The sequence below is a fragment of the Salmo salar genome, chromosome ssa03, assembly GCF_905237065.1.
Source record: "Salmo salar chromosome ssa03, Ssal_v3.1, whole genome shotgun sequence".
Classification (NCBI taxonomy): Eukaryota; Metazoa; Chordata; class Actinopteri; order Salmoniformes; family Salmonidae; genus Salmo; species Salmo salar.
The window spans coordinates 52533073-52605161 of NC_059444.1; the positions used below are offsets into that span (position 1 = coordinate 52533073).

Sequence of the window (72089 nt, forward strand, 5' to 3'; positions counted from 1 at the left end):
TTATTTTGCAAAATATCTGTGAATTAACAGACTTGTTTTCAAATAATTTTCAACATCACATTCAGGTGTGGGACATTCACGGTCTAACAAGGAACAATAGCAGGTCTATTTTGCTCCAGCAGCTGGCATATTCTGTCCATTCACAATGAATCTGTGGGAACATGGCGGCTCTCAACACCCGACAACAGAAAGAGGTGATTGTTAGTGAGGAAATTACCCCCGACCAACCCTGTCTGTCTCCAGAAAATAGTACCAGTCAAAAGTTTGGACACAGCTACTCATTCAAGGGGTTTTCTATATTTTACATTGTAGAATAATAGTGAAGAAATCAAAACTATGAAATAACACATATGGAAACATGTAGTAACCAGAAAAGTGTTAAACAAATCAAAATATATTTTATTTTGAGATGCCTTGATGAGAGCTTTGCACACCCTTGGTATTCTCTCAACTAGCTTCATGAGGTAGTCACCTGGAATGCATTTCAAATAACAAGTGTGCCTTCTCTTTCTTTCCTTAATGCATTTGAGCATTAACATCCCCACAGCATGATGCTGCCATAACCATGATTCACTGTAGGGATGGTGCCAGGTTTGCTCCAGACGTGACGCTTGGCATTCAGGCCAAAAAGTTCAGTCTTGGTTTCATCAGACCAGAGAATCTTATTTCTCATGGTCTGAGAGTCTAAAGATGCCTTTTGGTAAAATACAAGCGGGCTGTCATGTGCCTTTTACTGAGGAGTGTCTTCCGTCTGGCCACTCTCCCATAAAGGCCTGATTGGTGGAGTGCTGCAGAGATGGTTGTCCTTCTGGAAGGTTCCCCCATCTACACAGAGGAACTCTAGAGATCTGTCAGAGTGATCGTCAGGTTCTTGATCCCCGCCCGGACCAAGGCCCTTCTTCTCCGATTGCTCAGTTTGGCTGGGCGGCCAGTTCTAGGAAGATTCTTAGTGGTTCCAAACTTCTTCCATTTTTGAATGATGGAGGCCACTGTGTTCTTGGGGACCTTCAATGCTGCAGACATTTTTTGGTACCCTTCCCCAGATCTGTGCCTCGACACAATCCTGTCTCGGAGCTCTACAAACAATTCCTTGGACCTCATTGCTTGTTTTTTTTGCTCTGACATGCACTGTCAACTGTGGGACCTTATATAGACAGGTGTGTGTGCCTTACCAAATCATGTCCAATCAATTGAATGTACCATAGGTGGACTCCAATCAAGTTGTAGAAATAGCGCAAGGATTATCAATGGAACAGGATGCATCTGAGCTCAATTTCGAGTCTCATGGCAAAGGGTCTGTATACTTATGTAAATAAGGTATTTCTCGTTTTTGCAAAAATGTCTGAAAACCTGTTTTCACTTTGTCATTATGTCGTATTAGGTGTAGATTTATGAGGGGAAAAATGTATTGTATCCATTTTAGAATAAGGATGTAACATAACAAAATGTGGAAAAAGTCAAGGGGTCTAAATTATTTCCAAATGCACTGTATCATACTAAATGGAGGGATACAAATTGACATTCCAAATCCTACAAATTTCCCCTGAGGCCCTTGTGCACAGTCATTTCACAACATTTCTTAATGCAATCCGGGGAGAAACACACTTTGAAAGCAGCTTTCATGGCCACTGTTAAGAGGGAGATCCTAGCTTTCCATTACTACTACATTTATTTCTGCTCTTAAAAATATGTGAACTGCACCATTTTAAAACATGAGTTTTTAGAAACAGCTTGGTTTAGGCGTTACAGGAGGTATATGTGTCACGTCCTGACCAGTAATAGGGGTTATTTGTATTGTAGTTTGGTCAGGACGTGGCAGGGGGTATTTGTTTTATGTGGTTCGGGGTGGTTGGTTGTTTAGAAGGGTGTTTGATTTATTATTTCCGGGTTTTGGGCTATGTTATGTGTTTTGTATTTCTATGTTCATTCTAGTATTAGTATTTCTTTGTTTAGGTCATTGGGCGTTGGACTCTCAATTGGAGGCAGGTGTTTCCTAGTTGCCTCTGATTGAGAGTCCTATATATAGGTATGTGTTTGTGTTGGTAGTTTGTGGGAGGTTGTGCTAGGTATAGCCTTAATGTCCTGTTAGTCAGCATTGTGTTTTGTGTCCGTGTTTATTTTGTTTTTTCCTTCTTTGCCAATTCAATAAAAGAAGATGAGTGCACATAACGCTGCTGCGTTTTGGTCCGACAATGATTTTTCTTTATCATCTGACGAAGAAGATTGTGACAATATGTATACATCAATGCATCGCTTAGCCATTCTAGCATCGTCCAGAGTGGCTTGCCAAGTGGTTGTTAGCAAGCTGACAGCAGGCTAGGTATCAACAGCCAATCCAGAACATGTTGGAAACTATAGTGAACTTCTATTGGTCAATCGTGCCATGATATTGCCGAGTATTAGCATAAACTTCATGGTTTCGTTCTGTAAGCCGGAACAATGGGCAGCATTGAATTCAACGGACACGGTACTGTGCTGAAAAACCAATTGAAAAATGGTAATCACCGCCAGAGGGCTAAATTTATTTTATTTGTATTTTTTATTTAACCGTTATTTGACTAGGCAAGTCAGTTAAGAACAAATTCTTATTTACAATGACGGCCTACCAAAAGGAAAAAGGGACGGAGGCTAAATTACATAAAAATATATGACAAAACACACATCACGACAAGAGAGACAACACAACACGACATAAAGAGACAACATAGCATGGTAGGCAGTAACAGAATTCTGTTGTAACAGATAGGCCTACATTATTCAGTGTTTATACATCCTTGGCTGAGTACCAGTGGAAAGTTTGGGACAGTCAAGTCAGCAATAGCCTATGTTGCCAGCAACAAGATAATGTTTTGAGTTCATGATCTAGCTAATGATTAGCTCACTGGGGTAAATGAAGATGGGCACCCCATGCTACAGGTTATCATGCTTATTGCTAAATAACACACCTGCCAGATAATATGGACCGATATGGTGTTGGGCTCATTTCTAGAAGGGAAAATTATATTTTAGATCGTGTCAGCATAATTTTATTTTCATTCATTTTGGAGTAATAAAATCAGTCTGAAAAGTCCAAAGTAATTAGCCTCTCTGTTTCCAGGTAGACCAATACAATACTTTTATTCATAATAGAATCTTCAGCCTATTAGGACTGGATATGAATTCCTATACAAGGTATGGGTCCCATTATGTCTGGCGAAAACCAAACACTGCATTCCACAGTAAGAACCTCATACCAACGGTCAAGCATGGTGCTGGATGTGTGATGGTTTGGGGATGCTTTGCTGCCTCAGGACCTTGATGATTTGCCTTAACAGAAGGAACCATGAAATCTGCTCTGTATCAGAGAACTCTACAGCAGAATGTCAGGCCATCCGTCTGTGAGCTGAAGCTGAAGCGCAGCTAGGTCATGCAGCAAGACAATGATCCAAAACACACAATCAAGTCTACAGTCATGGCCAAAAGTTTTGAGAATGACACAAATATTAATTTCCACCAAGTTTGCTGCTTCAGTGTCTTTAGATATTTTTTGTCAGATGTTACTATGGAATACTGAAGTATAATTACAAGCATTTCATAAGTGTCAAAGGCTTTTATTGACAATTACATGAAGTTGATGCAGAGTCAATATTTGCAGTGTTAACCCTTCTTTTTCAAGACCTCTGTAATCTGCCCTGGCATGCTGTCAATTAACTTCTGGGCCACATCCTGACTGTTTGCAGCCCATTCTTGCATAATCAATGCTTGGAGTTTGTGGGTTTTTGTTTGTCCACCCGCCTCTTGAGGATTGACCACAAGTTCTCAATGGGATTAAGGTCTGGGGAGTTTCCTGGCCATGGACCCAAAATATTGATGTTTTGTTCCCCGAGCCACTTAGTTATCACTTTTGCCTTATGGCAAGGTGCTCCATCATGCTGGAAAAGGCATTGTTCGTCACCAAACTGTTCCTGGATGGTTGGGAGAAGTTGCTCTCGGAGGATGAGTTGGTACCATTCTTTATTCATGGCTGTGTTCTTCAACAAAATTGTGAGTGAGCCCACTCACTTGGCTGAGAAGCAACCCCACACATGAATGGTCTCAGGATGCTTTACTGTTGGCATGACACAGGACTGATGGTAGCGCTCACCTTGTCTTCTCCGGAGAAGCTTTTCTCCAGATGCCCCAAACAATCGGAAAGGGGATTCATCAGAGAAAATGACTTTACCCCAGTCCTCAGCAATCCAATCCCTGTACCTTTTGCAGAATATCAGTCTGTCCCTGATGTTTTTCCTGGAGAGAAGTGGCTTCTTTGCTGCCCTTCTTGACACCAGGCCATCCTCCAAAAGTCTTCGCCTCACTGTGCGTGCAGATGCACTCACACCTGCCTGCTGCCATTCCTGAGCAAGATCTGTACTGGTGGTGCCCAGATCCCACAGCTGAATTAACTTTAGGAGATGGTCCTGGCGCTTGACTTTCTTGGGCGCCCCGAAGCCTTCTTCATAACAATTGAACCGCTCTCCTTGAACTTCTTGATGATCCAATAAATGGTTGATTTAGGTGCAATCTTACTGGCAGCAATATCCTTGCCTGTGAAGCCCTTTTTTGTGCAAAGCAATGATGACGGCACGTGTTTCCTTGCAGGTAACCATGGGTGACAGAGGAAGAACAATGATTCCAAGCACCACCCTCATTTCGAAGCTTCCAGTCTGTTATTCGAACTCAATCAGCATGACAAAGTGATCTCGAGCCTTGTCCTCGTCAACACTCATATCTGTGTTAATGAGAGAATCACTGACATGATGTCAGCTGGTTCTTTTGTGGCAGGGCTGAAATGCAGTGGAAATGTTTATTTGGGATTCAGTTCATTTGCATGGCAAAGAGGGACTTTGCAATGAATTGCAATTCATCTGATCACTCTTCATAACATTCTGGAGTACAGTATATGCAAATTGCCATCATACAATCTGAGGCAGCAGACTTTGTGAAAATTAATATTTGTGTCATTCTCAAAACTTTTGGCCACGACTGTACATGAAAATTGATTTGGAATGGCCTAGTCAAAGTCCAGAACTAATCCCAATTTAGATGTAGTGGCAGGACTTGAAATGAGCAGTTCATGCTTGAAAACCCACAAATTACGCTGAATTAAAGCCGTTCTGAATGCAAGAGTGGGACAAAATTCCTCCACAGCAATGTGAGAGACTGATCAACAACTACAGGAAGCATTTGGTTGCAGTCGTTGCAGCTAAAGGTGGCAATACCAATTATTGAGTGTAAGGGGGCAATAACTTTTTAACACAGGGGAATATGGTGTTGCGTAACTTGGTTAATTAAATAGATAAAATTAAGTATCCATTCTTTTGTTATTTGTAAACTCATGTTCCCTTTATCTAATATTATGTTTTGGTTGAAGATCTGATAACATTCAGTTACAAAAACGTTGAAAAATAGAGAGAATCAGAAAAGGGGAAATACTTTTTTTATATAAACACTGAGTGTATAAAACATTAAGAACAACTTCCTAATATTTCATTGCAAACGCCCCTTTTTCCTTCAGAGCAGCCTTCTACAGGGATGCTGGCCCATGTTGACTCCAATGCTTCCCACAGTTGTGTTAAATTGGCTGAATGTCCCTATCGGAGGTGGACCATTCTTGATACACACGGAAAACTATTGAGTGTGAAAAACCAAGGGGTTTGGTGGTGATTTTCTAAACTGTTAGTTAGACCAACAGTTTAAAGAAATATTGGATAATATAGTTATTTGAGTTGTGATTGGGGTATATTGGCCAAATGATCAGGAAAGTTGTTGGTGTATTTTACCTCCAACATTCATCAGAAACAACCATATTACAGTTATTTGTTTAAAAATGCCTTAGTAAGTTACATAGTATATGATACTGCTGTTTTCTCATTCTTCCCTTTTTTCCCTGGTCTCAGCACGTTTTCACCCACTCACCACCGCTCAACTCTGTTTCCACAGTCATGAGACCCAGTCTCCTTCCACCATTGTCACGGTGATAGCGGAAAAGAATGGCCTTCAGGCCAAAGATGGTGGATAAATGAAGGTAGTTCACTCAGGCCATTTACCACTGTCTGCTGAAGGGGGGGGGGTGTGTTCTCCATAGACACCAATGCGATAGCTGTCTGCTTAGTCCTTGACTTCCATTGAAACAGAACCATTGATGGAGTGGAACATCTCGCTTCATCTTCCGCATCTGCTTGAGACTCCAGAATGCTGAGTCACAATGACAAGGCAGAAATACAGCCCGGGAAGAGCCTGAGTCAGTCCATACTGTAGTAGAAACAACAGAAGGTTCTGACAGGAATTAGCAGGGGTGCAAATTTCCCTGAGGACAGGGGGGACATGCATTTTCGTCCCCCCCCCCCCAGTTTTATAATTGGAATGTGATACAGAACGAGGCAACGGCGTGCTTTAGGACCATGCAAATGCATCCGAGCAGTCGGGTAGGCTGTTTGCTGTGTTTATTCGTCCCAAAAAATATATAAATATATGTCCCCCCCACATCTAAAACCAAAGTTGCGCCTCTAGTAATAATAGTGGGAGGGAGCAATAGGGAGAGAGGGGGAGGGGGAAAGAGTACAGACTAAAAACACTGTCACCCTTCAGAACTTCAATAGAAAGAGTTATGTAATGGGTAACCATTTATAGTATTACTTACTGTTTATCATTTTTTGCAGCTGGTCACATGATGGACCCGGTCATGACTTTAACAACTTAACACAGGTTCTCGGGGTTTAACATTACAGAAAAGAATTGCGTAAAAAAATTAAGACAATTCTTTGTCAATTGCTATTTTAATGCTATGTTTGCCCTTCTGCTAAAATATGGTCACTTAGAACAACCTGGACTCAGGGGTAGACGTAACAAAGTGAAAGTAAATTTGGGATATTCCAATTAGTGTGATATGTTTTGTATGGTATGTATTCATTTGTGGATGTCCAACATCCATTTCGTATTATATTTTACGAATTGTAATTCGTACAATATGTTACGACTTGCTAAACATATGATATGTTACGAATTCCAATTTTTTATGGCTAACGTTAGCTAGGTGGCTAAAGTTAGCTAGACTAGGGGTTAAGGGTTAAGGTTAAGTCTAAGGTTAGGAGTTAGGTTAAAGGGCAACCTTTGTGATGATAGACGTTCGCGTTATATGCTCACCCAAACCTATCCTTTAAGCATGACACATCATTTAGTCAAAAAGTGATGTCCCTTTTCACAAAAAAAAGGAATGCCAAGCATGTTACAGCCCTTTTAGTAACACCGGTTTAAGCATAAGTCTACTGTCACTCCCAACAGTCTGAAGAGGCTTTGACTCATTGTCTCCTATTCTTTGTTTGCTCTCATAATGAAAACATTGCACTATAAAGTGAGGTTCAGTCTAGAACAGTTGATCAAAGTAACAGAGAGCAGGGCACATACTTCAAGGATTATCTATGTTACTTTGATCAACTGTTTTAGACTGAACCTCACTTTATGGTGTTATGTTTTCATTATGATAGCAAACAAAGATTTGGAGACAATGAGTCAAAGCCTCTTCAGACTGTTGGGAGTGACAGTTGACTTATGCTTAAACCGGTGATACAAAAAGGGCTGTGACATACTTGGCATTCCTTTTTTTTTTTTGCGAAAAGGGGCATCACTTTTTGACTAAATGGTGTGTCATGCTTAAAGGATAAGTTTGGGTGAGCATATAAGGCGAACGTCTAGCAACCCAAAAGTTGCTTGTAACTCATCACGGACAACATCAGCCTTTTTGCTAATTAGCAACTTCGCAACTATTTACTACTTTTTAGATACTTTGCAACTGCTTAGCATGTTAGCTAACCCTTCCCATAACCCTAACCGTAACCCTGTAACTTAACTCCAAACCTTAACCTTAGACGTAACCTTAACCCTTAACTTCTATGGGCTAGGTGGGACGCTAGTGAAATATCAGGGCGGAAAATTCAAAAACAACAAAATGTCATAATTCAACTTTCTCAAACATACAACTATTTTACACCATTTTAAAGATAAACTTCTCCTTAATCTAACCACATTGTCCAATTTCAAAAAGGCTTTACAGCGAAAGCAAAACATTAGATTGTGTTAGAGTACATAGACAAAAATAATCACACAGCCATTTTCCAAGCAAGGACATGTGTCAATAAAACCCAAAACACAGCTAAATGAAGCACTAACCTTTGACGATTTTCATCAGATGACACTCCTAGGACATTATGTTACACAATACATGTATGTTTTGTTCGATAAAGTTCATATTTATATCCAAAAACAGCATTTTACATTGACGCTAGATGTTAGGAAAATGTATTCCCACCAAAACGTCCAGTGAATGTGCACATCAATTTACAAAAATACTCATCATAAACATTGACAAAATATATAATTATTTAAAGAATTATAGATTGACTACCCATGGATGCAACCGCTGTGTCAGATTTTAAAATAGCTTAACGGAGAAAGCACATTTTTCAATATTCTGAGTACATAGCTCAGCCAATGTTAATTTGACTAGCCTAGCCTGCTACTGTAAATGTCAATTTGCTTGCTCATCATGCTAGTGTTTTATTAGCTATCTGTCAGTGACATTTTTTGTTGTTGTCATGTTTTGGTCTTATTATATGTCTCTTTTCAAGTAACTAGCTGCAAGCTTAAAGAAACATTAAATCGTGTACTTTTATTAGAAAGCCAAATAAAAGCATATAGATAGAAAGATGTGTGTGTCATGTATGGTAGAGTGGAGGTTTAAAAACTAAGCTGCATTTGCAAATTAGCCAACACAGCATATCCTACACATATACTGTAGCATACTTTGCAATACAATGTTCTCTAAAAAAACAACTGGGAAAAATGTATAAAATTTGGTCTGAAATGAGAGAACCAGAGTTTGATTTCTAAACCAGAGAACAACAGAATTCTATTCACTGCATGTTACAATAGTAAAACAATCTCTTTGTCACCTCGTCACACTGATTCTATATTGAATTTAGTCTTCGAGATGGTCTAGAGAGCATGTGTATCTGTGGTTGGTGCTCTTCAACTCTAAAATGCACTATACCCCTCAAACTCAACTCTGGACTTAGAAGCCAGTTCCGCTGCTTTTTTAAATTGTTCCCCTCTAATCAGGGATTGATTTAGACCTGGGACAACAGGTGTGAACAATTGTTTAATAATTTGTTTTTATTTCACCTTTATTTAAACAGGTTGGCTAGTTGAGAACAAGTTCTCATTAACAACTGCGACCTGGCCAACATAAAGCAAAGCAGTGCGACACAAACAACAACACAGAGTTACACATGGAATAAACAAACATACAGTCAATAACACAATAGAAAAAAGTCTATATACAGTGTGTGCAAATGAGGTAGGAAAAGGGAGGTAAGGCAATAAATAGGCCATTGTGGCGAAATAATTACAATTTAGCAATTAAACACTGGAGTGATAGATGTGCAGAAGATGAATGTGCAAGTAGAGATACTGGGGTGCAAAGGGAAAAAAGAACAGTATGGGGATGAGGTAGTTGGATGAGCTATTTACAGATGGGCTATGTACATGTGCAGTAATCTGTGAGCTGCTCTGACAACTGGTGCTTAACGTTAGTGAGGGAGCTATGAGTCTCCAGCTTCAGTGATTTTTGCAATTTGTTCCAGTCATTGGCAGCAGTGTACTGGAACGAAAGGCGGCCAAAGGAGGAATTGGCTTTGGATGTGACCAGTGAAATATGCCTGCTGGAGAGCGTGCTATGGGTGGGTGCTGCTATGGTGACCAGTGAGCTGAGATAAGGCCGGGCTTTACCTAGCATAGACTTATAGATGACCTGGAGCCAGTGGGTTTGGTGACGAATATGATGTGAGGGACAGCCAACGAGAGCATACAAGTCGCAGTGGTGGGTAGTATATGGGGCTTTGGTGACAAAACAGATGGCACTGTGATGGACTGCATCCAATTTGCTGAGTAGAGTGTTGGAGGTTATTTTGTAAATGACATCACCGAAGTCAAGGATCGGCAGGATAGTCAGTTTTACGAGGGTATGTTTGGCAGCATGAGTGAAGGATGCTTTGTTGCGAAATTGGAAGCCGATTCTAGATTTCATTTTGGATTGGAGATGCTTAATGTGAGTCTGGAAGGAGAGTTTACAGTCTAACCAGACACCTAGGTATTTGTAGTTGTCCACATGTTCTAAGTCATATCCGTCCAGAGTAGTGATGCTGGACGGGCAGGCAGGTGTGGGCAGTGATCGGTTGAAGAGCATGCATTTACTTTTACTTGCATTTAAGAGCAGTTGGAGGCCACGGAAGGAGAGTTGTATGGCATTGAAGCTCGTCTAGAGGTTAGTTAACACAGTCCAAAGAAGGGCAAGAAGTATACAGAATGGTGTCGTCTGCTTAGAGGTCGATCAGAGAATCACCAGCAGCAAGAGCGACATCATTGATGTATACAGAGAAAAGAGTCGGGCCGAGAATTGAACCCTGTGGCACCCCATAGAGACTGGCAGAGGTCCAGACAACAGGTCCTCCGATTTGACAAACTAAACTCTGTCTGAGAAGTAGTTGGTGAACCAGGCGAGGCAATCACTTGAGAAACCAAGGCTGTTGAGTCTGCCGATAAGAATGTGGTGATTGACAGAGTCGAAAGCCTTGGCCAGGTCGATGAATACAGCTGCACAGTATTGTCTTTTATCGATAGCGGTTATGATATCGTTTAGGACCTTGAGCATGGCTGAGGTGCACCCATGACCAGCTCGGAAACCAGATTGCATAGCGGAGAAGGTACGGTGGGATTCGAATTAGTCGGTGATCTGTTTGTTAACTTGGTTTTCGAAGACCTTAGAAAGGCAGGGTAGGGTAGATTTTGGTCTGTAGCAGTTTGTGTCTAGAGTGTCTCCCCCTTTAAAGAGGGGGGATGACCGCGGCAGCTTTCCAATCTTTGAGGATCTCAGACTATACAAAAGAGAGGTTGAATAGGCTAGTAGTAGGGGTTGCAACAATTTCGGCGGATAATTTTAGAAAGAGAGGGTCCAGATTGTCTAGCCCTGCTGATTTGTAGGGGTCCAGATTTTGCAGCTCTTTCAGAACATCAGCTATCTGGATTTGGGTGAAGGAGAAATGGGGGAGGCTTGGGAGTTGCTGTGGGGGGTGCAGGGCTGTTGACCAGGGTAGGGGTGGCCAGGTGGAAAGCATGGCCAGCCGTAAAAAAATGCTTATTGAAATTCTCAATTATTGGGATTGTATTGGTGGTGACAGTGTTTCCTAGCCTCAGTGCAGTGGGCAGCTGGGAGGAGGTGCTCTTATTCTCAATGGACCTTACAGTGTCCCAGAACTTTTTGGAGTTTGTGCTGCAGGATGCAAATTTCTGTTTGAATAAGCTAGCCTTTGCTTTCCTAACTGCCTATGTATATTGGCTCCTAACTTCCCTGAAAAGTGCGTATCGCGGGGGCTATTCAATGCTAATGCCGTACGCCACAGGATGTTTTTGTGCTGGTCATGGGCAGTCAGGTCTGGAGTGAACCACGGGCTGTATCTGTTCCTGGTTCAACATTTTTTGAATGGGGCATGCTTATTTAAGATTGTGAGGAAAGCACTTTTAAAGAATAACCAGGCATCTTCTACTGACAGAATGAGGTCAATATCCTCCCAGGATACCCCGGTCAGGTCGATTAGAAAGGCCTGCTCATTGAAGTGTTTTAAGGAGCGTTTGACAGTGATGAGGGGTGGTCGTTTGACCGCAGACCCATTACGGACACAAGCAATGAAGCAGTGATCACTGAGATCCTGGTTGAAGACAGCAGAGGTGTATTTGGAAGGCAGATTGGTTAGGATGATATCTATGAGGGTGCCTGTGTTTACGGATTTGGGGTTGTACCTGGTAGGTTCATTGATCATTTGTCTGAGATTGAGGGCATCAAGCTTAGATTGTAGGATGGCCGGGGTGTTAAGCATGTTCCAGTTTAGGTCACCTAACAGCGCAAGCTCTGAAGATAGATGGGGGGCAATCAATTCACATATGGTGTCCAGGGCACAGCTGGGGGCAGAAGGTGGTCTACAGCAAGTGGCAACGGTGAGAGACTTGTTTCTGGAAAGGTGGATTTTTAAAAGTAGAATCTCAAATGGTTTGGGCACAGACCTGGATAGTATGACAGAACTCTGCAGGCTATCTCTGCTGTAGATTACAACTCCGCCCCCTTTAGCAGTTCTATCTTGTCAGAAAATGTTATTGTTAGGGATTGAAATTTCAGTGTTTTTGGTGGCCGATTCAGACACGGCTAGGACATCTGGGTTGGCAGAGTGTGCTAAAGCAGTGAATTAAACAAACTTACAGAGGAGGCTTCTAATGTTAACATGCATGAAACCAAGGCTTTTTCAGTTACAGAAGTCAACAAATGAGAGCGCCTGGGGAATGGGAGTGGACCTAGGCACTGCAGGGCCTGGATTAACCTCTACATCACATGAGGAGCAGAGGAGGAGTAGGATAAGGGTACGGCTAAGGGCTATAAGAACTGGTCGTCTAGTACGTTTGGAACAGAGAGTAAAAGGAGCAGGTTTCTGGGCGCGGTAGAATAGATTCAATGCATAATGTACAAACAAAGGTATGGTAGGATGTGAATACCGTGGAGGTAAACCTAGGCATTGAGTGACGATGAGAGAGGTATTGTCTCTAGAGACATCAATTAAACCAGGTGAGGTCACCTCATGTTTGGGAGGTGGGACAAGAGGGTTAGCTGAGGCATACTGAGCAGGGCTGGAGGCTGTACAGTGAAATAAGACAATAATCACTAACCAAAACAACAATGGACAAGGCATATTGGCATTAGGGAGAGGCATGCATAGCCGAGTGATCGTAGGGTCCAATGAGTAGCTGGACGGGCTGGAGACAAGGCGATTCAGACAGCTAGCGGGCCGGGGCTAGCAGGCCAACAGAAGGGCCTTAGAGGTACGTCGCGACGGAAGAAGTCTGTTGTCGCCCCCTCATGCGGTTACGTCGGCAAACCAGTTGTGATTTATCAGCAGGGGTCTGTGTAGTAAAAGGATCCATGCCAATTGTTAAAATAGGTATAGTAGCCTAAGAAATTGACTGATGGACCACTTCAGCTACCAAACCGGTATGCTCTAGACAGCTAACGGGCCGCAACTAGCAGATGGGCATTCAGGGGATGTCGCGACGGAGGAGCCTGTTGAAAAACACCAGGCGGATTACGTCGGTTGTCCAGTCCTGATGGATCGGCGGGCCTCCGTATCGGCAATAAAAGGGGTCCAGGCCAATTGGCAAAATAGATATTGTAGCCCAAGGAGTGGCTGATGGACCTCTTCAGCTAGCCGGGAGATGGGCCTAGCATAGGCTAGCTCCAGGCTAATTGGTGCTTGCTTCGGGACAGGGATGTTAGCCAGGAGAAGCCAATCAGGACAGCAGCTAGCTAGCTGCGATGATCCAGGTGAAGAGGTTCAGAGCTTGCGGTAAGATTCCGGAGATATGGAGAAAAAGGAGTCTGATAAGCTCTGGGTTGAATCATGCTGTGCAGACTGGCAGGAGTTGTCCGGGCTAAAAGTTAGCTGATGACCGCTAGCTGTGGCTAGCTGACTACTAGCTAGTAGTTAGTTAGCTGGCTAGCTTCTGTTGGGGGTTCCGGTTCTAAAGTAAAGAAAATAGCAGATCCATACCACTTTGGGAGAGGCGGGATGCAGGAGAGTATGTTGAAGTTGGGGTTAAGAAAAATATTAAAAAAATATATGTGAGGAAAAAAAGATTTAAAAAAAATATATACAAATATATACAAGGAACATGACAAGACGAAGACAAAAGATGCCTGACTGCTACGCCATCTTTGAGAAAACAATAAAAAATAAATTATCAGGTAGAACAGAAAACCAGCAGGCTCCAGGCCTCATTGGGTAAGAGTTGAATACTCCTGCACTAAAATGTATAAGGCAACAAAGAAAAGGCAACAGGCAAATGCACAAATACTAGAGAAAACTCAGAAATATATTTTTATTTGCTATCTATCTGCGTTTTCTCTGGTACTTCTAGAACCACCTGCAACTGGACAAGGACATGTATAAGATATCTGGTTTCCAGAATTGGGAATGAAGAGAGTACTGCCAATACCAGGTTAGTTGTAGAATCTACTGCAGTGTTTTGATTAGGCAAACCTGTAATGTCCAGAAATGCTGGATAACAACAATATTTGGTTATATCATATCTAGTGTAGCTACAATCAAGATTTTTTTGCCATGGGTCAGATACAAAAATGTTGCTGTTTTAGAGCTCAGGGATTCTTAACAGATTGGACAATCAACTTTAATATACAAATATTTGTCTTAATATTAACAAAATGTGAAGTTTATATTTTGACAGACCAAAGTATCAGCTATTAACACCATGTAAAGGAACAAACTATTTGTTCATTAAATGCAACTAAGTGGATTTATGTCAACTCCGTCAGACACCTTAAAAGGCGGTACATTTGTACAATTAAAGTCAAACAAGTGTTTAAAGGCCTTGAGTGTTTAATGCTAACATTTAGATGATTCATAAATGTGTAATACAAAATCTCCAAACATATTTTTGTTTTCTTTTATAGCCATATTAAATGCTCCAGAGCTAATTTAGTTAGCAATCTGGCATGGTTTTCTAGATTTTGAACATAAAAGAACAATTATGAAGCTAACATTATCCCTTAGGTCTAGCACAGCAAATACATTAATTGTTGAAGCATATGTTGCAGAACAGTGATTACAATATTTGTTCAGAATATTAACAACAACAAAAAAATCTATCTTATTAAGGGGGTTAGTTCCTCTGTAGAGATGGGAGAACCTTCCAGAAGGACAACCATCTCTGCATCAGCAATCAGGCCTTTATGGTAGAGTGGCCAGACAGAAGCAACTTCTCAGTAAAAGGCACATGACAGCCCATTTGGAGTTTGCCAAAAGGCACCTAAAGGACTCTTAGTATAAGGGCACAGGGTGAGACCCAGATGCAGACACGAGAGGCAGATGGTTTGAGTCTCTGATATTTATTAGTATCCAAGGGGCAGGCAAGAGAATGGTCGTGGACAGGCAAAAAGATCATAACAAGGTCAGAGTCCAGGAGGTACAGAGTGGCAGGCAGGCTCGAGGTCAGGCAGGTTCAGAGTCAGGGCAGGCAAGGGTCAAAACCAGGAGGACAGGCAAAAAAGAGATAAGAAAAAGCAGGGGCATGAGAAAAACACGCTGGTTGACTTGATATTACGAACTGGCACAGAGAGACAGGAAACACAGGGATAAATACACCAGGGAAAATAATTGACACCTGGAGGGGGTGGAGAAAATCACAAGAACAGGTGAAACAGATCAGGGCGTGACACTTAGACCATGAGAAATAAGATTCTCTGGTCTGATGAAACCAAGAATGAACTCGTTGGCCTGAACGCAGGGTGTCACGTCTGGAGGAAACCTGGCACCATCCCTACGGTGAATCATGGTGATGGCAGCATCATACTGTGGGAATGTTTTTCAGCGGCAGGGGACTGGGAGACTAGTAAGGATCGAGGGAAAGATGAAGAAAGAAAAGTACAGAGAGATCCTTGATGAAAACCTGCTCCAGATCATTCAGGACCTCAGACTGGGGGCAAAGGTACACCTTCCAACAGGACAACGACCCTAAGCACACAGCCAAGACAACGCAGGAGTGGCTTCAGGACAAGTCTCTGAATGTCCTTGAGTGGCCCAGCCAGAGCCCGGACATGAACCCGATCGAACATCTCTGGAGAGAACTGAAAGTAGGTGTGTAGCGACTCTCTCCATCCAACCTGACAGAGCTGAGAGCTTGAGAGGATCTGCAGAGAAGAATGGGAGAAACACCCCAAATACAGGTGTGCCAAGCGTGTAATGTCATACCCAAGAACACTCCAGGCTGTAATCGCTGCTAAAGGTTCTTCAACAAAGTACTGAGTAAAGGGTCTGAATACATAAGTAAATGTGATATTTCCGTATTTATTTATTTTTATAAAGATTTGCAAAAATGTCTGAAAACCTGTTTTTGCTGCGCCAATATGGGGTATTGTGTGTATACTGATGAGGGGAAAAAAACAATTAAGCAGTTTTAGAATAAGGCTTTAAAGTCACAAAATGTGGAAAAAGTCAAGGGGTTTGAATACTTTCTGAATGCACTGTATAAGGCCATTAAGGCCAGATGGTTCTTCAAGATGTTCAGACGTTCATAGGTGACTAGCAGGGGCAATTAATAATCACAGTGGTTATAGAGGACGCAACAGGTCAGCACCTCAGGAGTAAATGTCAGTTGGCTTGTCATAGCCGAGCATTCAAAGGTTGAGAGGTCGATAGAGACAGAGGAGAAACGAAACAGCAGGTCCCGGGATAAGGTAACATGTCAGGTGAACAGGTAAGAGTTCCATAGCTGCAGGCAAAACAGCAGAAACTGGAGAAGCAGCACAACCAGGTGGACTGGGGAGTCTTCAGGCCAGGTAGTTCTGAGGCATGGTCATAGGGCTCAGGTCCTCTGGTGTGTGTGTGTGTGGGGGGGGGGGGATTGGAGCATACAGATAAGACAGGATAATTTTCTTTATTTTTACATTTTTCCACAATGTAGAATAATAGTGAAGATATCAAAACTATGAAAAAACACATATAGAATCATGTAGTAACCAAAAAAGTGTTAAACACTTTTGATTCTTCAAAGTTGCCACGCTTTGCCTTGATGACAACTTTGCACACTCTTGGCATTCTCTCAACCAGCTTCACCTGGAATGCTTTTCCATCAGTCTTGAAGAAGTTCCCACATATGCTGAGCACCTGTTGGCTGCTTTTCCTTCATTCTGCAGTCCAACTCATCCTAAACCATCACAATTTGGTAATTGGTATTTTATTAGGATCCCCATTAGCTGTTGCGATAGCAGCAGATACTCTTCCTGGGGTCCACACGAAACATAACAATACAGAATATCAATAGACAGGAGCAGCTCAAGGACAGAACTACATGAAAAAAAATTCAAGGCACACGTATCCTACATATCAATGCATACACACAAACTATCTAGGTCAAATAAGGGAGAGGCTTTGTGCCGTGAGGTGTTGCTTTATCTGTGTTTTGGGTTGAGGTTGGGTGAATGTGTTGACTGACCATCATGTCTTAAAGTAATGATGGACTGTCATTTCTCTGCTTTTTGGGCTGCTTTTGCCATAATATAGACTTGGTCTTTTACCACATAGGGCTATATTCTGTATACCACCCCAACCTTAATGCACAAATGCATTAAGAAGGAAAGAAATTCCACAAATTAACATTTACGATGGCACACCTGTTATTTGAAATGCATTCCAGATATTTTGCAAAATAAAGCCATGTTTCAATGCATGTCACGGGAACCAGAAGTGAGACGTGTAGGCTTTGTTGGTATTTTATTCCCACCTCTGGTGGTTATTTACAAATGTTTGTCGTGCAAATTTCACTGTCTTAAAAAGGAAAAAGAAATCAACACGTTTGTCCAACCATAACACATGAATGGCTAATTCAGAAAGAATGAATTGATGGATTCCAGCTAACACAACCAGAACTTTCACATATACAGAGACAGGCAGCTATCATTGCATCAGTCTTTTTCGACTAGCTAGTGCATAGTGACACCTACTGATATGAACTGGTAATGCATGTTTGGTTAGAATAGTGCAATAGAATGAATGACATTCAATAAAATCTACTTCATGAAAAGGGGATATTATTTTCAATGAAAATGTTGAAAGAAGTTGATTTAATGATTGAATAACTGGATTTGATAAGAAATCAGTTCCTATAGTGAGCCTTAGTAAACATACTTCTTGTGGACCCGATGGAGACCAGGACAACAATAGGTTAGTGCTTTTATGACTTGAGCATTAAAAAAAGTGGTTACAACGTGTACTGTCTTCATTGTAACTCTGCCTTTCATAAATCTCCTAGAATGAATAATTGTAGAAGAGCACTGTAATCAGATGAACAAATAATAGGTATTATGTCATAAAATTTAAACCTGTCTGTCCATTGCTTAACATTGTGCATAGAGGGAAATATATATTTAAAGACATTGTAACTTTTCTTTGCATAACGCTCATCCCTGCTATGGAAGTTAATTAAACACAAGAGTATTCTGAAGTATAGTCTCTGGCTCTTTTGGTGTCAGATTCAGAATGAGTAACAGCAAGGTTTATGGGAGTTTGAAAGAGTTTGATCCACCTTAGGCCAGGAGTGTTTCCAATCCACATAACCTGACAAGAAAACCCTCAGTCCTATAGTCATAGCACAGATGAAAGGGGAAGCTATCGAAAACAATAATATTTTGTCATGGCCTGCGAATAGGACCCAGAGTTAAACCTGACCAGGTCATGAGATCAGGAAACACTATACACATCAGCTACCACAGCAGGTGAAATCACTGCAACACTTAAGAGCTGCAGTCAGTTTCAGAATGGGTGGCAAGAAATAAGTTAAAGGCATTATATTTGGGACATAAAATTAAAACACTAAACCCTTGTAATGAATAATGTGGAAATGTAACAAGTTGAGAATAAACTTCTGTCATGGTAAAAACATATTATTACAACAGTAGCTAAGATGGGGATAGGTCTGTCCCTGATAAAGCACTGCTCAGGCTTCTTAACAACGCTATCAACAAGGTAGGTTCTACAGGCCCTTGTTTTGTCGCACCTGGACTTCTGTCCAATCGTGTGGTCAGGTGCCACAAAGGACTTAGGAAAATTTCAATTGGCCCAGAACTGGGCAGCACGGCTCACCCTTAAATGTACACAGAGAGCTAACATTAATTTTATGAATTTCAATCTCTCATGGCTCAGAGTAGAGGAGAGATTGACTTCATCACTACACAACTCAGACACCAATGCATACCCCACAAGACATGCCACCAGGTCTCTTCACAGTCCCCAAGTCCAGAACAGACTATGGGAGGTGCACAGTACTACATAGAGCCATGACATGGCTACTATTCCAAATCAAGCAACTCATGCAAGCAGTAAAATCAGATTTTAAGAAATAGATAAAAATACACCTTATGAGACAGCAGGGACTGTGAAGAGACACATAGGCACAGACACAATAACATATGCACTATAGACACACACACATGGATGTTGTGTTGTAGATATGTGGTAGTAGAGTAGTGGCCTGAGGGCAAACCCTTAATGTTGTTAAATCTGTTTAGTAATGTAAGATTTATTGTATAGAACTGCCTTTATTTTGCTGGACCCCATGAAGAGTAACTGCTGCCTTGTTAGCAGCTAATAGGGATCCATAACAAATACAAACATTGGTAAATTATGGAATTTACAAGTGAATCATATTCATCTAGTGGGCTTTTTGGATATGTCAGATTATCACAAATCTCTGGCCCTGTGTGGCCTCATCACATGTAAAATATGTTTTCAAACATGACAAAGCTGCTAAACATTATCCTAAATATAAACCATCTTAGTGAATAACATACCCATCTTTTAATAAAATGTACTCTATTATTTTACCATGTCAACACTTCTTGATTGTAAATGTTGTCAGTTGTGAAATAAAATGGCAATTATTTAAAATGCCATTGCTGATTAGACGCTTTTCTCATTAGGCTATTTTCCCCTTTAACCAAATGGTCTACCCACTAGATACTAATTTACTATATGGACACATTACAAACGTCTAGCAATATCTTTCTCAGTTTTAGAATTATAGTTCAGCTTGCCTGTTAATTACCAAAATTAAAGTCTTCAGTAATTTACCAGTAGCTTTACAACCATATGACAGCTCCAATAAGCCCCTTATGGTGAACTAGAGGCTTGTAGAATCATTACTATTTGGAGTATTCAGTTCATAGTTTGCTGTAGGGGAACTATGGACATTACCACCTGAAACAAACAAAATGAGTGAAGATGGAGGTGTCAGTAATAGTTGAGCTTCCCATCACTAGAGAAATGCACCATAACAGCTGGCTAACTGATTTACCAAGCAGAACGCAAGGGTTTGATTGCCCTCTAATAAACTTGTGATGCAGAGTCAAAGTCTACATCGACTGTAGTTACCCATTTCACACTTAAGGACCTAGAGTTGACAGTTGAGCCCTTAATTGACATGGCACCATTACAAGTTATGGTAAAGGACAACCTCTGTGGTCAGAGGTAATGTCCTTTATAAACCTCATGTTAAATTTTTATTGTTATGACCCTCAGTCACTAGTAGTTCTACAACTGTCAGTATTTATCACTGGGTATTGAGATGCTCAGTAAGACGGAGCAAAGAACCTGAATAGACTGTTACAACATCCATTACAAGTCAATGCTTTTTCTTTTTATTGTTTTACAAGACGCCTTGCCTCCAATACAATAGTGTTGTCAACAAAAACAACTCAATGTTACAGCTGTGTTGCACTGCACCAGTTTAACACTCTCCCCTCCCTCTAAACACAAAGCCAGTAGGATCTATCAGAGAAGCCAGGAGTCCTGGTCTGAGGCTGGATGCCGTACCCTGGGGATGGAAGTGGTTTAGCTCTGGCCTCCCAGGGTGTGCTTGTCAAACAGGTACTCTGCCATCTTGTTTTTGACAGCATCCATCTTGGTGAGGTTGGTGATGTGGTCACCCAGCTTCTTAATGGCCTCCACCTGCTCGTTCAGGTAATGGGTCTCCAGGAAGTCACACAGCTAAAGAGGGAAAACACAGGTCAGACAAGAGAATAACAGACTATTGTAGATACAGTAACACACAAGAGCCTGGTGGTAATGGCATAAGTGCAGAGTGTTTGCAGCATTTTTCACTAGGCAAGTCAGTTAAGAACAAGTTCTTATTTACAATGACATCCTAACGTGGAACAGTTCTGAACTGCCTTGTTCAGGGGAAGAACATATTTTTACCTTGTCAGCTCGGGGATTCGATCCAGCAACCTTTTGGTTACTGGCCCAAAGCTCTAACCACTAGGCAAGCTGCCGCCCCTTATGCAAACTTATGCATTAGCTGCATTGTGTGTATAGTGTGCATCTGTGGACTATTGTGTGCGTGTGAAGAAGCAGGTCACAATCCTGTGTCATTAGTTATCAGAGCTACAACCTGATCATCTCCTGGGACAGTACCTGTATTCTATGTGATATATACATGTGATGTGCAGTTCCAATATAACTTACATGGGGGTCAACCTTGTCAGAGGCAATCTTCAGGGCTCACAATCTTTCGAGCTCAGGGGTCCTGATGTCCTGGAGCAAAATGCGCCCACCTCTCTTGTTCTGGAAGGAGAGTAGCTTGTCGGCGTGCTCCCGCTCCTCGTCGCTGTTCTCCTTGAAGAAATGCGCGAAGCCAGGCAGAGCCACATCGTCACGGGAGAAATAGAAAGCCTGGGTGGATATACATAAGAGTGGTTGTTAGAAAAAAAATGACATGCCGAACGTGACTCGGCATTCTGTTCTTGTTGTTACAACTAAACTTGATGACAAAGGCATGAATCAGTCTAGTCCGTAGTCTACTTGGTAACCTGACAAGTAACCCGTCAAGGAGTTGTTACGCGCTCTGTCCAAGGTAGGATAGATTCCCGGCTTCATTTGAATGTTATATCTACCTGAAAGCTCTTAATTGCAAAGTAAAACTGAAATATGAACGTCAGTGAGTTATATTTCTTGACTATTAACTGTCTAGGCCTACAGAAAAGCCATTTAGGCCCAGGCATATCAACAAAACGGTCATATTGGGAGACTCCTTACCATTGAAGTGTAGGTGTAGGAGGCAAACATCTCCATGTTGATCATCCGGTTGATGGCAGCTTCGCAATCGTGGTGATAGTTCTGGCGGATCTGAGACTCCATCTTGGCAGATGCTTTCATATTGAAATGAAAGGTACAAAAATAGGGTTTCTCAGACTATTTTACTATTGTAGTTCAAGTAAGTGTTATGTTATCAATCCGGAATGTTCTATAGTGCGGGACGAAGGCAGAGTAGTTCCGTTCAATCACTGTTGAAGCAAGAACTTCTTCATGCGTCTTCTCAGACTTGTGAAGTGGAAGGAGCCTTGTTCCCTCTATTTATTGTTCCGAACGGAACGCGTCAGTGAAATCCACCCTCACAGAGCGTAGCCAATCACCTTTAGAATTTCAACAGGAACTAGGCGGATCATTTGATGACGATCCCACTCCTCTGGAGTGAGTGTAACATTGTGTGTTCTCATGACTTCTTGATAATCATATAGTTGGCCATCATTATTCAATAATTGTTTAATCCAAATAATGTTGTTGTCTAACCAGTCTTGGAAAAATAAAGACTTGTTTTTGTGTTTCATGTTTTTATTATTCCAGATTGTATACTTATGTTCTTATGTCAGAAGATTGTGGAGTGAGTTAGAAGATTTCATCTTAAAAGAGACGACTATTAATGTTAATCTGAGAGACTCTGATATTATGTTTTATTTTGGTCCAAATGATATGGACCCTGATTTAACTTTCATTGTTCATTAGTTTATCTTTCATGGAAGCTTCTTCATCCATAAAATGAAGTGGGCAGAGAACAAAACCCTCTTCACATTATTTACGATAGAATTTAAATATCATTTTGAAATGATCAGTAAATGTAAAAACAAAAAAGCATTATGCACCATAAAGAGACTCATATCTCCCTCACTAACTTTAAACATCAGCTGTCAGAGCAGGTCACAGATCACTGCACCTGTACATAGCCCATCTGTAAGTAGCCCATCCAACTACCACATCCCCATATTGTTACTTATTTTTTTGCTCCTTTCCACCCCAGTATCTCTATTTGCACATTAATCTTCTGCACATCCATCACTCCAGTGTTTAATTGCTAAATTGTAATCACTTCGCCACTATGGCCAATGTATTGCCCTACCTCCCTAATCTTACCTCATTTGCACACATTGTATATAGATTTTTTTCTATTGTGTTATTGACTGTACGTTTGTTTATTCCATGTGCTACTCTGTGCTATTGTTTGTGTCGCACTGCTTTGCTTTATCTTGGCCAGGTCGCAGTTGTAAATGATTACTTGTTCTCAACTGGCCTACCTGGTTAAATAAAGGTGAAGTAAAAACATTTAATAAAAAGTGTTTAACAAATTGAAAAGGAATCTTGATATTTAATACCCCTGTCTGTTAGGTTTATGTACTTTTCTTTGTATATTTTTGGTATTGTTGTGTTCAAAATTATTAATTTAAAAAAAATATATATAAAAAATAAATGATGATCCCACTCATTCACATGACCTAAATCCAAGACATTTATTATATTGACGAGAGAGCCGAGTGACCCATCTAACAATGGAAATACATGTGCTCAACGATTGAAGACAGTCAAATTCAGGTGGGACCATTCTAGCCAATGAGAGGGCAGGCACAGGTGTGAACAACACACAGAACTAAACGTTGTTCTTCTTAAAGTTTCCGGAATGCTACGTGCATCCACATATATTAGTACATTTGTTAAAGCTTAAACATTACGAAACTTCTATTCGATCAAAATCCGCAAGTAATTTGACACTGTTATATACCTCCACACAAAAACAGTCTTATCTCACACGGACAGATTTTGGGTGGAGTAAATGCTCTCGCCTCGTCCTCATCTTAATCTATTTAAAAAAATGTACTTTGTTTATTACGAGAGCGGATACATTTCATTGTTTTAACTAATTATGACAAAAGTTAAGAAAATGTTGAGCGATGTAATGACTTTTCAAGTAAGTTACGCTACACGTTATGTCTGATGTTGGCTGACAATTATTTAGCTACGCTATCCTTACGAACCGCATAGCATATCATTACAGCAGTTTGTACCGGTATGTTAGCTAGCTACCTAACGTAAAGTTAGTTGGCTATTAATACACCAGGATTAGCTAGGTGGTATAGTGATTATGCGTTCTCAATGGACACTGGAAGTAGCTAGCAAGCTAGCCAAAGTTAGCCAGTTACCTTGGGTGCTTGACTGCCGTTGTGAGGTCAAAATGCTCGAATCAACTCTACTCCTCGACCAGAGCGGCCAGTGTGGGCTCTGAACGCTCCGAGAGCGAACGCTCTGAATTTACGAACGGACAATCTGACCACTCTCTGAATTTACGAAGGCCCAGAGCATACTCTGGCACTCCAGATTGAATTTACAAACACACCAGAAATCGTATGATGTCTAGCTAGTAATTTGTTATGCTAACAAGCTAGCAAGACGTTGCATAGCAACAGCATCAGCTTCTGGTAGACAGACACTAGTAAGCTCAACTAAAAGTTTACAGTTATTTTACAGTATACTCAAATGTAACCTTTATTTCACTAGGCAAGTCAGTTAAGAACAAAATCTTATTTTCAATGACGGCCTACTCCAGAAAAACCCAGACGACACTGGGGTCAATCACAGCCAGATGTGATACAGCCTGGATTCAAACCAGGTACTATAGTGACGTCGTTTGCACTGAGATGCAGTGCCAAAGACCGCTGCGCCACTCGGGAGCCCTATGAACGAATAGTATTTAGTTTGCAGTATGTTCTCATTAAGTATGTAGTATACAGTATGTTAGTATGGGTATTCAAACACAGCTTAGGTCTTCTTCTTCTGGGGCAGTATGCATCAAGCCTCTCAGAGTAAGAGTGCCGATTAAGGATCAGTTGAGCCTTCTGGATCACATTGAATAAGCTCCTCCCCCCAGCCTCCACTGTTTTATACAGCCCCTGGTCTTTCCTGGCCTAGTATGTAAGGTAGTGCCTCTACTCCAATTGTTTGAGGACATGACCCCCTTTCTCCTAAAATGTAAGCCAAAACAGGCTCTATCTATCAGTTTGTCATAACTACTATCTAGGTTCATTGTTTGTTGAAAAATTATGAAGCTGCTTCAAATGGGGGTAGTATGGTTAGTGCAGTTAGTATGAGTATTCGAACACAGCTCTAGTTCTTATGAATACCAGTGATTCTGCTAAAGGACGTAAATGTAAATGTTAAGAATACCAGTGATGTTGCAACTACATGGATATACTGAACAATAACCCAGCACCCTGAAAGCACCCTGTCAACAGTTGTGGAAGATCAGGTCATGTGAACTGAAGTTCTTAGGAAGGTTACTTTATTACTGTAGTCTTTGATTTTCATTAGCTGTAAAAAGTTTTCCACTTCACAGTTTTAGCTTAATAACCTATGTATTGTTAGATTTATGTAGCTACTGATTCTGTGTAGTTATTTCTAGGCTAATGTAATCAACTTTGATATACCATTTGTCAACTACAATATGTCATTTGAAACCGAAAGGCAGTTCTGTGACTGAGGGTCATCAACTTCTATTGTTAACATGAGGTTTATAAAGGACATTACCTCTGACCACAGAGGGTGTCCTTTACCATAACTTGTAATAGTGCCATGTCAATTAAGGGCTCAACTGTCTAGGTCCTTAAGAGTGAAATGGGTAACTACAGTCGATGTAGACTTTGACTCTGCATCACAAGTTTATTAGAGGGCAATCAAACCCTTGCGTTCTGCTCGGTAAATCAGTTAGCCAGCTGTTATGGCGCATTTCCTAGTGATGGAAAGTTACACTATTACTGACACATCTTCACTCATTTTCTTTGTTTCAGGTGGTAATTTACATTTACATTTTAGTCATTTAGCAGACGCTCTTATCCAGAGCGACTTACAGTAGTGAATGCATACATTTCATACATTTTTTTTCCCTGTGCTGGCCCCCCGTGGGAATCGAACCCACAACCCTGGCGTTGCAAACACCATGCTCTACCAACTGAGCTACAGGGAAGGCTACTGAGCTACAGGGAAGACTTTAATTTTGGTAATTAACAGGCAAGCTGAACTTTAATTCTAAAACTGAGAAAGATATTGCTAGACGTTTGTAATGTGTCCATATAGTAAATGAGTATCTACTGGGTAGACCATTTGGTTAAAGGGGAAAATAGCCTAATGAGAAAAGCGTCTAATCAGCAATGGCATTTTAAATAATTGCCATTGTATTTCACAACTGCCACCATTTACAACCAAGAAGTATTGACATGGTAAAATAATAGAGTACATTTTATTAAAAGATGGGTATGTTATTCACTAAGATGGTTTATATTTAGGATAATGTTTAGCAGCTTTGTCATGTTTGAAAATATATTTTACATGTGATGAGGCCACACAGGGCCAGAGATTTGTGATAATCTGACATATCCAAAAAGCCCACTAGATGGCATCTGATTCATTTGTAAATTCCATATTTTACCAACATTTGTATTTGTTATGATCCCTATTAGCTGCTGTCAAGGCAGCAGTTACTCTTCATGGAGTCCAGCAAATTAAAGGCAGTTCTATACAATAAATCTAACCTTACATTACTAAACAGATTTAACACATTAAGGGTTTTCCCTCAGGCCACTATTCTACTACCACATATCTACAACACAACATCCATGTGTGTGTGTCTATAGTGCATATGTTATTGTGTCTGTGCCTATGTGTCTCTTCACAGTCCCTGCTGTCTCATAAGGTGTATTTTTATCTATTTTTTTTAAATATGATTTTACTGCTTGAATGAGTTACTTGATGTAGAATAGTAGCCATGTCATGGCTCTATGTAGTACTGTGCACCTCCCATAGTCTGTTCTGGACTTGGGGACTGTGAAGAGGCCTGGTGGCATGTCTTGTGGGGTATGCATTGGTGTCTGAGTTGTGTAGTGATGAAGTCAATCTCTCCTCTACTCTGAGCCATGAGAGATTGACATTCATATTAATGTTTGCTCTCTGTGTACATTTAAGGGTGAGCCGTGCTGCCCAGTTCTGGGCCAATTGTAATTTTCCTAAGTCCTTCTTTGTGGCACCTGACCACACGATTGGACAGTAGTCCATTTGGGGTGTTTCTCCCATTCTTCTCTGCAGATCCTCTCAAGCTCTCAGCTCTGTCAGGTTGGATGGAGAGAGTCGCTAGACAGCTATTTTCAGTTCTCTCCAGAGATGTTCGATCGGGTTCATGTCCGGGCTCTGGCTGGGCCACTCAAGGACATTCAGAGACTTTTCCCGAAGCCACTCCTGCATTGTCTTGGCTGTGTGCTTAGGGTCGTTGTCCTGTTGGAAGGTGTACCTTCGCCCCCAGTCTGAGGTCCTGAATGCTCTGGAGCAGGTTTTCATCAAGGATCTCTCTGTACTTTTCTTTGTTCATCTTTCCCTCGATCCTTATTAGTCTCCCAGTTCCCTGCCGCTGAAAAACATTCCCACAGTATGATGCTGCCATCACCATGATTCACCGTAGGGATGGTGCCAGGTTTCCTCCAGATGTGACACCCTTCATTCAGGCCAAAGAGTTCAGTCTTGGTTTCGTCAGACCAGAGAATGTTATTTCTCATGGTCTAAGTGTCACGCCCTGATCTGTTTCACCTGTTCTTGTGATTTTCTCCACCCCCTCCAGGTGTCAATTATTTTCCCTGGTGTATTTTCCCTGTGTTTCCTGTCTCTCTGTGAAGATTCGTAATGTCATGTCAATCAGCGTGTTTTTCCCATGCCCCTGCTTTTTCTGATCTCTCTTTTGCCAGTCCTCCCGGTTTTGACCCTTGCCTGCCCTGACTCTGAAACTGCCTGCCTGCCTGACCTGACCTCGAGCCTGCCTGCCACTCTGCACCTCCTGGACTCTGACCTTGTTATGATCTTTTTGCCTGTCCACGACCATTCTCTTGCCTGCCCCTTGGATACTAATAAATATTAGAGACTCAAACCAACTGCCTCCCGTGTCTGCATCTGGGTCTCGCCCTGTGCCCTTATACTAAGAGTCCTTTAGGTGCCTTTTGGCAAACTCCAAATGGGCTGTCATGTGCCTTTTACTGAGAAGTGGCTTCTGTCTGGCCACTCTACCATAAAGGCCTGATTGCTGATGCAGAGATGGTTGTCCTTCTGGAAGGTTCTCCCATCTCTACAGAGGAACTAACCCCCTTAATAAGATAGATTTTTTTGTTGTTGTTAATATTCTGAACAAATATTGTAATCAATGTTCTGCAACATATGCTTCAACAATTAATGTATTTGCTGTGCTAGACCTAAGGGATAATGTTAGCTTCATAATTGTTATTTTATGTTCAAAATCTAGAAAACCATGCCAGATTGCTAACTAAATTAGCCCTGGAGCATTTAATATGGCTATAAAACAAAACAAAAATATGTTTGGAGATTTGTATTACACATTTATGAATCATCTAAATGTTAGCATTAAACAATCAAGGCCTTTAAACACTTGTTTGACTATAATTGTACAAATGTACCGCCTTTTATGGTGTCTGACGGAGTTGACATAAATCCACTTAGTTGCATTTAATGAACAAATAGGAGGTTGTTCCTTTACATGGTGTTAATAGCTGATACTTTGGTCTGTCAAAATATAAACTTCATATTTTGTTAATATTAAGACAAATAATTGTACAATAAAGTTGATTGTCCAATCTGTTAAGAATCCCTGAGCTCTAAAACAGCAACATTTTCGTATCTGCCCCATGGCAAAAAATTATATTGATTGTAGCTACACTAGATATGATATAACCAAAGATTGTTGTTATCCAGCATTTCTGGACATTACAGGTTTGCCTAATCAAAACACTGCAGTAGATTCTACAACTAACCTGGTATTGGCAGTACTCTCTTCATTCCCAATTCTGGAAACCAGATATCTTATACATGTCCTTGTCCAGTTGCAGGTGGTTCTAGAAGTACCAGAGAAAACGCAGATAGATAGCAAATAAAAATATATTTCTGAGTTTTCTCTAGTGTTTGTGTATTTGCCTGTTGCCTTTTCTTTGTTGCCTTATACATTTTAGTGCAAGAGTATTCAACTCTTACCCAATGAGGCCTGGAGCCTGCTGGTTTTCTGTTCTACCTGATAATTAATTTTTTATTGTTTTCTCAAAGATGGCGTAGCAGTCAGGCATCTTTTGTCTTCGTCTTGTCATGTCCCGTGTATATATATTTATATACATTTTTTTAAATCTTTTTTTCTTCACATATATTTTTTTATATTTTTCTTAACCCCAACTTCAACATACTTTCCTGCAACCCGCCTCTCCCAATGTGGTATGGATCTACTATTTTCTTTACTTTAGAACCGGAACCCCCAACAGAAGCTAGCCAGCTAACTAGCTACTAGCTAGTAGTCAGCTAGCCACTGCTAGCGGTCATCAGCTAACCTTTAGCCCGGACAACTCCTGCCAATCTGCACAGCATGATTCAACCCAGAGCTTATCAGACTCCTTTTTCTCCATATCTCCGGAATCCTACCGCAAGCTCTGAACCTCTTCACCTGGATCATCGCAGCTAGCTAGCTGCTGTCCTGATTGGCTTCTCCTGGCTAACGTCCCTCTCCCGAAGCAAGCACCAATTAGCCTGGAGCTAGCCTATGCTAGACCCATCTCCCGGCTAGCTGAAGAGGTCCATCAGCCACTCCTTGGGCTACAATACCTATTTTGCCAATTGGCCTGGACCCCTTTTATTGCCGATACGGAGGCCCGCCGATCCATCACGACTGGACTACCGATGTAATCCGCCCGGTGTTTTTCAACAGGCTTCTCCATCGCGACATCCCCTGAATGCCCATCTGCTAATCTCGGCCCGTTAGCTGTCTAGAGCATACCGGTTTGGTAGCTGAAGTGGTCCATCAGTTAATTTCTTAGGCTACTATACCTATTTTAACAATTGGCATGGATCCTTTTACTACACAGACCCCTGCTGATAAATCACAACTGGTTTGCCGACGTAACCGCATGAGCGGACGACAACAGACTTCTTCCGTCGCGACGTCTCTCTAAGGCCCTTCTGTTGGCCTGCTAGCCCCGGGCCGCTAGCTGTCTGAATCGCCGTGTCTCCAGCCCGTCCAGCTACTCATTGGACCCTACGATCACTCGGCTATGCATGCCTCTCCCTAATGTCAATATGCCTTGTCCATTGCTGTTTTGGTTAGTGATCATTGTCTTATTTCACTGTACAGCCTCCAGCCCTGCTCAATATGCCTCAGCTAACCCTCTTGTCCCACCTCCCAAACATGAGGTGACCTCACCTGGTTTAATTGATGTCTCTAGAGACAATACCTCTCTCATCGTCACTCAATGCCTAGGTTTACCTCCACGGTATTCACATCCTACCATACCTTTGTCTGTACATTATGCATTGAATCTATTCTACCGCGCTCAGAAACCTGCTCCTTTTACTCTCTGTTCCAAACGTACTAGACGACCAGTTCTTATAGCCCTTAGCCGTACCCTTATCCTACTCCTCCTCTGCTCCTCTAGTGATGTAGAGGTTAATCCAGGCCCTGCAGTGCCTAGGTCCACTCCCATTCCCCAGGCGCTCTCATTTGTTGACTCCTGTAACCGAAAAAGCCTTGGTTTCATGCCTGTTAACATTAGAAGCCTCCTCTGTAAGTTTGTTTTATTCACTGCTTTAGCACACTCTGCCAACCCAGATGTCCTAGCCGTGTCTGAATCGGCCACCAAAAACCCTGACATTTCAATCCCTAACAATAACATTTTCTGACAAGATAGAACTGCCAAAGGGGGCGGAGTTGTAATCTACAGCAGAAATAGCCTGCAGAGTTCTGTCATACTATCCAGGTCTGTGCCCAAACCATTTGAGCTTCTCCTTTTAAAAATCCACCTTTCCAGAAACAAGTCTCTCACCATTGCCACTTGCTATAGACCACCTTCTGCCCTCAGCTGTGCCCTGGACACCATATGTGAATTGATTGCCCCGCATCTATCTTCAGAGCTTGCGCTGTTAGGTGACCTAAACTGGAACATGCTTAACACCCCGGCCATCCTACAATCTAAGCTTGATGCCCTCAATCTCACACAAATGATCAATGAACCTACCAGGTACAACCCCAAATCCGTAAACACAGGCACCCTCATAGATATCATCCTAACCAATCTGCCCTCCAAATACACCTCTGCTGTCTTCAACCAGGATGTCAGTGATCACTGCTTCATTGCTTGTGTCCGTAATGGGTCTGCGGTCAAACGACCACCCCTCATCACTGTCAAACGCTCCTTAAAACACTTCAATGAGCATGCCTTTCTAATCGACCTGACCGGGGTATCCTGGAAGGATATTGACCTCATTCTGTCAGTAGAAGATGCCTGGTTATTCTTTAAAAGTGCTTTCCTCACAATCTTAAATAAGCATGCCCCATTCAAAAAATGTTGAACCAGGAACAGATACAGCCCGTGGTTCACTCCAGACCTGACTGCCCTTGACCAGCACAAAAACATCCTGTGGCGTACGGCATAAGCATTGAAAAGCCCACGCGATACGCACTTTTCAGGGAAGTTAGGAGCCAATATACACAGGCAGTTAGGAAAGCAAAGGCTAGCTTATTCAAACAGAAATTTGCATCCTGCAGCACAAACTCCAAAAAGTTCTGGGACACAGTAAAGTCCATGGAGAATAAGAGCACCTCCTCCCAGCTGCCCACTGCACTGAGGCTAGGAGACACTGTCACCACCAATAAATCCCCAATAATTGAGAATTTCAATAAGCATTTTTTTACGGCTGGCCATGCTTTCCACCTGGCCACCCCTACCCTGATCAACAGCCCTGCACCCCCCACAGCAACTTGCCCAAGCCTCCCCCATTTCTCCTTCACCCAAATCCCGATAGCTGGTGTTCTGAAAGAGCTGCAAAATCTGGACCCCTACATATCAGCAGGGCTAGACAATCTGGACCCTCTCTTTCTAAAATTGTCCGCCGAAATTGTTGCAACCCCTACTACTAGCCTATTCAACCTCTCTTTTGAATCGTCTGAGATCCTCAAAGATTGGAAAGCTGCCGCGGTCATCCCCCACTTCAAAGGGGGAGACACTCTAGACCCAAACTGCTACAGACCAAAATCTATCCTACCCTGCCTTTCTAAGGTCTTCGAAAACCAAGTTAACAAACAGATCACCGACTAATTCGAATCCCACCGTACTTTCTCCGCTATGCAATCTCGTTTCTGAGCTGGTCATGGGTGCACCTCAGCCATGCTCAAGGTCCTAAACGATATCATAACCGCTATCGATAAAAGACAATACTGTGCAGCTGTATTCATCGACCTGGCCAAGGCTTTCGACTCTGTCAATCACCACATTCTTATCGGCAGACTCAACAGCCTTGATTTCTCAAATGATTGCCTCGCCTGGTTCACCAACTACTTCTCAGACAGAGTTCAGTTTGTCAAATCGGAGGACCTGTTGTCCGGACCTCTGCCAGTCTCTATGGGGGTGCCACAGGGTTCAATTCTCGGCCCGACTCTTTTCTCTGTATACATCAGTGATGTCGCTCTTGCTGCTGGTGATTCTCTGATCGACCTTTAAGCAGACGACGCCATTCTGTATACTTCTTGCCCTTCTTTGGACACTGTGTTATTAACTAACCTCTAGACGAGCTTCAATGCCATGCAACTCTCCTTCCGTGGCCTCCAACTGCTCTTAAATGCAAGTAAAACTAAATGCATGCTCTTCAACCGATCACTGCCCGCACCTGCCCGCCCGTCCAACATCACTACTCTGGACGGATCTGACTTAGAATATGTCGACAACTACAAATACCTTGGTGTCTGGTTAGACTGTAAACTCTCCTTCCAGACTCACATTAAGCATCTCCAATCCAAAATTAAATCTAGAATCGGCTTCCAATTTCACAACAAAGCATCCTTCACTCATGCTGCCAAACATACCCTCGTAAAACTGACTATCCTGCCGATCCTTGACTTCGGCGATGTCATTTACAAAATAACCTCCAACACTCTACTCAGCAAATTGGATGCAGTCCATCACAGTGCCATCTGTTTTGTCACCAAAGCCCCATATACTACCCACCACTGCGACCTGTATGCTCTCGTTGGCTGTCCCTCACTTCATATTCGTCACCAAACCCACTGGCTCCAGGTCATCTATAAGTCTTTGCTAGGTAAAGCCCCACCTTATCTCAGCTCACTGGTCACCATAGCAGCACCCACCCATAGCACGCTCTCCAGCAGGCATATTTCACTGGTCACACACAAAGCCAATTCCTCCTTTGGCTGCCTTTCCTTCCAGTTCTCTGCTGCCAATGACTGGAACGAATTGCAAAAATCACTGAAGCTGGAGACTCATATCTCCCTCACTAACGTTAAGCACCAGTTGTCAGAGCAGCTCACAGATCACTGCACATGTACATAGCCCATCTGTAAATAGCTCATCCAACTACCTCATCCCCATACTGTTCTTTTTTTCCTTTACACCCCAGTATATCTACTTGCACATTCATCTTCTGCACATCTATCACTCCAGTGTTTAATTGCTAAATTGTAATTATTTCGCCACCATGGCCTATTTATTGCCTTACCTCCCTTTTCCTACTTCATTTGCACACACTGTGTATAGACTTTTTTGTATTGTGTTATTTACTGTATGTTTGTTTATTCCATGTGTAACTCTGTGTTGTTGTTTGTGTCGCACTGCTTTGCTTTATGTTGGCCAGGTCGCAGTGGTTAATGAGAACTTGTTCTCAACTAGCCAACCTGGTTAAATAAAGGTGAAATTAAAAAAATATATTTAAAAAAAATTCACACCTGTTGTCCCAGGTATAAATCAGTCCCTGATTAGAGGGGAACAATTTTAAAAAGCAGTGGACTGGCTTCTAGGTCCAGAGTTGAGTTTGAGGGGTATAGTGCATTTTAGAGTTGAAGAGCACCAACCACAGATAAACATGCACTCTAGACCATCTCGAAGATTAAATTCAATATAGAATCAGTGTGACGAGGTGACAAAGAGATTGTTTTACTATTGTAACATGCAATGAATAGAATTATGTTGTTCTCTGGTTTAGAAATCAAACTCTGGTTCTCTTATTTCAGACCAAATTTTATACATTTTCCCCAGTTGTTTTTTTAGAGAACATTGTATTGCAAGGTATTCTACAGTATATGTGTAGGATATGCTGTGTTGGCTAATTTGCATATGCAGCTTAGTTTTTAAACCTCCATTCTAGCATACATGACACACACATCTTTCTATCTATATGCTTTTATTTGGCTTTCTAATAAAAGTATATGATTTAATGTTTCTTTAAGCCTGCAGCTAGTTAATTGAAAAGAGACATATAATAAGACCAAAACATGACAACAACAAAAAATGTCACTGACAGATAGCTAATAAAACACTAGCATGATGAGCAGGCAATTTTACATTTCCAGTAGCAGGCTAGGCTAGTCAAATTAACATTGGCTAGCTTTAAAAAAAAAATGGCTAAATGGTGAACAGAGTTACCTCTTAATGGAACAATTTGTATTGCATGCTGCATTTTTCAAAGTGCACTCAAAAACAGATGTTTATCTTATTTCAGTCTTTGGGAGTTCATCAAACACATACAGCAAGCAGTTTGAGTTTTCAGACCTCACTTGAGGCTGTGTTTACATCCTAGATAGAAGCAGTGTTAAACTATACTTTTTATGAGAAAATGTGCAAAAATTGAAAGTGCCAACAAATCTTATAGTTATTAAAATAATGTTTTACTGTCATATACAAAAAATCTGCTCCTCCCTCGATGGGGATCGATCAACTTCACGTTTTTTGGCTTCTGCCCACAAACTATAGGCTACTGCATATTTGAATTAATACTTGACAGAGTAGCCCACCATTCACATTCTATTCCATATTCTGAGCCATAGGCCTATCCAAGCCTTTACACATAAGGTAGTTGGTCCAAAGTTGGCATTGCGACACTCACTTTAATTGGATTGATAATGTATTTCTATCCCAGTTCACTTTCACTACAACAAAGTAATCAGCCTCTGTTTTCAGGTAGACTAACACAATACTTGTTTAATTTTATTCATGATAGAATCTTCAGCTTATTAGGACTGAACATGATTTCCTTTACAACCAATGTATGTATGTATGTATGTATGTATGTATGTATGTATGTATGTATGTTGTATGTATGTATACTTTTTAATGAATTGATACTGCGATTAAATTGTGTAATCATGTCAGCAGTTTCTTGACTTTGAGTGCATCGACTCCTTTTAAGTTAATTGAGTATTAGACATTAATTTGGTGCCATAGTCTGATCTAGTGGTAATGCTGCACATGGCCCTTTGCAGCATGGATTCAAACCCTGCCTACGCCTTCATATCTGTATTCCTCTACCTTTCTGTCACCCCCTCTCATTCATAACTTTATATCTCAATAAAGAAAGAGAAAATACTAATATATATAAAGAAATTAGTAATTTAAAGACCATGTACTACCCAAACATGGTGAAGGGTTCATAAATAGAATAATGGGATTTTGACATTGGTGGTGACTTTCTGAACTGTTATAGTTAGACCAACAGTTTAAAGTAATACAGAAAAATGTTGGTATTTGAGTTCTGATTGACTAAATTGACAACATTTTCAGGAAAGTTGTTGTATTTTCCCTTAAATTCACCAGAAACAACCATTCACAGCTATTTGTTTTAAAATGCTTTAGTAAGTTACACAGTATATGTAAGTTGCATAGTATAGTATATGTTCCTGCTATACTCTCCTTCTTCCCTTTTTCCTTTTCTTCTAATCTGGTATCAGCTGGTCTTCGCCCTTTCATCACCCCTCATGTCTGTTTCTGCAGTCACAAAACTGCGCCTCCTTCCACCATTGTCACTGTGATAAAAAGAACAGAACTACCTCGAGACCAACGATGGTGGATAAATGAAGATAGTTCACTCAGGCCGTTGACCACTGTCTGCTTAAGGGGGTGGCTCCTTAAGCCGACAACAATACGATAGTGGTCTGCTTAGTTAATTGACTTTCTTTGGTTGAAAAAATGAAGGAGTGGGCTGTCTCGCTTCCTCTTCCGTCTCTGCTTGAGACTCCAGAATGCTGAGTCACAACGACAAGGCAGAAATACAGCCAGGGCAGATCCTAAGTCATTCCATACTGTAGAAGAACCAACAGGAGGTTATGACAGGAAAAATCAGGGGAACAAATTTCACTGGGGACAGGGGGGACACATTTTATCATTGGAATGTGTTACAGAACAAGGCAAAGGTGTGCTTTAGGACCATGCGGATCCCTCCGAGCAGTCGGGTAGGATGTTTGCAGTGTTTATTCGACCCCCCCCAAAAAAAAATAATAATAATATATATATATATATATATATATATATATGTGTGTCCCCCACATCTAAAACCAAAGTTGCGTCCCTGGTTATAATAGTGGGAGGGGCAAAGAGTACAGACTAAAAACACTGTGTCACCCTCCAGAACTTCAATAGAAAGAGTTATGTAACGGTTAACCATTTACAGTATTACTGTTTATAACTTTGTGGTCACATGATGGACCCGGTTGTGACTTAACACAGGTTATCGGGGTTGAACATTACAGAAAAGAATTCCATAAAAAAATTAAGACAATTCTTTGCCAATTTTAATTTTAATGCTATGTTTGCCCTTCTGCAAAAATAAGGTCACAACCTGGACTCAGGGGTAGACGTAACATAGTAAAAGTAAATTTGGGATACTCCAATTAGTATGATATGTTTTGTATGGTATGTATTAATTTGTGGATGTCCATCATCAATTTCGTATTATATTTTACGAATTGTAATTTGTACAATATGTTACGAATTGCAATTTGTACAATATGTTACGAATTGCAATTTGTACAATATGTTACGATTTGCTAAACATATGATATGTTACGAATTCCAATTTGTTGTGGCCAACTTTAGCTCGGTGGCTAGGTGCAAACGTTAGCTAGGTGGCTAAAGTTAGTTAGGCTAGGGGTTAACCTGTCTGGGCTATGGGGCAGTATTTTCACGTCCGGATGAAAAACGTACCCAATTTAAACAGATTACTACTCTGGCCCAGAAACTAGAATATGCATATTATTAGTAGGTTTGGATAGAAAACATTCTGAAGTTCCTAAAACTCTTTGAATGGTGTCTGTGATTATAACAGAACTCATATGGCAGGCAAAAACCTGAAAAAAATCCAAGCAGGAAGTGAAAAGTCTGAGAATTGTAGTTCTTCTTTTGATTCTCTATCGAAGCTACAGTGTCTGTGGGGTGACGTTGCACTTCCTAAGGCTTCCATTGGCTGTCTAAAGCCTTCAGAAAGTGATTTGAGCATTCTCCTGTCACTGGGCAGATAATAGGAGCTCAGTTACTGAGTGGTCTGCCTGGCAACAAAGGGATTGGATATGCGCAGTCACGCGAGCACGCCGTTCCTTCATTTTCTTCTTGAATGAATATGCTATTGTCCGGTTGGAATATTATCGCAATTTTACGTAAAAAATACCTTAAAGATTGATTTTAAACAGCGTTTGACATGCTTCTAAGTACGGTAATGGAACATTTTGACTTTTCGTCTCTCGTTCCGCGCTCGCGCGTTATGCCTTTGGATAAGTGATCTGTACGCACGAACAAAACGGAGGTATTTGTACATAAATATGGATTATTTCGAACAAAAACAACATTTCTTGTGGAAGTAGCAGTCCTGGGAGTGCATTCTGACAAAGATCAGCAAAAGTAAGAGAATATTTCTAATACTAATTCTGAGTTTAGGTTGCCCCGAACTTGGCGGGTGTCTGAATAGCTCACCGTGATGGCTGAGCTATGTACTCAGAATATTGACAAATGTGCTTTCTCCGTAAAGCTTTTTTAAATCTGACACAGCGGTTGCATACATGGGTAGTCAATCTATAATTCTTTAAATAATTGTTATATATTTTGTCAATGTTTATGATGAGTATTTTTGTAAATTGATGTGCACATTCACCGGACGTTTTGGTGGGAATACATTTTCCTAACATTACGCGTCAATGTAAAATGCTGTTTTTGGATATAAATATGAACTTTATCGAACAAAACATACATGTATTGTGTAACATAATGTCCTAGGAGTGTCATCTGATGAAGATCGTCAAAGGTTAGTGCTCCATTTAGCTGTGTTATGGGTTTTATTGACACATGTCCTTGCTTGGAAAATGGCTGTGTGATTATTTTTGTCTATGTACTCTCCTTACATAATCTAATGTTTTGCTTTCGCTGTAAAGCCTTTTTGAAATCGGACAATGTGGTTAGACCAACGAGAAGTTTATCTTTAAAATGGTGTAAAATAGTTGTATGTTTGAGAAAGTTGAATTATGACATTTTGTTGTTTTTGAATTTTCCGCCCTGATATTTCACTAGCGTCCCACCTAGCCCATAGAAGTTAAGGGTTAAGGTTACGTCTAAGGTTAAGGTTTGGAGTTAGGTTACAGGGTTGCGGTTAGGGTTATGGGAAGGGTTAGCTAACATGCTAAGTAGTTGCAAAGTATCTAAAAAGTAGTAAATAGTTGCAAAGTTGCTAATTAGCAAAAAAGCTGATGTTGTCTGTGATGAGTTACAAGCAATTTTTGGGATGCTAGACGTTCGCCTTATATGCTCACCCAAACTTATCCTTTAAGCATGCCACATAATTTAGTCAAAAAGTGATGTCCCTTTTCGCACAAAAAAAGGAATGCCAAGTATGTCACAGCCCTTTTTGTAACACCGGTTTAAGCATAAGTCTAATGTCACTCCCAACAGTCTGAAGAGGCTTGACTCATTGTCTCCTATTCTTTGTTTGCTCTCATAATGAAAACATTACGCTATAAAGTGAGGTTCAGTCTAAAACAGTTGATCAAAGTAACACAGAGCAGGGCACATACTTCAAGGATTATCTATGTTGAAGAAGACCCTTACCCCCATTTGAAGCAGTCTCATCATTTTTCAAGAAACAATAAACCTAGATAGTAGCTATGACAACCTGATAGATAGAGCCTGTTTTGGCTTACATTTAAGGAAAAAGGGGGTCCTGTTCTCAAACAGGTCCTGTTCTCCAGCGTCGTCCGTGTTTGACTGGAGTAGGCCGTCATTGAAAATAAGAATTTGTTCTTAACTGACTTGCCTAGTTTATATAAAGGTTACATTTGAGTATACTGTAAAAGAACTGTAAACTTTTAGTTGAGCTTTCTAGCACTTCGACTGTCTACCGGAAGCTGATGCTGTTGATATGCAACCTCTTGCTAGCTTGTTAGCATAACAAATTACTAGCTAGACATCATACCATTTCGGATGTGTTTGTAAATTCAATCTGGAGTGCCAGAGTACGCTCTGGGCATTTGTAAATTCAGATCGTTGTCAGATTGTCCGTTCATAAATTCAAAGTGTTTTGCTCTCTGAGCATTCAGAGCCCACACTGGACGCTCTGGCCGAGGAGTAGGGTTCATCCAAGCGTTCTGACTTCACAACGGCAGTCAAGCACCCAAACTAACTGGCTAACTTTGTCTAGCTTGCTAGCTACTTCCAGACACAAATGAGAGAACACTTCACTCTGACCATTTTACTCACCCTAGCAGAGCTGGTTAGGCTGCTTTCATGTTATCCAGAGCATTGGTGACTGTAACTGTGGTGCTGGCAACAATTTAATTACTCTTTTTTTGCAGACATTTACTGACACCGGTTATATTCAATGGGTGTTACGTTTGTAAATTCATCAATTAATCTGCGCTTTGGCACACTCAGATGAGAGTGCTCTGATATCGGAGTAGATAGCCAGAGCAAATTAACTATGTCCATTGAGAACGAACCATGACTATGCCACTTAGCTAAGCCTGATCTCTTAATAGCCAACTAAATGTATGTTAGGTAGCCAGCTAACATAACGGTACATACTACTGTAACGATATGCTATGCGGTTCATAAGTATAGCGTTGTTAAAGGATTGTAACGTAACTTATTTGAAAATTAATTACATCGCTGAACATTTTCTTAACATTTGTCATAGCTAGTTAAAGCAATGAAATTGTATCCACTCTCGTCGGACTTCGGCTGCATATTTTCCGCCATTTTCTTAAAATCTGAAACCATTGGGAGGCCACGCCCGTTTTCTGAAGAATGCATTATGGGCCATGAAAGCACGGAAATAATGTCAATTTTGGCTAATTTATTACGACATCCGGGAACTTCTGGCATACTAACTATATCCATACTATGACCAATAACCATACTACATACTCCACTTACATCACAAATAGTATGGGTAGTGCAGTTAGTATGAGTATTCGAACACAGCTCTAGTTCTTATGAATACCAGTGATGTTGCAACTACATGGATGTACTGAACAATAACCCAGCAACCTGAAATCACCCTGTCAACAGTTGTGGAAGATCAGGTCATGTGAACTGAAGTTCTTAGGAAGGTTACTTTATTACTGTAGTCTTTGATTTTCATTAGCTGTAAAAAAAAATCCACTTCACAGTTTTAGCTTAATAACCCATGTATTGTTAGATTTATGTAGCTACTGATTTTGTGTAGTTATTTCTAGGATAATGTAATCAACTTTGATATACCATTTGTCAACTACAATATGTCATTTGAAACCGAAAGGTGTATCATGAAATACCATTTCTACAAAAGCCAGCCTTTCTTTCTCTGTCCACTACTGTATTCCCATACCTCATACTGAAAATTGAATTGATATGAAAAAAGTGTGATAAACCCTACAGTTTTTCTTTTGACTGCATTCTGGAAAAGGTACATAATTAAGCTAAATGTGCTATTGAAACATGTGCTCTTAGAGAATGAAACAGAAGTTTACAGAACTGCGTCTCAACGTTCGATTCCTTTTATATCCTAAATCAAATGTAGACATAGACTATTTCTCAATTAGCCCAATATTAGAATGAGTGTTCAAATTCTTCCTATTTTGTTCTAAGGATATAACACACACACCTTTTTCAACAATAAGCGCTGTAGTTAGACCTGCACTGTAGCATTGCTTTTGGCTGATACCACTGCTTTAGTTGTTTCCAATAAAATGTTACTTTCTAATAAACAAAGTAAAAAAAATAAAAAAATAAAAGACAGAGATGAAGAGGTCAAGGCGAGAGTATTTACTCCGCCCAAAATCTGTCCGCGTGAGATAAGACCATTTATGTGTGGAGGTATATAACAGAGTGTCAAATTACTTAAGGATTTTGATCGAATAGAAGTTTCGTAATGTTTAAGATTTTACAAAACCTTTTACAAACGCCGACATATTATATGTTGATGCACGTGGCATTCCGGCAACTTTGAGAAAAACGACGTTTAGTTCTGCGTGTTGTTTACACGCATACCTGCCCTCTCATTGGTTAGAATCTTGCCTGTCTTCAATCGCTGAACACCTGTATTTCCATTGTTAGAGTTGTCACTCGTCTCTCTTGTTAATATAATAATCTTAGCTTTAGGTCATGAGGTGTATGAGTGGGCTCGTCGTCAAATGATCCGCCTAGTTCCTGTTGAAATTCTAAAGGTGATTGGCTACGCTCTGTGAGGGTGGATTTCATTGACGCGTTCCGTTCGGAACAATAAATAGAGGGAACAAGGCTCCTTCCACTTCACAAGTCTGAGAAGACGCATGAAGAAGTTCTTGCTTCAACAGTGATTGAACGGAACTCCTCTGCCTTCGTCCCGCATTATAGAACATTCCGGATTGATAACGTAACACTTACTTGAACTGTAATAGCAAAATAGTCGACGGAAATTTATTTTTGTACATTTCATTTTGATATAAAAGAAAATCTGCCAAGATGGAGTCTCAGATCCGCCAGAACTATCACCACGATTGCGAAGCTGCCATCAACCGGATGATCAACATGGAGATGTTTGCCTCCTACACCTACACTTCAATGGTAAGTCTACCAAGATGACCGTTTTGTTGATCTACCTGTGTATTATTATGCCTGGGCCTAAATATTTTTCTGTACACCTAGGCAATTAACATCATTGGGGTAGATCTATCATTCAAATGAAGCTGATTGGCTCTGTCCAAGGATATATTTATCTTCTTGGCAGGTTACTAAGTAGGCTGAGTTTCTGGATCATATTGCTGTGTCAATCATGCACAGATCCCTCAATGATAGAATGAGTCATGTTTGACATGTTTCTAAACACTTGTCTGTCCACCCAGGCTTTCTATTTCTCCCGTGACGATGTAGCTCTGCCTGGCTTCGCGCATTTCTTCAAGGAGAACAGCGAGGAGGAGCGGGAGCACGCCGACAAGCTACTCTCCTTCCAGAACAAGAGAGGTGGACGCATTTTACTCCAGGACATCAAGGTGAGCCCCTGAGCAGCTAAAACCACATTTACATTGTATACTGCGCAACAAAAAGATCGTACATTTCTTCATAGAGGAGGCTTCTCTGGTAGCAATGGTTCTTGTCTCAGTTGAAAAGGTTCTATCTGGAAACAAGTGGTTGATCTAGACTCTATGGCAAGAAGTCTAAAGGACCCTTTATAGTCAATCTAGAGCCTTTTCTTTAATACTGTGAACTTCAAGTTTTGGATGAGTAGTCATTCATGTTAATACAGTTCATTGTAAGGCACGCCCTATGTGGCTGCCCTGGTATTAGGGCAAGGTGGCCAGAGGAGAAAATGTCCTGACTGATTAGGCCTGAACACACTGCCTGCATGAGGGGTGTAACTCCATCCACTCTATCCAAACTCTCCCAATGTTAATATAATACATGCTCACTATTGGTCACGTGCACCGACTACAACAGGTGTAGACTTTACAGTGACGTGTACTTATGAGCCCATTCCCAACAATGCAGAGTTAAATGTAAATATTTGCTAAAGGAAATGGTAACACAAAGAACAGCAAGGCTTTATACAAGTACTGAGACCATGTGCAGGGGTACAAGGTTGTTGAAGGAATACAGTATGGAGGTAAGGGTGAAGAGTGACTAGGCAATCAGGATATGTGACTGGTGTCAATATGCATGTAGGCTTATGTAGTGTCTGGGGGTATGGCCTAGTGAGTGTGAAATAAGTGGTTTATACACATCTACTCAGACCCCTGTTTGCCTCCAGAACAGCCTGAATTTTTGGGGGGATGTTCAGAAGGTGTCTGAAACAATCCACAGGGATGTTGGTCCATGTTCACACGCTGAAATCAGGCAGTTGCTGCAGATTTTACGGCGACGTAGTCATGCTGTGAACTGCCCGTTCCAAAGATGCTCTATTGGTTTGAGGTCTTGGGACTGTGCAGTAAACTGAACTCGCTGTTCCAGGCAATATTTTTCCACTCAATTGCCCACTGGAGTCACTTGTTTTTAGCTGAAAGGAGTGTAACCCGGTGTGGTCGTCTGCTGCAATAGCCCATCCGTGAGAATGATCGAGTTGTGTTCTGAGCTTGGGTTCTGGAAACCTTTGTGGTTGCAAGCGCCTTGCTCTATCCACTGAGCCACACCGGACCCATGATATGTGCTTCATAAACTCTAGCTTATGTGGTTGTTCATTGTCACTGTTAAAATGACTCCATCTTGGTCTTTCTGCGTTGGTTCCAGTTTGTCAGATATACTCATTTAATTGACTTTTAATTGTCTAAACATCTGTTAGTAGTCCCTAACCCTCCTGTGTTCACTCTGTCCTGTGTAGAAGCCAGAACGTGATGAGTGGGGCAATGGGCTGGAGGCCATGCAGTGTGCTCTGCAGCTGGAGAAGAATGTGAACCAGGCCCTGCTGGACCTGCACAAGATTGGCTTGGACAAGGTTGACCCCCATGTAAGTTATATTGGAACTGCACATACCATGTATTTATCACATAGAATACAGGTACTGTCCCAGGAGATGATCAGGTTGTTGTAGCTCTGATAACTAACACACAATGCAGCTCATGCAGGAGTTACAGCTGCAAACACCTCATTATCTGCCCTTATGTCATTACCACCAGGCTCTTGTGTTACTGTATCTACAATAGTCTGTAGTTATTCTCTTGTCTGACCTGTGTTTTCCCTCTTTAGCTGTGTGACTTCCTGGAGACCCATTACCTGAATGAGCAGGTGGAGGCCATTAAGAAGCTGGGTGACCACATCACCAACCTCACCAAGATGGATGCTGTCAAAAACAAGATGGCAGAGTACCTGTTTGACAAGCACACCCTGGGAGGCCAGAGCTAAACCACTTCCATCCCCAGGCTACAGCATCCAGCCTCAAACCAGGACTCCTGGCTTCTCTGATAGATCCTACTGGCTTTGCATTTATAGGGAGGGTGGAGTGTTAAACTGGTGCAGTGCAACACAGCTGTAACATTGAGGTGTTTTTGTTGACAACACTTGTATTTTGGAGGCAAGGCATCTTGTAAAACAATTAAAAATCACTGAAATTAAGTGTTGACCTGTAGTAATGGATGTTGTAACAGTCTATTCCGGTTCTTTGCTCCGTCTTACTGAGCATCTCAATTTCCTAGTGATAAATACTGACAATTTTGGACCTACTAGTGACCGAGGGTCATAACAATAGGAGAAGTTTAACATGAGGTTTAGAGGACATTACCTTTGACCACAGAGGTCACTATTACAAGATATGTTAAAGACATCATGTCAAATAAGGGCCCAACTGTTACCCATTTCACTTTTAGGGGTAGAGTTAACTACAGTCAATGTGGACCTTTACTCTGTGTATCTCAAAAGGTCGTCATTAGACGGCCTAGAGGTAAATCAAACCCTTGCGTCCTGCTTGGTAAATCCATATGGCGTATTTCTCTGATGGGAAGTTTGGCTCTTACTGACACAATATTAAAACTTTAATCATTTTATTTCAGTTGGTAATACCCAGTAGTGTTCCCTACAGCATACTATGAACTGAATTCTCTAAATAGTAGTGATTCTACAAGCCTTTAGTTCACCAGAAGGGGCTTATTGGAGCTGTCATATGGTTGCAAAGCTACTGGTAATTACCCAAAATTAATAAAGTCTTCTGTCATGAACAGGCAAGCCAACTTTAACTCATACTTTAACTGAAAATATTGCTATTTTTCATGTGTCCATAGTGCATGGGTTTCTGGTTGATAGACCAGATGATTGAAGGGGAAAGTAACTTGACATGGTAACATTTACATTTTTATTAAATAAAGGTAATGGTATGTAAGTTGGTTTATATTTAGGGTAATGTTGTGTGGCTTTGTAAAATATACTTTAAAATAGAATGACGTGCTAAGGCCACACAGAGGGCCAGAGATTTGAGATCTGAAGTACCCAAAAAGGCCACTAGATGGCAGCTGACTAAATTACATATTCCTTAATTGACCAACATTTATGGATCCCTATTAGCTGCTGTCAAGGCAGCAGTTACTCTTCATGGGGTCCAGCAAAATAAAGGCAGTTCTATACAATAAAACTAACATTACATTACTAAACAGATTTAACACATTAAGGGTTTGCCCTCAGGCCACTATTCTACTACCACATATCTACAACATGTGTGTGTGTCTGGTGCATATGTTATCGTTTCTGTGCCTATGTGTCTCTTCACAGTCCCTGCTGTCCCATAAGGTGTATTTTTATCTATTTCTTAAAATATGATTTTACTGCTTGAATGAGTTACTTGATGTGGAATAGTAGCCATGTCATGGCTCTATGTAGTACTGTGCACCTCCCATAGTCTGTTCTGGATTTGGGGACTATGAAGAGACCTGGTGGCATGTCTTGTGGGGTATGCATTGGTGTCTGAGTTGTGTGCTAGTAGTTTAAACTGACAGCTCGGGGCATTCAGCATGTCAATACTTCTCACAAATACAAGTAGTGATTAAGTAAATCTCTACTTTGAGCCATGAGAGATTGACATGCATATTGTTAGCTCTGTGTACATTTAAGGGTGAGCCGTGCTGTCCAGTTCTGGGCCAATTGTAATTTTCCTAAGTCCCTCTTTGTGGCACCTGACCACACGACTGGACAGTAGTCCAGGTGCGACAAAACTAAGGCCTGTAGGACCTACCTTGTTGATTGTGTTAGAAAGGCAGAGCAGTGCTTTATTATGGACAGACCTCTACCCATCTTAGTTACTGTTGAATCAATATGTTTTGACCATGACCGTTAACAATCCAGGGCAACTCCAATAAGTTTAGTCTCAACTTGTTACATTTCCAGATTATTCAGAACAAGATTTAGTTGAGGTTTAGTGTTTTAATTTTAGGTCCCAAATACAATGCCTTTAGTTTTTGAAATTCATGTATTTAGGACTAACTTATTTCTTGCCACTCATTCTGGAACTGACTGCAGCTCTTAACCTGTTATGGATAGGGGGCAGTATTTTCACGGCCGGATAAAAAAACGTACCCGATTTAATCTGTTTATTACTCCTGCCCAGAAACTAGAATATGCATATAATTGTTTGATTTGGATAGAAAACACCCTAAAGTTTCTAAAACTGTTTGAATGGTGTCTGTGAGTATAACAGAACTCATATGGCAGGCCAAAAACTGAGAAGATTCCAAACAGGAAGTGCCCTCTCTGACCATTTCTTGGCCTTCTATAATGTCTTTATTGAAAACTGAGGATCTCTGCTGTAACGTGACACTTTCTAACGCTCCCATAGGCTCTCAGAAGGCGCCAGAACGTTGAATGATGACTTTGCAGTCCATGGCTGAAAAACAGTAGCGCATTTGGATAGTGGTCGATCTGAGAACAATGAGACGGGTGGTCGCGTGCACGTGAAGAGTCCATTTTACATTTTGAGTCTTTGAATGAAAACAACGACTCCCGGTTGGAATATTATCGCTATTTTACGAGAAAAATCGCATAAAAATTGATTTTAAACAGCGTTTGACATGCTTCGAAGTACGGTAATGGAATATTTTGAATTTTTTGTCACGATATGCGCGGTCGTCACCCTTCGTTACCCTTCGGATAGTGTCTTGAACGCACGAACAAAACGCCGCTATTTGGATATAACTATGGATTATTTGGAACCAAACCAACATTTGTTGTTGAAGTAGAAGGTAATCCAATTTTTCTTATAGCAAATCTGAGTTTGGTGAGTACCAAACTTGGTGGGTGTCAAAATAGCTAGCCTGTGATGGCCGGGCTATCTACTCAGAATATTGCAACATGTGCTTTCACCGAAAAGCTATTTTAAAATCGGACACCGCGATTGCATAAAGGAGTTCTGTATCTATAATTCTTAAAATAATTGTTATGTTTTTTGTAATTTAGTAAATTCACCAGAAGTGTTCGGTGGGAATGCTAGTTCTGAACGTCACATGCTAATGTAAAAAGCTGGTTTTTGATATAAATATGAACTTGATTGAACAAAACATGCATGTATTGTATAACATAATGTCCTAGGAGTGTCATCTGATGAAGATCATCAAACGTTAGTGCTGCATTTAGCTGTGGTTTTGGTTTTTGTGACATTATATGCTAGCTTGAAAAATGGGTGTCTGATTATTTCTGGCTGGGTACTCTCCTGACATAATCTAATGTTTTGCTTTCGTTGTAAAGCCTTTTTGAAATCAGACTGTGTGGTTAGATAAAGGAGCAAATAGTAATATGTTTGAAAAATGGAAGTTTTCGGATTTTCGAGGAGTTTGTATTTCGCGCCACGCCCTATCATTGGATATTGGAGCGGTGTTCCGCTAGCGGAACGTCTAGATGTAAGAAGTTAAGTGTTGCAGTGATTTCACCTGCTGTGGTAGCTGATGTGTATAGTGTTGAGTCATCAGCATACATAGACACACAGGCTTCACTTAGCACCAGTGGCAAGTCATTAGTAAAGATTGAAAAAGTAAGGGGCCTAGACAGCTGCCCCCCTAAATGTGCAGAATGAAATGATTTTTACATAACAAATTTTTGCTATCGTTCTTTTTTTACATCTGTTATTAGAAAGTGGCAAGGATGATGATTATTAACATGGTCTTTTGCCTGCTAATGCCTGCAATGCAGTGAAGAAAACGATATGACAACAATAACGTCTAATGTAACTGGCCCCTCTAACAGTACAACTGGCCCCAGTTGAAATGGTGTAGAACCGCCACTGGCAGTGATTACACCTGCTGTGGTAGCTGATGTATATAGTGTTGAGTCATCAGTGTACATAGACACACAGGCTTCACTCAGCGCCAGTGGCAGGTCATTAGTAAAGATAGAAAAAGTAAGGGGCCTAAACAGCTGCTCTGGGGAATGCCTGACTCTACCTAGATTATGTTGGAGTGGATTCCATTAAAGAACACCCTCTGTGTTCTGTTAGACAGGTAACTCTAGATCCACAATTAAGCAGGGAATGTAAAGCCATAATACTTACGCTTTTTCCAGCAGCAGATTATGATCAATAACGTCAAACGCTAATAATTTATTTAACCTTTATTTAACGAGGCAAGTCGGTTACAAACAACTTCTTATTTACAATGACGGCCTACACTGGGCCAATTGTGCACCACCCATTCTCGAGTTTGTTGTGCAGAGGCTGTTTATGTTTTGGTTCTACAAAGCTGTGTCCATAATAACATACAACAATCAATTAATTGCATTCAATATATTTTTCTTCTCGATGCTGCCTGTAGCATGATCTATTTTGCCTACGACCATATGACAGACAGTTGTTGGTCGCAGCACATCACCAATGGATTGCATATTAATCTTGCTGTATAATTCATTGCGGCCAGTAGGTCAAACTAACTAAACTAACAAACAAACGAACTAATATAATTCACTCAGAAAAAAACAAATCATGAGTCATGACTATTGAGTCATTAAAAAGTTGTTCCAAAAGAATGAATCGTTCTTGAACTGCATGTCATTTGCCAGAGGTTGACACCATAGGTCCCAAGGTGGTGTGGCAAAATGTGTAAGTGTCTTTTCTGGGGCCTAGAGTGTTTCCTGATCTCATGACCTGGTCAGGTTTAACTCTGGGTCCTATTCGTAGGCCATGACAAAATATTATTGTTTTAGGTAGCTTCCCTTTTCGTCTGTGCTATGACTATAGGACTGAGGGTTTTCTTGTCAGGTTATGTGGATTGGAAACACTCCTGGGCTAAGGTGGATCAAACTCTTTCAAACTACCACAAACCTTGCTATTACTCATTCTGAATCTGATACCAAAAGAGCCAGAGACAACAACTTCAATGGACAACATACTCTTGTGTTTGATTAACTATTCTAACCAAACTTGCTTTACCAGTTCATATCAGTAGGTGTCACTATGCACTAGCTAGTCGAAAAAGACTGATGCCATGATAGCTGCCTGTCTCTGTATATGTGAAAGTTCTGGTTGTGTTAGCTAGAATCCATCAATTCATTCTTTCTGCATTAGCCATACATGTGTTATGGTTGGACAAACGTGTTTATTTCTTTTTCCTTTTTAAGACAGTGAAATTTGCACCACAAACATTTGTAAATAACCACCAGAATTGGAAATAAAATAAGATGCCAACAAACATTACTGGACTAACAAACTGTCTGACAAACCTTTTCAGGAAATTCAGTATCCCTTGGCTTTGGATAGCAGCAAGAGATCGTTTCATCTTTATCCTGTGCCAAACACATTTATTCAGTGAGTCTATTGATAAAAGTCACCTCGTCCGAGAGAGATTTACATGGTTATCAAAACCTCACGCCAAGGTAGGCCAACACGAAACACAGCCCTTATTTTAAGTGTTTCTGAAATCCTCTATGGGAAAAATGAATGGTGGAAAAATGATTGGAACCATCACCCTGTTTGACGGCTAGGTTTTATAGGTATTATGACACCTCTACTATTAACACATAGAAAGAATCAGGGCAGCTAGGTGTCTCACTTCCATTTCCGGTGACATGCATTGAAACATGGCTTTATTTTGCAAAATATCTGTGAATTAACAGACTTATTTTCAAATAATTTTCAACATCACATTCAGGTGTGGGACGTTCACTGTCTAACAAGGAACAATAGCAGGTCTATTTCGCTCCAGCAGCTGGCATATTCTGTCCATTCACAATTAATCTGTGGGAACATGGCGGCTCTCAACACCCGACAACAGAAAGAGGTGATTGTTAGTGAGGAAATTATCCCCGACCAACCCTGTCTGTCTCCAGAAAATAATACCAGTCAAAAGTTTGGACACAGCTACTCATTCAAGGGTTTTTCTTAATGTTACATTGTAGAATAATAGTGAAGACATCAAAACTATGAAATAACACATATGGAAACATGTAGTAACCAAAAAAGTGTTAAACAAATCAAAATATATTTTATTTTTGAGATGCCTTGATGAGAGCTTTGCACACTCTTGGTATTCTCTCAACTAGCTTCATGAGGTAGTCACCTGGAATGCATTTCAAAGAACAGGTGTGCCTTCTCTTTCTTTCCTTCTTAATGCATTTGAGCATTAAGGTAGGGGTGGTATACAGGAGATAGCCCTATGTGGTAAAAGACTAAGTCCATATTATGGCAAGAACAGTCCAAAGAAGCAATGAGAAACAACAGTCCGTCATTACTTTAAGACATGACGTTCAGTCAATCCGGAAAATTTCAAGAACTTTGAAAGTTTCATCAAGTGCAGTCGCAAAAACCATATTATATTATATATTATATTTATATATATATTTATATATATATATATATATATATATATATATATTTTATATATATTTATATTTTAGTCATTTAGCAGACGCTCTTATCCAGAGCGACTTACAGTAGTGAATGCATACATTTCATGCATTTTTTTTTGTACTGGCCCCAATCAAAACAGAAAGCTCCTTGAATGTGGGAATATCCCAGGCCTATTAGGCCAAAATCAATTATGGCTTATTGTATAAATAATACAACGGAAATGAAGTAAACATTTAAGAGATCTGATTTTTAGTTTACAAATACTTTTCTACAATGATACAGTTATCTACCCACCACATTCCTTTATTTTAGCATGTGCACACAATAAGTACACCATCTTGCTTTTGGGATATGTGTCTTCAGATTCCACAATGATTCTTTAGTTGTGGACACTACAATCACCGCACTCCCTCTCTTGGTACTCATCTTTGTAAGTCACCTTGATTTAGCACTTGTGTGCTTTATTAGTTTCTTTATGAAAATATTTAACTCCATGACAGTAGCTAAAGCAAGGGGCTATAGTAGCACACAAGTAGACTACAAATGCATGCTGGGGCGGACATGCCCTGAGCTGGTGAAGAGAGCGCTCCTAGGCACGCTCCGCTCCTCGCTCTGCTCTACTCACATACTGACTTATAAGCCATTAAAACCTACTTCCAGGTCACAATGGCTGCTTACTGTGAGGAAAATGGCCATTAAGGCCTGAGGCCTGGCCTTCAACCAGCATGGACAACAGACAGATTATTTTAGTTTCAGTTAAAAGTGATCCTCCAAGACACCTACTTTCCTTAAATAGGCCAAAATGTGATCACCTAGTTAAAAATAACAGAGACTATTATAGAATTGAAATGTTGAAACAAGGCTTTATTTCCTCACTAGTGCTGCACAGCCAAGCAGGCTAAACACACCAAAATAGTTCCTGTTGACAAGGTTTGTGTAAAACCACAATGCAGACTCAGCATTTTCCAAAGACCAGACAGAGTACAGGCGACAGTGAGACCGCTGAATCTCACTCACACACCAACTCTCATTTTCACCAAGTCCAAGGAGGCATTGCTCTTCAACACCCACTTGTAGATGTCTTCAACCTGAACATTGTGGACAATTCTCACACACTTCACACCCGTAAACACACCATGACAGCTTAACACCCCAGTGATCATGCACTGCTTGAATTACCAGGGCTCTCCAGGATTCCCCCAGGCCCCATTTGAGTGCAGGGGAAGCCAAAACTGTGATGTCATTCCACTTAAAAGCGCCTGCATGCTTCCCAGCCGAAGAGTTCTTGATGACCATCAAGCGCTATGATGAATCTGGCTCTCATGAGGACCACCACAGGAAAGGAAGACCCAGAGTTACCTCTGCTGCAGAAGATAAGTTCATTAGAGTTACCAGCCTCAGAAATAGGCAATTAACTGCACCTCAGATTGCAGCCCAAATAAATGCTTCACAGAGTTCAAGTAACAGACACATCTCAACATCAACTGTTCAGAGGAGAATGAGTGAATCAGACGTTCATGGTTGAATTGCTGCAAAGAAACCACTACTTAAGGACACCAATAAGAAGAAGAGACTTGCTTAGGCCAAGAAACAAGAGAAATGAACATTAGGCCGTTGGAAGTCTGTCCTTTGGTCTGATGAGTCCAAATTTGAGACTTTTGGTTCCAACCGCCATATCTTTGTGAGACGCATAGTAGGTGAACGGATGATCTCCTCACGTATAATTCCCACAGTGAAGCATCAAGGAGGAGGTGTGATGGTGTGGGTGTACTTTGCTGGTGACACTGTCTGTGATTAATTTTAAATTCAAGGCACCGTTAACCAGCATGGCTACCACAGCGATACACCATCACATCTTGTTTGCACTTAGTGGGACTATCATTTGTTTTTCAACAGGACAATGACCCAACACACCTCCAGGCTGTGTAAGGGCTACTGACCAAGAAGGAGAGTGATGGAGTGCTGCATCAGATGACCTGGCCTCCACAATCACCCAACCTCAACCCAAAAAACAGATAAAGCAACACCTCACGGCACAACGCCTCTCCCATATTTGACCTAGATAGTTTGTGTGTATGCATTGATATGTAGGTTACGTGTGCCTTTAAAAAAAAATTATCAGCCGCTCTTGTCTGTTGATGTTCTGTATGTGGACCCCAGGAAGAGTAGCTGCTGCTTTTGCAACAGCTAATGGGCATCGTAATAAAATACCAAATTCCAAAATGAGATGGTTTGGGATGAGTTGGACCGCAGAGTGAAAGAAAAGCAGCCAACAGGTGCTCAGCATATGTGGGAACTCCTTCAAGACTGTTGGAAAAGCATTCCAGGTGAAGCTGGTTGAGAGAATGCCAAGAGTGTGCAAAGATGTCATCAAGGCAAAGCATGGCTACTTTGAAGAATCTAAAATCTAAAATATATTTTGATTTGTTTAGCACTTTTTTAGTTACTACATGATTCCATATGTGTTATTTCATAGTTTTGATGTCTTCTCTATTATTCTACAGTGTGAAAAATAGTAAACAATAAAGAAAATCCCTTGAATGAGTAGGTGTGTCCAAACTTTTGATTGGTGCTGTGCATTCTGCAATAGTCTATGTGCAGGAGGGCTGGTGTAATTCTCCTGTCTTCTCCATATATCAATGGAAACAGGATGCATCTGAGCTCAATTACGAGTCTCATTGCAAAGGGACTGTATATTTATGTAAATAAGATATTTCTCGTTTTGGCAAAAATGTCTGAAAACTTGTTTTCACTTTGTCATTATGTCGTATTAGGTGTAGATTTATGAGGGGAAATATGTATTGTATCCATTTTCGAATAAGGTTGTAACATAACAAAATGTGGAAAAAGTCAAAGGGTCTAAATTATTTCCAAATGCACTGTATCATACTAAATGGAGGGATACAAATTGACATCCCAAATCCTACAAATTTCCCCTGAGGCCCTTGTGCACAGTCATTTCACAACATTTCTTAATGCAATCCGGGGAGAAACACACTTTGAAAGCAGCTTTCATGGCCACTGTTAAGAGGGAGATCCTAACTTTCCATTACTACTACATTTATTTCTGCTCTTAAAAATATGTGAACTGCACCATTTTAAAACATGAGTTTTTAGAAACAGCTTGGTTTAGGCATTACAGGAGATATATGTATACAGCAATGCAACGCTTAGCCATTCTAGCATCGTCCAGAGTGGCTTGCCAAGTGGTTGTTAGCAAGCTGACAGTAGGCTAGGTATCAATAGCCAATCCAGAACATGTTGGAAACTATAGTGAACTTCTATTGGTCAATCGCGCCATGATATTGCCGAGTATTAGCATAAACTTCATGGTTTCGTTCTGTCAGACGGAACAATGGGCAGCATTGAATTCAACGGACACGGTACTGTGCTGAACAACCAATTGAAAATGGTAATCACCGCCAGAGGGCTAAATGTATTTTATTTTATTTGTATTTTTTATTTAACCGTTATTTGACTAGGCAAGTCAGTTAAGAACAAATTCTTATTTACAATGACGGCCTACCAAAAGGAAAAAGGGACGGGGGCTAAATTACATAAAAATATATGACAAAACACACATCACGACAAGAGAGACAACACAACACTACATAAAGAGAGACCTAAGACAACAACATAGCATGGTAGGCAGTAACAGAATTCTGTTGTAACAGATAGGCCTACATTATTCAGTGTTTATACATCCTTGGCTGAGTACCAGTGGAACGTTTGGGACAGTCAAGTCAGCAATAGCCTATGTTGCCAGCAACAAGATAATGTTTTGAGTTCATGATCTAGCTAATGATTAGCTCACTGGGGTAAATGAAGATGGGCACCCCATGCTACAGGTTATCATGCTTATTGCTAAATAACACACCTTTCTGATAATATGGACCGATATGGTGTTGGGCTCATTTCTAGAAGGGAAAATTATATTTTAGATCGTGTCAGCATAATTTTATTTTCATTCATTTTGGAGTAATAAAATCAGTCTGAAAAGTCCAAAGTAATTAGCCTCTCTGTTTCCAGGTAGACCAACACAATACTTTTATTCATAATAGAATCTTCAGCCTATTAGGACTGGACATGAATTCCTATACAAGGTATGGGTCCCATTATGTCTGGCGAAAACCAAACACTGCATTCCACAGTAAGAACCTCATACCAACGGTCAAGCATGGTGCTGGATGTGTGATGGTTTGGGGATGCTTTGCTGCCTCAGGACCTTGATGATTTGCCTTAACAGAAGGAACCTTGAAATCTGCTCTGTATCAGAGAATTCTACAGCAGAATGTCAGGCCATCCGTCTGTGAGCTGAAGCTGAAGCGCAGCTAGGTCATGCAGCAAGACAATGATCCAACACACAAAATCAAGTCTACAGTCATGGCCAACAGTTTTGAGAATGACACAAATATTAATTTCCACCAAGTTTGCTGCTTCAGTGTCTTTAGATATTTTTGTCAGATGTTACTATGGAATACTGAAGTATAATTACGAGCATTTCATAAGTGTCAAAGGCTTTTATTGGCAATTACATGAAGTTGATGCAAAGAGTCAATATTTGCAGTGTTAACCCTTCTTTTTCAAGACATCTGTAATCTGCCCTGGCATGCTGTCAATTAACTTCTGAGCCACATCCTGACTGATGGCAGCCCATTCTTGCATAATCAATGCTTGGAGTTTGTGGGTTTTTGTTTGTCCACCTGCCTCTTGAGGATTGACCACAAGTTCTCAATGGGATTAAGGTCTGGGGAGTTTCCTGGCCATGGACCCAAAATATTGATGTTTTGTTCCCCGAGCCACTTAGTTATCACTTTTGCCTTATGGCAAGGTGCTCCATCATGCTGGAAAAGGCATTGTTCGTCACCAAACTGTTCCTGGATGGTTGGGAGAAGTTGCTCTCGGAGGATGTGTTGGTACCATTCTTTATTCATGGCTGTGTTCTTCAACAAAATTGTGAGTGAGCCCACTCACTTGGCTGAGAAGCAACCACACACATGAATGGTCTCAGGATGCTTTACTGTTGGCATGACACAGGACTGATGGTAGCGCTCACCTTGTCTTCTCCGGAGAAGCTTTTCTCCAGATGCCCCAAACAATCGGAAAGGGGATTCATCAGAGAAAATGACTTTACCCCAGTCCTCAGCAATCCAATCCCTGTACCTTTTGCAGAATATCAGTCTGTCCCTGATGTTTTTCCAGGAGAGAAGTGGCTTCTTTGCTGCCCTTCTTGACACCAGGCCATCCTCCAAAAGTCTTCGCCTCACTGTGCGTGCAGATGCACTCACACCTGCCTGCTGCCATTCCTGAGCAAGATCTGTACTGGTGGTGCCCAGATCACGCAGCTGAATCAACTTTAGGAGATGGTCCTGGCGCTTGACTTTCTTGGGCGCCCCGAAGCCTTCTTCATAACAATTGAACCGCTCTCCTTGAAGTTCTTGATGATCCAATAAATGGTTGATTTAGGTGCAATCTTACTGGCAGCAATATCCTTGCCTGTGAAGCCCTTTTTTGTGCAAAGCAATGATGACGGCACGTGTTTCCTTGCAGGTAACCATGGGTGACAGAGGAAGAACAATGATTCCAAGCACCACCCTCATTTCGAAGCTTCCAGTCTGTTATTCAAACTCAATCAGCATGACAAAGTGATCTCGAGCCTTGTCCTCGTCAACACTCATATCTGTGTTAATGAGAGAATCACTGACATGATGTCAGCTGGTTCTTTTGTGGCAGGGCTGAAATGCAGTGGAAATGTTTATTTGGGATTCAGTTCATTTGCATGGCAAAGAGGGACTTTGTAATGAATTGCAATTCATCTGATCACTCTTCATAACATTCTGGAGTACAGTATATGCAAATTGCCATCATACAATCTGAGGCAGCAGACTTTGTGAAAATTAATATTTGTGTCATTCTCAAAACTTTTGGCCACGACTGTACATGAAAATTGATTTGGAATGGCCTAGTCAAAGTCCAGACCTAATCCCAATTTAGATGTAGTGGCAGGACTTGAAATGAGCAGTTCATGCTTGAAAACCCACAAATTACGCTGAATTAAAGCAGTTCTGAATGCAAGAGTGGGACAAAATTCCTCCACAGCAATGTGAGAGACTGATCAACAACTACAGGAAGCATTTGGTTGCAGTCGTTGCAGCTAAAGGTGGCAATACCAATTATTGAGTGTAAGGGGGCAATAACTTTTTAACACAGGGGAATATGGTGTTGCGTAACTTGGTTAATTAAATAGATAAAATTAAGTATCCATTCTTTTGTTATTTGTAAACTCATGTTCCCATTATCTAATATTATGTTTTGGTTGAAGATCTGATAACATTCAGTTACAAAAACGTTGAAAAATAGAGAGAATCAGAAAAGGGGAAATACTTTTTTTATATAAACACTGAGTGTATAAAACATTAATAACAACTTCCTAATATTGAATTGCAAACGCCCCTTTTTCCCTCAGAACAACCTTCTACAGGGATGCTGGCCCATGTTGACTCCAATGCTTCCCACAGTTGTGTTAAATTGGCTGGATGTCCCTATGGGAGGTGGACCATTCTTGATACACACGGGAAACTATTGAGTGTGAAAAACCAAGGGTTTTGGTGGTGATTTTCTAAACTGTTAGTTAGACCAACAGTTTAAAGTAATATTGAAAAATATTGTTATTTGAGTTGTGATTGGGGTATATTGGCCAAATGATCAGGAAAGTTGTTGGTGTATTTTACCTCCAACATTCATCAGAAACAACCATATTACAGTTATTTGTTTAAAAATGCCTTAGTAAGTTACATAGTATATGATACTGCTGTTTTCTCATTCTTCCCTTTTTTCCCTGGTCTCAGCACATTTTCGCCCACTCACCATGCTCAAGTCTGTTTACACAGTCATGAGACCCAGACTCCTTCCACCATTGTCACGGTGATAGCAGAAAAGAATGGCCTTCAGGCCAAAGATGGTGGGTAATTGAAGGCAGTTCACTCAGGCCTTTTACCATTGTATGCTTAAGGGGGGCGGGGTTCTCCATAGACATCAATGCGATAGCGGTCTGCTTAGTCCTTGACTTCCATTGAAACAGAACCATTGAGGGAGTGGAACATCTCGCTTCCTCTTCTGTCTCTGCTTGAGACTCCAGAATGCTGAGTCACAATGACAAGGCAGAAATACAGCCAGGGCAGAGCCTGAGTCATTCAATACTGTAGTAGAACCAACAGGAGGTTATGACAGGAGGACTGGGAAGGAGGGAGGGAAATAAGAATAGAGGGGGAGGGGGAAAGAGTACAGACTAAAAACGCTGTGTCACCCTTCAGAACTTCAAAAGAAAGAGTTCTGTAACGGTTAATCATTTACAGTGTTACTATCATTTCTGTTTATAACTTTAACAAGAACATTCTTAGTTTTTACAGTAAAACTGTAATGCTAAGAGATGGATAAAAATGTACAGGGTGGGTACCTGGAGGAAAATGGGGGAGGGTCATGCTTTTCAATTTCAGTCAAGAGGATAGTTCAGAATTTTTTTAATCTAGTCCAGGGGAGGGTCATGTAATTTGTAATTAAAGAAATTTCAATATTTCTCAGTGTTTTAGAATTCGTTGCTTATTAGGCTATATATCGATGTATGTCCGATTCCACCCGGTTCTCTGCTAGAAATGCAATATGAAGTGTGCCTATAGGCTATTTAGCATGGTCTCAATCAAATGATTCATACATGTGTCGGTACACTGAAAAGAGCATAACCAGTAGAAAACATTGACTTAAAGCATCAACTCCAATTTAATCCTGCAATTATAGATAAACAAGCTCACTTCAGTTTGATTGTGCATGCTCAGAGAAGCACAGAGTAAAGTTATATTTCTAAGATAGCTGCTGGGATCGCGTAAATAAAACTAGACTGCATTACACACTGTAATGGATATTCCAACCCTAAGGCCTGTTCTGCCCTTGCTGATCAAAACCTTTTTTTGTGCTGCCTAACCAATCCTGTGCTGTGTAGGACTACAGTCGCAGTTCAGGAGGAGAGTCAAAGAATTCTTCAGAAAATTATTTTTATTAGGCGAGTCCAAAAAATGCAGTATCTTGCACGTAGACTAGCCTATAGCCTATATTCTGTTCAGTTGAGAAGGAGAGCATTTGAGGACCGGAGGTCAACTTTGATAGCTTGCTACTACTATAATTGATTTTAAGAAAAACAATATGTTTCTCGCCCATGATGTACCGCCGCTGGAGGTTCTGGACTGCGGGCCGCCGCTGAAGACTCTGGACTGCGGGCTGTCGCTGGAGGGTCCGGAAAGCGGCCGTCGCTGGAGGTTCCGGACTGCGGCCCGTCTCAGGAGGTTCCGGACTGCGGCCTGTCTCAGGAGGTTCAAAAAATATAAATATATATGTCCCCCCACATCTAAAACCAAAGTTGCGCCCCTGGTAATAATAGCGGGAGGGAGCAATAGGGAGAGAGGGGGAGGGGGTAAGAGTACAGACTAAAAACGCTGTGTCACCCTTCAGAACTTCAATAGAAAGAGTTATGTAATGGTTAACCATTTACAGTATTACTTACTGTTTATAACTTTTTGCAGCTGGTCACATGATTGACCCGGTCGTGACCGTAACAACATGTTTAAAAAAAATAACAGACCGAGATGAAGAGGTCAAGGCGAGAGCATTTACTCTGCCCAAAATCTGTCCGCGTGAGATAAGGCCATTTATGTGTGGAGGTATATAACAGAGTGTCAAATTACTTAAGGATCTTGATCGAATTGAAATTTCGTAATGGTTAAGCTTTTACAAAAGCTTTTACAAACACCGACACATATATTATATGTTGATGCACGTTGTACTCCGGCAACTTTGAGAAAAACGACGTTTAGTTGTGCGTGTTATTTACACGCGTACCTGCCCTCTAATTGGTTAGAATCTTGCCTGTCTTCAATCGTTGAGCACATGTATTTCCATTGTTAGAGTTGTCACTCGTCTCTCTTGTTAATATAATAAATAATCATTGCTTTAGGTCATGAGGTGTATGAGTGGGCTCGTCGTCAAATGATCCGCCTAGTTCCTGTTGAAATTCTAAAGGTGATTGGCTACGCTCTGTGAGGGTGGATTTCACTGACGCGTTCCGTTCGGAACAATAAATAGAGGGAACAAGGCTCCTTCCACTTCACAAGTCTGAGAAGACGCATGAAGAAGTTCTTGCTTCAACAGTGATTGAACGGAACTCCTCTGCCTTCGTCCCGCACTATAGAACATTCCGGATTGATAACGTAACACTTACTTTAACTGTAATAGCAGAATAGTCGGAGGAACTTTATTTTTCTACACTTTATTTTGATATAAAAGAAAATCCGCCAAGATGGAGTCTCAGATCCGCCAGAACTATCACCACGATTGCGAAGCTGCCATCAACCGGATGATCAACATGGAGATGTTTGCCTCCTACACTTCAATGGTAAGGACTCTACCAAGATGACCGTTTTGTTGCTATGCCTGGGCCTAAATGGCTTTTCTGTAGGCCTAGACAGTTAATAGCCAAGAATCTCAACTCCGTGAAGTGCATATTTCAGATTTTTTTTCAAATGAAGCCGGGAATCTATCCTACCTTGGACAGAGCGCGTAACAACTCCTTGACGGGTTACTTGTCAGGTTACCAAGTAGACTACAGGCTAGACTGATTCATGCCTTTGTCATCACGTTTAGTTGCCACAACAAGAACAGAATGCTGTTATGTTTTTTTTCTTCTAAACACAGTTTTATATTTATCCACCCAGGCTTTCTATTTCTCCCGTGACGATGTGGCTCTTCCTGGCTTCGCGCATTTCTTCAAGGAGAACAGCGACGAGGAGCGGGAGCACGCCGACAAGCTACTCTCCTTCCAGAACAAGAGAGGTGGATGCATTTTACTCCAGGACATCAAGGTGAGCCCCTGAGCATCTAAAAACCCAGTTAGATTGTAGACTGATAGAATGTCTTTACTCCATGGAGGAGAGTGTCTACAGCGTTAAGTTGATCTAGAGATCCTGGAGTTGTCCTGAACATACTGCCTCTAACCACTGAACTGACAGTGTGAGGGGTGTAACTCTGTAAACTTTATCCTAACCTTAATGTCTGCTAGTAGTCCCTAACACTTCTGTGTTCACTCTGTCCTGTGTAGAAGCCAGAACGTGATGAGTGGGGCAATGGGCTGGAGGCCATGCAGTGTGCTCTGCAGCTGGAGAAGAATGTGAACCTGGACCTGCACAAGATTGCCTCTGACAAGGTTGACCCCCATGTAAGTTAACCTCTATGGGCTAGGTGGGACGCAAGCGTCCCACCCGTGGTGCACTCCATCAACAGCAGGTGCATTTCAAGAGCGGCAAATTTGAATCCAAATAAATGTCAAAATTCAAATTTTTCAAACCTACAACTATTTTACACCCTTTGAAAGATAAACATCTCCTTAATCTAACCACGTTTTACGATTTCAAAAAGGTTTTACGGCGAAAGCATAAATGTTAGGACAGTACATTTACAAGAGTTGTGTGTAATGTTTTGTCAATTCAAAGACAGGGTCACCAAAACCATAAAACCAGCTAAAATGATGCACTAACCTTTTACAATCTCCATCAGATGACACTCCTAGGACATTGTTAGACAATGCATGCATTTTTAGTTCTATCAAGTTCATATTTATATCCAAAAACAGCGTTTTACTATGGCATTGATGTTGAGGAAATCGTTTCCCTCCAATAACCGTCAGTCAAGTCAGCGTCACAAATTAAATAATTAGAAAACATTGGTAAAATATTATATTGTCATTTAAAGAATTATAGATTTACATCTCTTGAACGCAATCAACTTGCCAGATTTAAAAATAACCTTACTGGGAAATCACACTTTGCAATAATCTGAGCACTGCGCCCAGAAAAATACGCGTTGCGATACAGACTAGACGTCATGTTGGGGAGATCTAAAATCGAAAATACTATGTAAATAATCCATTACCTTTGATTCTCTTCATCCGATGTCACTTCCAGGTATCACAGGTCCATAACGAATGTAGTTTTGTTCAAAAAAGCTCATCATTTATGTCCAAAAATCTCCGTCTTGTTAGCACATGATCTAAGCCAGCCGGACTTCTCGTCATGAACGAGGGGAAAAAATATATTTACGTTCGTTCAAACATGTCAAACGTTGTATAGCATAAATCATTAGGGCCTTTTTTAACCAGAACATGAATAATATTCAAGGTGGACGAATGCATACTCTTTTATAACGTATTGGAACGAGGGTACCCAACATGAACTCGCGCGCCAGGTGTCTAATGGGCCATCATCATTCCATGGCTCTTGTTCGGTCAGATCTCCCTCCAGAAGACTCAAAACACTTTGTAAAGGCTGGTGACATCTAGTGGAAGCAATAGGAAGTGCCAAAATATTCCTCAGCCCCTGTGTTTTTCAATGGGATAGGTTTAAAGGTAATACAACACATCACATCAGGTATCCACTTCCTGTCAGAAAATGTCTCAGGGTTTTGCCTGCCAAATGAGTTCTGTTATACTCACAGATACCATTCAAACAGTTTTAGAAAATGTAGGGTGTTTTCTATCCATATGTAATAAGTATATGCATATTCTAGTTACTGGGTAGGAGTGGTAACCAGATTAAATCGGGTATGTTTTTTTTTATCCAGCCGTGTCAATACTGCCCCCTAGCCGTAACAGGTTAAACTGGATCTGCACATCACATGTATATCACATAGCATACAGGTTCTGTCCCAGGAGATGAGCAGGTGGTTGTAGCTCTAACTAATGACACAAGATTGTGTGACCTGCTTCACACGCACACAATGGTCCACTGATGCACACAATGCAGCTAATGCTTAAGTTTGCATAAAGGGCGGCAGGTTGTCTAGTGGTTAGAGCGTTGGTCCAGTAACAAAGGTTGCTGGATTGAATCTCCTAGCTGACAAGGTAAACATATGTTCTGCCCCTGAACAAGGCAGTTAACCCACTGTTCCACGTTAGGATCTCATTGTAAATAAGAATTTGTTCATAACTGACTTGCCTAGTTAAAAAGCTGTAAACACATTATCTGCACTTATGCAATTACCACCAGGCTCTTGTATATTACTGTATCTACAATAGTCTGTAGTTATTCTCTTGTCTGACCTGTGTTTTCCCTCTTTAGCTGTGTGACTTCCTGGAGACCCATTACCTGAATGAGCAGGTGGAGGCCATTAAGAAGCTGGGTGACCACATCACCAACCTCACCAAGATGGATGCTGTCAAAAACAAGATGGCAGAGTACCTGTTTGACAAGCACACCCTGGGAGGCCAGAGCTAAACAACTTCCATCCCCAGGCTACGGCATCCAGCCTCAGACCAGGACTCCTGGCTTCTCTGATAGATCCTACTGGCTTTGCGTTTTATAGGGAGGAGAGTGTTAAACTGGTGCAGTGCAACACAGCTGTAACATTGAGGTGTTTTTGTTGACAACATTTTTGTATTGGAGGCAAGGCATCTTGTAAAACAATAAAAAAATATCACCTGTTTTTCTTTCCTAAGTGTTGACCTGTAGTAATGGATGTTGTAACAGTCTATTCAGGTTCTTTGATCAGTCTTACTAAGCATCTCAATTTCCTAGTGATAAATACTGACAATTGTAGACCTACTAGTGACTGAGGGTCATAACAATAGGGTAAGTTTAACATGCGGTTTATAAAGGAAATTACCTCTGACAATAGTGTCCTTTACTGTATCTTGTAGTAGTGCCATGTCAATTAACCTGTTATGGATAGGGGGCAGTATTTTCACGGCCGGATAAAAAATCGTACCCGATTTTTAATCTGATTATTACTCCTGCCCAGAAACTAGAATATGCATATAATTATTAGCTTCGGGTAGAAAACACTCAAGTTTGTAAAACTGTTTGAATGGTGTCTGTCAGTATAACAGAACTCATTTGGCAGGCCAAAACCTGAGAAGATTCTGTACAGGAAGTACCCTGTCTGACCATTTCTTGGCCTTCTTGATCATCTCTATCCAAAACGGGATCTCTGCTGTAACGTGACACTTCCTACGGCTCCCATAGGCTCTCAGAAGGCGGCAAAAAGCTGAATGGTGGCTTTGCAGGCCCTGGCTGAAAAACACTAGCGCATTTAGTGGTCGATCAGACTGGAGGCGCGTGCACGAGGCGACTCCATGTTTTTATTCTTTCGTTTTTGAACGAAAACAACGACTCCCGGTCGGAATATTATCGCTTTTTTACGAGAAATTGCATAAAAATTGATTTTAAACAGCGGTTGACATGCTTCGAAGTACGGTAATGGAATATTTAGAATTTTTTGTCACGAAACGCGTCGGGCGTGTAACCCTTCGTCACCCTTCGGATAGTGTCTTGAACGCAAGAACAAAACGCAGCTATTTGGATATAACTATGGATTATTTGGAACCAAAACAACATTGGGTGTTGAAGTAGAAGTCCTGGGAGTGCATTCTGACGAAGAACAGCAAAGGTAATCCAATTTTTCTTATAGTAAATCTGAGTTTGGTGAGTGCCAAACTTGGTGGGTCCGGGCTATCTACTCAGAATATTGCAAAATGTGCTTTCACCGAAAAGCTATTTTAAAATCGGACACCGCGATTGCATAAAGGAGTTCTGTATCTATAATTCTTAAAATAATTGTTATGTTTTTGTGAACGTTTATCATGAGTAATTTAGTAAATTCACCGGAAGGTTTCGGTGGGTATGCTAGTTCTGAACGTCACATGCTAATGTAAAAAGCTGTTTTTTGATATAAATATGAACTTGATTGAACAAAACACGCATGCATTGTAAACATAATGTCCTAGGAGTGTCATCTGATGAAGATCATCAAATGTTAGTGCTGCATTTAGCTGTGGTTTTGGTTTTTGTGACATTATATGCTAGCTTGAAAAATGGGTGTGTGATTATTTCTGGCTGGGTACTCTCCTGACATAATCTAATGTTTTGCTTTCGTTGTAAAGCCTTTTTGAAATCGGACAATGTGGTTAGATAAAGGAGAGTCTTGTCTTTAAAATGGTGTAAAATAGTCATGTTTGAAAAATGGAAGTTTTGGGATTTTTGAGGTATTTGTAATTCGCGCCACGCCTATCATTGGATATTGGAGCAGGTGTTCCGCTAGCGGAACGTCTAGATGTAATTAAGGGACAAACTGTCAACTCGCTCCATAGGAGTAAAATTGCTAACTACATATTATGTAGACCTTTACTCTGCCCATCACAAGTATCTTAAGATGGTATAGAGGTCAATCAAAACCGTTAGCCAGGTGTTATGGCTCATTTCTCTAGTGATGAAGTACGGCTCTTACTGACAAAATTTGACTAATGTTTATTTCATTTGGGAATGCCCAGAAGTTCCCCTAAAGCATATTATGAACTGAATTCTCAAAATAGTAGTGATTCTACAAGCCTCTAGTTCACCATAAGGGGCTTATTGGAGCTGTCATATGGTTGCAAAGCTACTGGTAATTTACTGAAGACTTTAATTTTGGTAATTAAAAGGCAAACTTAATACTTTAAATAAATATTGACAATTTCAATGTGTCCATATAGTACATGAGTTTCTAGTGGAGAGACCACTTGGTTAAAGGGGATAATAGCCTAATGAGAACTGTCTAATCAGCAATGGCATTTTCAAGTACTCTGCAACTATTTTCTTTTCACAACTGCCACCAACATTTACAACCAAAAGTATTGACATGGTAAAATAATGAGGTACATTTGTATGGTATTCACTAAGTTGCTTTAAATTTAGGGTAAAGTTTCGCAGCTTTGTCATTTTTTTTGAAAATATTTTTTACAGAGGGCCAGAGATTTGTAATCTGATGTACCCAAAAAGGCCACTAGATGGCATCTGATTAAATTGCAAATTCCATAATTTACCAACATTTGTATTTGTTATGGATCCCTATTAGCTGCTGTCAAGGCACCAGTTACTCTTCATGGGGTCCAGCAAATTAAAGGCAGTTCTATACAATAAAACTAACATTACATTACTAAACAGATTTCACAACACATTAAGGGTTTTCTCTCAGGCCACTACTCTACTACCCCATATCTACAACACAAAATCCATGTGTGTGTGTTGTGTTTTTATGTTTTTAAATCTGATTTTACTGCTTGCATGAGTTACTTGATGTAGAATAGTAGCCATGTCATGGCTCTCTGTAGTGCTGTGCACCTCCCATAGTCTGTTCTGGACTTGGGGACTGTGAAGAGACCTGGTGGCATGTCTTGTGGGGTATGCATTGGTATCTGAGTTGTGTGCTAGTAGTTTAAACTGACAGCTCGGTGCATTCAACATGTCAATACTTCTCAGAAATACAAGAAGTGATGTAGTCAATCTCTCCTCTACTCTGAGCCATGAGAGATTGACATTCATAATATTAATGTTAGCCTTTTGTGTACATTTAAGGGTGAGCCGTGCTGCCCAGTTCTGGACCAATCGTAATTTTCATAAGTCCTTTTTTGTGGCACCTGACCACACGACTGCACATTAGTCCAGGTGCGACAAAACAAGGGCCTGTAGAATCTACCTTGTTGATAGTGTTGTTAAGGCAGAGCAGAGCTTTATTATGGACAGATATATCCCCATCTTAGCTACTGTTGTATCAATATGTTTTTACCATGACAGAAGTTTATTCTCAACTTGTTACATTTCCACATTATCCATTACAAGATTTAGTTGAGGTTTAGTGTTTTAATTTTATGTCCCAAATACAATTCCTTTAGTTTTTCAAATTCATGTATTTAGGACTAACTTATTTCTTGCCACTCATTCTGAAACTGACTGCAGCTCTTAAGTGTTGCAGTGATTTCACCTGCTGTGGTAGCTGATGTGTATAGTGTTGAGTCATCAGCATACATAGACACACAGGCTTCACTCAGCACCAGTGGCAAGTCATTAGTAAAGATAGAAAAAGTAAGGGGCCTAGACAGCTGCTCTGGGGAATGCCTGAATCTTCCGAGATTATGTTGGAGAGGATTCCATTAAAGAACACCCTCTGTGTTCTGTTAGACAGGTAACTCTAGATCCACAATATAGCAGGGGATGTAAAGCCATAACACTTACGCTTTTGCCAGCAGCAGATTATGATCAATAATTTTAAAAGCTGCAGAGAAGTGCTTCATTTATTTTTAATCTTTATTTAACTAGGCAAGTCAGTTAACAACAAATTCTTATTTACAATGACGGCCTACCAAAAGGCAAAAGGCCTTTCATGACAAGAGAGACAACACAACACTTCAAAAAGAGAGACCTAAGACAACAACATAGCATGGTAGGCAGTAACAGGAGTCCGTTGTAACAGATAGGCCTACATTATTCAGTGTTTATACATCCTTGGCTGAGTACCAGTGGAAGTTTGGGACAGTCAAGTCAGCAATAGTCTATGTTGCTAGCAACAAGATAATGTTTTGAGTTTATGATCTAGCTCACTGGTTCTCAAACCTGGTCCTGGGGACGCAAAGGGGTGCACATTTTTGTTTTTGCCCTAGCAGTACACAGCTGATTCAAATGATCAACTCATGAAAAGGCTTTGATGATTTGTATCAGCTGTGTAATGCTTGGGAAAAAACAAAAATGTGCACCCCATTGGGTCCCCAGGACCAGGATTGAGAACCACTGATCTAGCTAATGGTTAGCACACTGGGGTAAATGTAGATGGGCAACCCCATGCAACCCCATAATACAGGTTATCATGCTTATTGCTAAATTACACACCTGCCTGATAATATGGACCGATATGGTATTTGGCATCTGGTTGTAGTCCTTGCAGCTAAAGGTGGCAATACCAGTTATTGAGCGTAAGGGGGAAAATACTTTTCACACAGTGGAATTAGGTGTTGCGTAACTTGGTTAATTAAATAAATAAAATAACTATAATTTTTTTGTTATTTGTAAACCTATGTTCCCTTTATCTAATATTCGGTTTTGGTTGAAGATCTGATAACAAAAATAGAGAAAATCAGAAAGGGGGAAATACTTTTTTACGGCACTGTATATATACACTGAGTGTATAAAACATTAAGAACAACTTCCTAATATTTCATTGCAAACGCCCCTTTTTCCCTCAGAACAGCCTTCTACAGGGATGCTGGCCCATGTTGACTCCAATGCTTCCCACAGTTGTGTTAAATTGGCTGGATGTCCCTATGGGAGGTGGACCATTCTTGATACACACGGGAAACTATTGAGTGTGAAAAACCAAGGGGTTTGGTGATGATTTTCTAAACTGTTAGTTAGACCAACAGTTTAAAGAAATATTGGATAATATAGTTATTTGAGTTGTGATTGGGGTATATTGTCCAAATGATCCGGAAAGTTGTTGGTGTATTTTACCTCCAATATTCATCAGAAACAACCATATTACAGTTATTTGTTTAAAAATGCCTTAGTAAGTTACATAGTATGTGTTACTGCTGTTCTCTCCTTCTTCCCTTTTTTCCCCTAGTCTCAGCACGTTTTCACCCACTCACCACCGCTCAACTCTGTTTCCACAGTCATGAGACCCAGTCTCCTTCCACCATTGTCACGGTGATAGCGGAAAAGAATGGCCTTCAGGCCAAAGATGGTGGATAAATGAAGGTAGTTCACTCAGGCCATTTACCACTGTCTGCTGAAGGGGGGCGGGGGGAGGGGGGAGGGGGTGTTCTCCATAGACACCAATGCGATAGCTGTCTGCTTAGTCCTTGACTTCCATTGAAACAGAACCATTGATGGAGTGGAACATCTCGCTTCATCTTCCGCATCTGCTTGAGACTCCAGAATGCTGAGTCACAATGACAAGGCAGAAGTACAGCCAGGGCAGAGCCTGAGTCAGTCCATACTGTAGTAGAAACAACAGAAGGTTCTGACAGGAATTAGCAGGGGTGCAAATTTCCCTGAGGACAGGGGGGACATGCATTTTCGTCCCCCCCCCCCCCAGTTTTATAATTGGAATGTGATACAGAACGAGGCAACGGCGTGCTTTAGGACCATGCAAATGCATCCGAGCAGTCGGGTAGGCTGTTTGCTGTGTTTATTCGTCCCAAAAAATATATAAATATATATGTCCCCCCCACATCTAAAACCAAAGTTGCGCCCCTAGTAATAATAGTGGGAGGGAGCAATTGGGAGAGAGGGGGAGGGGGAAAGAGTACAGACTAAAAACACTGTCACCCTTCAGAACTTCAATAGAAAGAGTTATGTAATGGGTAACCATTTATAGTATTACTTACTGTTTATCATTTTTTGCAGCTGGTCACATGATGGACCCGGTCATGTCTTTAACAACTTAACACAGGTTCTCGGGGTTGAACATTACAGAAAAGAATTGCGTAAAAAAATTAAGACAATTCTTTGTCAATTGCTATTTTAATGCTATGTTTGCCCTTCTGCTAAAATATGGTCACTTAGAACAACCTGGACTCAGGGGTAGACGTAACAAAGTGAAAGTAAATTTGGGGTATTCCAATTAGTGTGATGTGTTTTGTATGGTATGTATTCATTTGTGGATGTCCAACATCCATTTCGTATTATATTTTACGAATTGTAATTCGTGCAATATGTTACGACTTGCTAAACATATGATATGTTACGAATTCCAATTTTTTATGGCTAACGTTAGCTAGGTGGCTAAAGTTAGCTAGACTAGGGGTTAAGGGTTAAGGTTAAGTCTAAGGTTAGGAGTTAGGTTAAAGGGCAACCTTTGTGATGATAGACGTTCGCGTTATATGCTCACCCAAACCTATCCTTTAAGCATGACACATCATTTAGTCAAAAAGTGATGTCCCTTTTCACAAAAAAAAGGAATGCCAAGTATGTTACATGAAAACATTGCACTATAAAGTGAGGTTCAGTCTAGAACAGTTGATCAAAGTAACAGAGAGCAGGGCACATACTTCAAGGATTATCTATGTTACTTTGATCAACTGTTTTAGACTGAACCTCACTTTATGGTGTTATGTTTTCATTATGATAGCAAACAAAGATTTGGAGACAATGAGTCAAAGACTCTTCAGACTGTTGGGAGTGACAGTTGACTTATGCTTAAACCGGTGATACAAAAAGGGCTGTGACATACTTGGCATTCCTTTTTTTTTTTTGCGAAAAGGGGCATCACTTTTTGACTAAATGGTGTGTCATGCTTAAAGGATAAGTTTGGGTGAGCATATAACACGAACGTCTAGCAACCCAAAAGTTGCTTGTAACTCATCACGGACAACATCAGCCTTTTTGCTAATTTTCAACTTCGCAACTATTTACTACTTTTTAGATACTTTGCAACTGCTTAGCATGTTAGCTAACCCTTCCCATAACCCTAACCGTAACCCTGTAACTTAACTCCAAACCTTAACCTTAGACGTAACCTTAACCCTTAGTTGGGGCTCGGGGGCAGTATTGAGACATTTTGAAAAAAATATGTGCCCATTTTTAACTGCCTCCTACACCAACTCAGAAGCTAGGATATGCATATTATTAACACATTCGGATAGAAAACACTCTGAATTTTCTAAAACAGTTTGAATGGTGTCTGTAAGTATAACAAAACTCATATTGCAGGCAAAAACCTGTGAAAAATAGATTTAAAAAAAATGTGAATTTTGTGACTGTACTATTTAGTGTCATTGTTTTATAGATACCATAGTGAGAAAGGGTTCATTTCGCAACACCTACGGCTTCCACTAGATGTCAACGATCTTTATAAAGTTGTTTGAAGCGTCTATGATAAACAGAGAGCAAATTAGAATCCGAGGAAGTTGACATGTTATCACTTCATTTTTTTGCGCCTGCGCATAAATCTGAGAAACGTGAGTTTGTCATCATTTTTTATCTAGACATAGGATAGGTTGTGTGAAAATATTACTGATGTTTAACGTTAAAAATGGACCAAAAGATTAATGCTAAACAACATTTGACATGTTTGAACGAACATAAATAGATTATTTACTAGGGTTTTTTAGCTTTTCGGCGTGATTTTACCAGCCCCCCAACCACGTTTTGTGGGAGCATAATGAACGCTAAGTACTTGGTGTTATTTGGACATAAATTATGAACTTTGTCAAAAGAAACCACATTTGTTCCGGACCTGGAATGCCTTCCGGACCTGGGATCCTGCCTTCTGATGAAGATAATCAAAGGTAAGGGGGTATTTACAATGTTATTATCGATTTTAGATGATGCTAACTGTATAGCATAGCCTGTTGTTCTTAGCATAGCACCCCGTTTATTGCAAAATGTGATTTCCCAGTAAAGTTATTTTGAGATCTGGCCATTCGGTAGCAATTACGAGATGATAATATATTATTCTTTGAATGACAATATTATAATTTACCAATGTTTTCGAATAGTAATTTTGTTATGTTCACCGGAAGCATTTCAGAGAAGAAAAAAATCTGAATTTCACGCTACTGTAAAATGCTGTTTTTAGATATAAATATGAACTTGATGGAACAAAAAATGCATGTATTGTATAACATAATGTCCTAGGAGTGTCATCTGATGGAGATTGACAAAAGTTAGTGCATAATTCAAGCTGGTTTCTGCTTTTGGTGACGCCTGACCTTGAATTGAAAATGGATGTTTGTACTTTTGTGGCTATGTACTGTCCTAACATAATCTAACTTTATGCTTTTGCCGTAAAGCCTCTTTGAAAATCGAACAATGTGGTTAGATTAAGGAGATGTTTATCATTTAAATTGTGTAAAATAGTTGATTGTTTGAGAAATTGAAATTATTAGATTTTTGATGTTTTGAATTTCCAGCCTTGTTAGCAATCCCGGCTCGGGGTTCATTGCTAACCTGTAGCCCCAACAGGTTAACTTCTATGGGCTAGGTGGGACGCTAGTGAAATATCAGGGCGGAAAATTCAAAAACAACAAAATGTCATAATTCAACTTTCTCAAACAATCAACTATTTTACACCATTTTAAAGATAAACTTCTCCTTAATCTAACCACATTGTCCAATTTCAAAAAGGCTTTACAGCGAAAGCAAAACATTAGATTGTGTTAGAGTACATAGACAAAAATAATCACACAGCCATTTTCCAAGCAAGGACATGTGTCAATAAAACCAAAAACACAGCTAAATGAAGCACTAACCTTTGACGATTTTCATCAGATGACACTCCTAGGACATTATGTTACACAATACATGTATGTTTTGTTCGATAAAGTTCATATTTATATCCAAAAACAGCATTTTACATTGACGCTTGATGTTAGGAAAATGTATTCCCACCAAAACGTCCAGTGAATGTGCACATCAATTTACAAAAATACTCATCATAAACATTGACAAAATATATAATTATTTAAAGAATTATAGATTGACTACCCATGGATGCAACCGCTGTGTCAGATTTTAAAACAGCTTAACGGAGAAAGCACATTTTTCAATATTCTGAGTACATAGCTCAGCCAATGTTAATTTGACTAGCCTAGCCTGCTACTGGAAATGTAAAATTGCCTGCTCATCATGCTAGTGTTTTATTAGCTATCTGTCAGTGACATTTTTTGTTGTTGTCATGTTTTGGTCTTATTATATGTCTCTTTTCAAGTAACTAGCTGCAAGCTTATAGAAACATTCAATCGTGTACTTTTATCAGAAAGCCAAATAAAAGCATGTAGATAGAAAGATGTGTGTGTCATGTATGCTAGAGTGGAGGTTTAAAAACTAAGCTGCATTTGCAAATTAGCCAACACAGCATATCCTACACATATACTGTAGCATACTTTGCAATACAATGTTCTCTAAAAAAACA

At 40.6% G+C, this 72089-nt stretch overlaps 3 protein-coding genes and 1 long non-coding RNA gene across 4 annotated transcripts; 2 read left to right on the plus strand and 2 right to left on the minus strand.

The window, feature by feature from the left end:
- Positions 1 to 20297: 20297 nt before the first annotated feature.
- Positions 20298 to 22067, minus strand: LOC106600765 (ferritin, middle subunit-like). The gene is given in 3 exon segments (XM_045714926.1): positions 20298 to 20669; positions 21147 to 21353; positions 21717 to 22067. Coding segments are annotated over 3 exon segments (483 nt in total). The 5' UTR covers positions 21837 to 22067; the 3' UTR covers positions 20298 to 20513.
- A 19279-nt stretch (positions 22068 to 41346) lies between these two features.
- On the plus strand, positions 41347 to 44131 carry LOC106600115 (ferritin, middle subunit-like). The gene is made up of 4 exons (XM_045714924.1): positions 41347 to 41653; positions 41932 to 42078; positions 43401 to 43526; positions 43766 to 44131. Exons 1-4 carry the CDS (start codon positions 41552 to 41554, stop codon positions 43919 to 43921), a joined length of 531 nt encoding a protein of 176 aa, XP_045570880.1. The 5' UTR covers positions 41347 to 41551; the 3' UTR covers positions 43922 to 44131.
- Positions 44132 to 58082: 13951 nt separating this feature from the next.
- LOC106600957 (uncharacterized) lies at positions 58083 to 59284 on the minus strand. Its single transcript, XR_001327921.2, has 2 exons — positions 58885 to 59284; positions 58083 to 58681 (listed from the first exon to the last, which is right to left on the minus strand). It is a non-coding gene; the product is annotated as an uncharacterized lncRNA (long non-coding RNA).
- Positions 59285 to 59443: 159 nt separating this feature from the next.
- LOC123741664 (ferritin, middle subunit-like) lies at positions 59444 to 62852 on the plus strand. Its single transcript, XM_045714925.1, has 4 exons — positions 59444 to 59772; positions 60092 to 60238; positions 60475 to 60591; positions 62489 to 62852. Exons 1-4 carry the CDS (start codon positions 59677 to 59679, stop codon positions 62642 to 62644), a joined length of 516 nt encoding a protein of 171 aa, XP_045570881.1. The 5' UTR covers positions 59444 to 59676; the 3' UTR covers positions 62645 to 62852.
- Positions 62853 to 72089: the final 9237 nt, after the last annotated feature.

Bases quoted from the DNA above. Each gene is read 5' to 3' on its own strand.
- LOC123741664 (XM_045714925.1), top strand. From the start codon at position 59,677: ATGGAGTCTCAGATCCGCCAGAACTATCACCACGATTGCGAAGCTGCC. The intron at 59,773-60,091 runs GTAAGGACTCTA...TTATCCACCCAG, and splicing joins TTGCCTCCTACACTTCAATG to GCTTTCTATTTCTCCCGTGA. The intron at 60,592-62,488 runs GTAAGTTAACCT...TTCCCTCTTTAG, and splicing joins CTGACAAGGTTGACCCCCAT to CTGTGTGACTTCCTGGAGAC.
- LOC106600115 (XM_045714924.1), top strand. From the start codon at position 41,552: ATGGAGTCTCAGATCCGCCAGAACTATCACCACGATTGCGAAGCTGCC. The intron at 42,079-43,400 runs GTGAGCCCCTGA...TGTCCTGTGTAG, and splicing joins TTTTACTCCAGGACATCAAG to AAGCCAGAACGTGATGAGTG. The intron at 43,527-43,765 runs GTAAGTTATATT...TTCCCTCTTTAG, and splicing joins TGGACAAGGTTGACCCCCAT to CTGTGTGACTTCCTGGAGAC.